At 46.5% G+C, this 71309-nt stretch overlaps 1 protein-coding gene across 1 annotated transcript; it reads right to left on the bottom strand.

Moving 5' to 3' along the window:
* Positions 1 to 10908: 10908 nt before the first annotated feature.
* On the bottom strand, positions 10909 to 59807 carry LOC308147752 (zinc finger protein GLI2-like). The gene is made up of 14 exons (XM_080520082.1): positions 59693 to 59807; positions 51591 to 51699; positions 32823 to 32928; positions 27475 to 27677; positions 25149 to 25331; positions 21277 to 21478; positions 20984 to 21176; positions 20570 to 20680; positions 18076 to 18207; positions 16644 to 16793; positions 15693 to 15857; positions 15114 to 15395; positions 13949 to 14297; positions 10909 to 13463 (listed from the first exon to the last, which is right to left on the bottom strand). Exons 2-14 carry the CDS (start codon positions 51682 to 51684, stop codon positions 11440 to 11442), a joined length of 4194 nt encoding a protein of 1397 aa, XP_080376208.1. The 5' UTR covers positions 51685 to 51699; positions 59693 to 59807; the 3' UTR covers positions 10909 to 11439.
* Between the last annotated feature and the right edge of the window lie 11502 nt (positions 59808 to 71309).

Genomic DNA, 71309 nt, shown 5'->3' with positions numbered 1-71309 from the left:
GTTCAGGTGAACACGGTCGTCTGCTGATGGTCTGCTGGTTCAAATCCAACGAAGTTTGTGTCTAATTGATCCGTTATCAAATGGTTTGCAGACGGTCGCCGTGACGACGGAGGGAGTGGAGACTTTTGGGTCAGACGTCTGAGAAGTGAGGCTTTCGCTGCTCGTCACTCAAGGTAATGCGCACACACACACACACACACACACCCACACACACACACACACGCCTCTATTGCCCCAGTTTAAACACGCCCACGTCAGCTCCACCTCTCCCTCCATCAGGTGGTTGGTTTGAGATCTGGTCCTAAACGTCCACTAGATTTCTTTATTTTCTAGTTTGGTTATTGTAGCTTAGCAGACTTTTTAAGTAGGTAAAGTTTATTTATTGAGCTTTTTCACAGATAAAAACCACTTGAAATGTGAGCAACAACAACAAAACATTAGAATTTTATGAAAAAACAAAAAAAACATGGTAAAAGTGTGAAATGTATTAAAATAAAAATGTCTTTGGAGTGGATTAGAAAGACGGGGGAAAGTCGTTCCCTCAGTCCTCCAAGCAGGTTTTCATGTTTTTTATTTCAACACGACTGTTGTTTTTTAATCTAATGTCTGATTTATGCGTCTCATATTTTAACTCTTTTATATCTGCATATATAGTATATCTAGTTTATGATTCAGTTTTAATACGAATACATTTATCTTGAACTATTTTGCCTCAATCAAACACTTGTATCAGTGAGTATTTCTACATTTTCCTCGTTGCGCTGTAAAATGTGTGTTGCTTCACATGAAGAAGCTCGTTCTCTCGACGTCCAAACTGGCCTGAAGCTAAATGAGATGATTGAACGTAATAAATACGAGTTTCATTCTGAAGAACTTCAGCGAGACGAGATTTAAAGACGAAGGTCAGGGTGTGTGGCGCCAGCGAGTCACGTGACCTCGCTGTCGCTCGTCACGTCTGAAACTCTGCTGCTGCCCCTCCTTTCTTTTTCTCTCCCTTCTTTTCTTTATTTTCTCTTTTGGTCCGACTGGATTCCAACCCAGACGCTCAAGTCCCTCCTTTCAAACAGTTAAAAAACAACAACCGGAAGTCCAGGACTCGCTTAATAATCCATCTGGTTCAAACGTATTATTGTGGCAAAACTCTTTGTCAACACTTTATATATATATATATATATATAGAGAGAGAGAGAGAGAGAGAGAGAGGAGAGAGAGAGAGAGAGAGAGAGAGAGAGAGAGAGAGAGAGAGAGAGAGAGAGAGAGAGAGGAGAGAGAGAGAGAGAGAGAGAGAGAGAGAGAGAGAGAGAGTCTTCTGTCCAAAGCCTGGGTTTTGCTGCCCTGAGCACAGACTCACAGGCTCATTCATTCTGGCTGCCGCCAGGTGGCGCCACACTGCGGGTCGTTCTTAACTTTAGGCTTTTTCGGTGGTTAATTTTGGAAATAGTTGTGTTCATTTTGAGTTCTTGGAATAGCCTTGTCGTCCTTTTTGTGGTTTCTGGGTTCATATAACCGCGTTTTAGCATTTTAGTCACTTTCTCATTTCGTTTTAACTTTAGGGTCAGTTTTTGTCTCCAGCAATGGTTTTTGTCGCTTCGTTTGTGTAAATTGATGTGATTTTTATCATTTTCTGTGACATTGTGGCTCATTTCATTTGAACCTTTTCGTCATGACAGTTGTTTCTTGGGTCGTTTTGCTTCATCATGTGTTTCTGTGGCAAATCTGTTTAAAGTCTCTTTCTTTCTTTTAACATGTGGTCAAGTTGAGTCCTGTGCTCCTCTTCATTCTGTTGTGGCTCATCCTGTTTGTCGTCTTCATTTCGGTGTCGTTTTGACTTCTGTGGTGTCGTGAGCTTCTGAAAGCGTCGTGGTCGTTCCTGCGCCGCCGTGTCGTCCTGCCCAAACTTTCCTCCAGGTCGTGTCTCTGGATTCCAGCGACGATTGGATGAATTATCCCAGTAAAGCGTAGCGACGGCGTGTCGCTGTCACGGGCCCGGCGAGTCGTCTGCGGGGGGCCAAGGGCGCCGCCGACTCTTCAAGGTGGACGCCGTAACGAGGCGGCGGCGGGCGTCTGTCAAGACTCCCCCCCCCCCCCCCCCCCCCCCCCCCCTCCCGCATCTCTGCCGGCCCGCATTAATGCAAATTATGGCCTGATAATTTAATAAGTTTGCCGGCCTGATCTGTCCTTTTTATTACAATTATCATCAGGCAGGGGGTTGCGTTCCATCACCACAAAATAAACACCATCGATCATCCTTGTGATGATTAACCACTGACAGGCCGAAGCGGCGCTTTGCATAAACGGGACGTGACGCGAAGCCGGAGCCGTTTTCACACGTTGCCGCTCGCTTTGACTCGGCGGCGGGTTTATTAACCGCGCTGGTAATCACGGCGAGGCTTCCTTTATGTCCCGGCGAGGAGAGGAGAGGAGAGGCGCTCCTCAAAGGATTACATCAGGGGGGGAGGAGGGGAGGGGGGGGAGTTAGCGCTGCAGCCGGAGCCAAGACATGCAGCCGGTCCCTGTTAAGTCCTTCCAGGATGGGGAGGACGGTGCCAGGCGGACACAGCGCTGGCTCAGCATCAGGGCCTCCTGCTTAATTGCAGTGGAAAATGATGCTGCGTTTCCCGCCTGTTGAACCAGCTTGAGAAAGAAAACACACACACACACACACACACACACACACACACACACACACACACACACACACACACACACACACACACACACACACACACACACTCAAGCGGTTGATTTATTAGCTGAGTCTTAAACACGAGGAGGAAGAATCAGGCTTTTGAGGCTTTTGAGGCTTCTTGGCAGTTTTTCACAAAAAACATTAACAAAGTTAAATCAGCGTTGCATCAGGTGGTGAATGTTTGATTCCTCCTCCTCGGTTCTCTTTGTGCTCGCCTTGGTCCCCCTCCACCCCCCCGGTACAAACACAACAAGGTGCACCACTGCTCCTCACATATTTATGCTGAAATCGACTGTGTGGTGAAGTATCGGCGTTAAATCGTCCTCGGTGCCGTGACGGAGGGAGGGAGAGAAATGGAGACACAACAAACCGTTGGCCCAAACAGAGCAGCTTTTGTTCTCACCCCCCCAGTAACCTGTTTCCAGGGATAACGTCCCCAAAAACACATGAAAAGAAAAGTTCCCAGACCCATCAGGGTCCAGTGCGTCTTAATAATGTCATATAGTTTTCTTCTTCTTCTCATTTAGGACCTCATTCATAGCCAACGTTTAGTCTTCTGCACTGTTAATTTCACAGACGAGGACATTTTGAACCTGCATCTGTTGATGTTTACATGTTTTTAATCTTCGTTCGACTGCAACTGGGATTCAAACTCCAGTCCCTCAAAGAAAAGCCTGACCCCACTGCACCTCCACCACTCTTAAGTTCATTTAACTTAATCTCTACAATAAACCCACTTTCCACCGTTTATCAGGGTGGATTGACCAGCCAGTAGTGAAAGTGACAGCTGAAGTTCTGACTTGAAATGGAGAAACTTTTATAAAGTTCAGTTCTCCAGAAACACTTGTGAAGAAATATATCTATATATCTATACATCTACATATCTACAGACTCTTCAGGACTGGACATTAAGGATCTTGAGCACTTATAACTTTTTACTTGTCCAAAGTTTAACGTAAATGTTTAATCTTGAGTAAAGTATGAATTCGACCAACAAAACCTTTGACATAAAAACACTTGTTTCTTTAATAATCCAGATTTCTCGATGAAACTTTCAGCGAAGGTGTATTTCTTTATACTACTCAATCTGAAGGAACAATAATCTATATTTTAAGTTTGTTAATAATAATAAATGTGATAGTATTAAGATTGGAGCGTCACACCCTGCTACCCTACTGCTACCTACTGCCACACCTCGTTTGTTGTATTAGTCACTTTTGATCGCTTACATTGTTTTTTAATAACATGGTGAATGTGTGTCATGTATTTTTATTATATTGGTCAATAACAAATCAAATCCTCCTCTTCGTCTTCAGTCACCTTTTTTTTCTGAACCATAAAAAGTTATGAAACTTAAAAAATTATCAAAAGTACGTCGTTTTACTTTTCAAAAGCGTCACTTAATCTGTTGAAGTTGTTTTTATGTGTTGAAGTCGACTGAGTTCTTCATTCGTTGCGGTGACGATCTGAATGTTGACGGAAATTCAAAACAGCGGACGGCGTGGCGTTTCCCTGACGACGTGAGTCGAGGGAATCCAGAGGAATTACGCGACGCCGTCTAATCAGAAAGTTGTCCAGGGAAGACGCAGCGTCACTGACCGGAATGAGGAACACGAATCTGGAAGAAACTGGCGGCGGCGGTCTTCATGTAGCTTTATCAAGTGTTTTCCCACGCTGTCGCCGGCGCCAGAATGGAGCTGTTGGATCAGGACGCCACTGATCAGCAGCAGTTCAACCTGCAGAAATCCACATTAATTCCCCGCCGGGCCTCGGGGACTTCCGGACCGGCGCCGGTGTGTTTCTGTGTGTTCTCATCAGAACCCTGCAGCTGTCGGCACACACCTGCCGGACGGCGCCGGCATACGTTTAGCGGCGCCGGTCCTCCGAGAAGGTGGACCGGGTGACGGGGAGAAGAGGGCAGAGCGACGGGAGGTTTTAATGAGGACCTCCATCCCTCAAACCTCCGGAGAGCCCAGACCTGCAGGGCCCGGCTGGCGGCGGGGCGGCGGCGCTGACCTCCCTCAGCGGCCGCCGCCGCCGCCGCGGTCTGTCGCTTCCTGGACAGTTTGAACCCGCGTCGCCGTCGCACGCCAAAAGTTCCCCGCACAACTTTATTCAGTTTGATAACAGCGATTAACTTTGTAACCCAACCTGGTGCACAACTCTGTTTTAACCCTTCATGTCCCAGTGAAAGAACTCAGTCGTTCTGTGAAGTCGTTTAATCACTGGAGTTGTTTCCTCTCGATTAAATAATAAAGAAAGAGACAAAGTCAAAATATTTCTCCTGCAAAGGATAGAAAATATCTTCTTCAATACGTTATCTGTGATTTTCTCTTCAGCTTTTTCACTCATACATTTTAATGCGTCAGCGTTGCACTTCTTAACATCAGTCTTGTAGTTTTCTTGCATGAATGCAGTTTTTTCTTGCATTAATTGTAGTTTTCTCTTGCATGAATTGTAGTTTTCTTGCATGAATGCAGTTTTTCTTGCATGAATGCAGTTTTTTCTTGCATTAATTGTAGTTTTCTTGCATGAATGCAGTTTTTCTTGCATGAATGCAGTTTTTTCTTGCATGAATTGTAGTTTTCTTGCATGAATGCAGTTTTTTCTTGCATTAATTGTAGTTTTCTCTTGCATGAATTGTAGTTTTCTTGCATGAATGCAGTTTTTCTTGCATGAATGCAGTTTTTTCTTGCATGAAGTGTAGTTTTCTTGCATGGATGCAGTTTTCTCTTGCATGAATGTAGTTTTGTCTTGCATGAATGCAGTTTTTTTTCTTGCATGGATGCAGTTTTCTCTTGCATGAATTGTTGTTTTCTTGCATGAATGTAGTTTTGTCTTGCATGAATGCAGTTTTTCTTACATGAATGCAGTTTTCTCTTGTATGGATTGTAGTTTTCTTGCATGAATGCAGTTTTCTCTTGCATGAATTGTAGTTTTCTTGCATGAATGCCGTTTTCTCTTGCATGAATTGTTGTTTTCTTGCATGAATGTAGTTTTGTCTTGCATGAATGCAGTTTTTCTTACATGAATGCAGTTTTCTCTTGCATGAATTGCCATTTTCATGCATGAATGCAGTTTTCTCTTGCATGAATTGCCATTTTCATGCATGAATGCAGTTTTCTCTTGCATGAATTGCCATTTTCATGCATGAATGCAGTTTTTCTGGCATGGATTGTAGTTTTCTTGCATGCATGCCGTTTTCTCTCGCATGAATTGTAGTTTTCTTGCATGAATGCAGTTTTTTCTTGCATGAATGCAGTTTTCTCTTGCATGAATTATAGTTTTCTTGCATGAATGCAGTTCTTTCTTGTATGAATTGTAGTTTTCTTGCATGAATGCAGTTTTCTCTTGCATGAATTGTAGTTTTCTTGCATGAATGCAGTTTTCTCTTGCATGAATGCAGTTTTCTCTTGCATGAATTGTAGTTTTCTTGCATGAATGTAGTTATTTCTTGCATGAATGTAGTTTTTCTTGCATGAATGCAGTTTTCTCTTGCATGAATTATAGCTTTCTTGCATGAATGTAGTTTTTTTCTTACATGAATTGTCGTTTTCTTGCATGAATGTAGTTTTTTCTTGTATGAATTGTAGTTTTGTCTTGCATGAATGCAGTTTTGTCTTGGATGAATTGTAGTTTTCTTGCATGAATGTAGTTTTGTTTTGCATGAATTGTCGTTTTCTTGCATGAATGTAGTTTTTTCTTGCATGAATTGTAGTTTTCTTGCATGAATGCAGTTTTGTCTTGGATGAATTGTAGTTTTCTTGCATGAATGTAGTTTTGTTTTGCATGAATGCAGTTTTGTCTTGGATGAATTGTAGTTTTCTTGCATGAATTGTAGTTTTCTTGCATGAATGTAGTTTTTTCTTGCATGAATGTAGTTTTGTTTTGCATGAATGCAGTTTTGTCTTGGATGAATTGTAGTTTTCTTGCATGGATGCAGTTTTTCTTGCATTAATTGTAGTTTTCTTGCATGGATGTTGTAGTTTTTTTTTTTTGCATTAGTGTTGTGAGTTTTGCATCGAGGATTGTATTTTCTTGCCGTAGTCCTGTGGTTTTAGCATTTGCATTTTTGCAAATTTGCAAGTTTTTTTTGTTTGCATTAGCTTTGAAATTGTCTCCTTTCCTTTTGCATCTTTTACATTAGATTTTTTTAATTTGTGTCTTTTTGGACTTACATTTGTACATTGGCGTTGATGTTTTTACATCAGTGTTCCAACTTTTGTATTCTGGAGACTTTTTTTTATTCATCGAAGGTCAGACGTTGGAACAAGAACATTTTAATCTTTACAAAATGAATCATGACTGTCGCTGTCATTTCACTGCTGGACTACCCATCAAGGTATATTCTGTCTTATTTTGAATATTCAAACTACTCGGCTGTGGATTAAAGGAGCATGGACGAGAGATGAGGCGATACCGATCTGTGCCAACGTGCCCTTGAGCTCCCCCGGTGCAGAAACTCGGCCTCAAATGTGAAGAACCTGCGAGTCTGAGAGATCACAGATTAATGACCTGCACAATCGATTTGTAAAACCACTCAGTGTTGTTGTTTTTGCCGCGATGAAGCGTTAATATCACGAGTCCCTCGGACAGATGGCGCGTTGTTGGAAAACAGATGTTATTTTGCATTTCAACATATCATGAATATTCATGTCTTATTAGTTCATGACACTGAAGGCCTGGCTGATGATTGGCCGGCTTAAATACTTCACACAAACCTGGAAGTGAAGCAAAGTGTAGATGTTTCAGCTATTCGGTCTTTGACGGAGTGATAAACTTTATTGTTTCTATCAGATCAACTGCGGTGAAGCTGCTGGACAATGTCATCGAGATTATCGTTTCCCGGCAGCCTCTTCGCTGCCTCAATTAAAAATTAAACGCTGAGTATCTTGTTAAAGGAGCGTACCGGTGTTTTTGTCCCCTCAGAGTTGAACCGCAGCGCTGACCTCCCTCCCCGGCCATTATTCAGAGGGTCTCTGTTAATATTAAGCAGGTAGTGTCCCTGTGCTGCCGGCGCCGGGCTGGGAGGTGGAACTATTGAAATGAGGAGCCGTGCCTTAATAATACATGTGTCCCACAGGGGCCACCCAGGCAAAAAAAAAAAGAAAAGTGGAAGACGCTTTGGATCAATCTGGACACGTTGGGCTTCCAGACGTCTTATTTCCTGAGAAAGTCTCTTTCACACCACTTTTCATGCCTGTTGGTAAAAGAGCACATCGACCACAGTGGTTTATTAACAATCAACAGCGTCTCTGCAAAAGACTGTAAAATATAAATACAAGTGTGAAACAAACTGCAGGTCCTGCAAGACGTTGGAGAAATTCACCCTTTTTTGGGTTAATCTGCCAGTTCAGAGTAAAAGTGCTTTACGTTTAAGTTTAAACACAAAAACATGAGAGGTGATTATAGAACTATGACGTTAGACGTCGGTTATTGGCAGCTCCACGTTGAAGTTTTGCTCCTCTGGTGTCCAAACGTCTCCTCGTCACGGCATCAGCGACTCGCAGAAGCGAAGAGAGACAGTCGGACCACAGGCTCCTCTAATTGATTCATAAATTAATGCGGTCGTCCGGCTCGGGGAGAATTTACATCTCGGTCTAATAGAAATGAAAGAGGCATCAGCGAGCGCGGAGCGCTATCCATCATCTGTGGTGACAGGGGGCGCTGGAGGAGGGACCCGGCCTTGTTAGACTGTCACATGTGTGATAATAACGCAGTAATGTGATGCGGTGTCACCGGGACGCCGGAGGTCACTTTCACTCTGCCCCAAGCTAATCTGGGCTTTTTAATCTGGATTTTTCTGCAAAGAGTTTTCCAGACGTTTCAACATGAGTGTGAATTTAAAAATGGTGTCAAAACTGAACCTGGATGTTAATCTGCATTAATCCTGAACACAGCTCCTCCCGTTATTTAGAAGTTGTTTCTCTTCGGTTCTCACTATCGGACAGTTTTAACCACGTGTCGGTGTGATCCTGACTGCAGGCAGCTGCGTTGGAAATCGTCTGTTTTGAAAGCTCGTCCCTCACAAAGAGCTTCGAAGGCCTTAAAACTCCCGGCAGGCGGCGCCGTTAAACCGGCTGTAAAACCTGCGACAGCGATGGGGGACGGCGGAGCCGAGCTCTTAAAATGTCACTCTGACTGACGTTATATCTCTTTTATTTCATTTCTACACTCCAGTTCCATCTGTTTTATGTTGTTGTTCTTCTAAATTCACTGAAACCTTGAAGAGGTTTGTTTGAAACTCAATCGGTTTGAAGTCGTTTTGCACTGCAGCTTCATCATATTAACTTTATTTACATAACTTTCAGTGTGCTTCAAGAGAGAAACTGAATTTTCCTTATAAATGTACAGCTTGTAATGTGAGTCTTCAAAACGAGGTCAAGTCCAAGTTACATTCCAAACATTTGCATAATAGTCATCCAGCAGTTAAACAACATTTCAACCAGTAGTTGTTGGATTCGTTGCCATGATTTATATAAAATATGAAGCAGATCTTAATATCACCTCGTTGTCTTTGGCTGAGCTTCCTGTTTTCCTCGAGGTTTGTGCTGCACCCAGGATGCTTTGCAACATAACACATAGAAGCGTTTACGTGACACATTAAAGCTATTAGAGCTCAAATCTGTTCTGAGGGTTTAAAGTGAGAAATAAACTCAAGTCTATCTTCAGCTCGTCGTCACGGCAACGCCCTGAAACTTCTCGTTTCCCCGAGTCGCTGGAGAATCGCTTAGTTAAACACTGGACGTGACGGAGGGATGACCTCAGTTGTTGCTGCGCTGCAAAATGTTCCTCCAACATCATATTTTTAATGGCAAAGTTACAGTACGATCATAATTCATGCTCAGGCTCGCCTTTCTTCCTCCTCACTCACTTATCTCCATCAATAAGTGAAGCTGCTGGTTAAGGCACGATCCCTGCAAGTCTTCCCTCCACCTCTTGGTAGGATCTCACAGCCCGCGGCTATTTTCTCTCCCACTTCACATCTCAGAGAGAATAAGGAATTCCAGTGGCAAAAGCAATCAGGGGCTGCAGATCAAACGTATCCTCGGCTGAATTCCCTGACAGACTAAAATCATTTGTTCCTCTGGCGGAGGCTCGGCGCCGCGCCACCTCCCGCTCCTCTCAGCCGCCGTGTTTTATGTGGTTTCAGCAGCGGCGTCCTCTGGGTCGCCGTGTCAGAGCCAATATTGAAGTACACACGGGCTAACCGTGGCGGCGGCCGCTCCGCACACAACTCGCCTCTTCCCCTCCCGTTAGCGTCCCTTTTCATCAGCGCGGAGTGAGGATTTACATTATGTCAAACCTGCTTCCGCCGCCGAGGTGAGACGAGGTCAGAGGAAGTTATTTCAAAGCGTGTGTAAAATGTGCAGCGCCTCGCTTTGACAACCCGACAAGAAAGGCTTGAGGAAAGTGCGTTGTCGGCGCGGGAACGTGGCTTCAAAGACAAAAGTTTTGTTGTTGAATTATTGAGGCGATCAACACGGCTCCTCCGACAGGCGGCGATCAAGGGACGGCCTGATGAATAATAATGTTTACTCTGAGATGAACGCAGCGCTCAGACTGGATCTGACTGACGCTGAGAGCAGCCGACGTCTCCGATGGTCACGTGACCCGGGTGGTTTTATCTGAACCACATCGTCCCTGCAGGGACGACTGCAGAGTTTCAGCAATTTATAATCGATTTGACGGGCCGCAGGAATCACCGTTCACTTTATCTAACTGATAACTTCCTCTTCTCTCTCGTATCGGTGTGGTTCTGAATGCTGATTGGTCGCATCCTGATTAACTCATTCACTTTCTGACACTGTTTGTTCTGTTTCCACAACGTTTCCCACTTTTTTCCCCTCTCATTTTCTATTAATCCACAGATGAAGCTGCACATAACACTGAGATTAGTTTGTGAGAATATCTGGATCACACCACATCTGCAATATGTTTTTCTTTTTAATCAATAGACTGAATATATCATGTGCCACGTCTACCTGCAGATATATATGAATCGTACCCCAGTTGTTCTTATAGAAATAAACACATCATAAGCTGCATTTAATGCTTGTTGGCACTGCTGCAGCTTCCTCTTCGTAATTGAATGGACTGCACAGACGACACCAGCAACAAGCGTTTAAAAAAATTGAAATCAATATTGTATTTCTTAAAAATGTACAAATGATATTTACATACAGCCAGCACAACAACCTGCCGGAACAACGTATAAAAGGAAACGAAGCACGATTCTCTACGCACACATTCAACGTTATTCTCGCTATAAACGTACGCTGGATCAATGCAGGAGTCCAGGTTTCCAGTCAACAATAGTGTGTGTGAGTGTGTGAGTGTGTGAGTGTGTGTGAAGCATCACAGTTAATGTCAGCAGTCAAACGAAGGCCCACTGAGGACGGTGACAGTAAACCCCTCTGCTGGCGTGTTTGACGCTTCGAACCAGAAGGTGACGAGTTACATTCCAAACAGGCGGGCGTCACATGATCACGTCTTAAATACGATGATATGCAGTGGATGCATGTGGTTCTGGCCGAGGCAGGCACTTGGTAAACGGCTCACGCTGCAGACCTGCACGGTGACTGAAAGAACCCTGTTGTTGTTACTGTCGCTACCTTAGGCAGAAAGAACTCAATTATGGCTTTTCAAACACGATAGGAAATGGCCATTTTAAATAATTAGCAGAGAAAAGAAGGAGAAGCGGATCTGCAGCGTCTTTAGAGTTCAGAATGTCTGCAAATACGTTTCCGTCAGAAGTTTTCTGTCACATGTGGCGAAGACATTAAGTCGAGGAACTTGCTTTCCTCTGCCAGGGCGGTCAGCAGTGAGCTCATGTCCCCGATGGCCATGTTCCCCGTCCCGGCCGCCACCGGAGGCAACGTGGCCGAGTTCCTGGGGGTCGTCAGCCGCGAGGAGCTCTGGGACAAGCTCTGGAGCAGACCCGGACTCAGCGCCCCCGACACCAGGCTGGACCGGTCCCCGTCGTCCAGCATGCTCTCAAAGTCGATCTGCGCCGGCTCCATGGCGGCGTCGCTCGCCGTGCGGCTTCCCCCTGGACTGTGAGGCTCCGCGTCGGTTCCAAACGGAGGCAGGTTGAGATCAGCCATGTTCCCATTGGGTTCAAACACCTGAATCTGTCCCGTGTAGTACATGGCATTGTCATCGGCACCACTGCCGCCACGCGGGCCTGAACTCCTGCTGGACGGCGCACAAGCAGCGTCTGGGTTGGTGTTGGTGGGGCGGTGGGTTTGCTGCATCAGTTTCACGGCCGAATTGTGTCTCCCGATGGACTTCGGCTCTGTGGGGGGTCTGGGGAGCAGACAGTTCTGATTTGCAGGATTCTGGGAGGTGAAGTTGCAGTTCTGCTGATCGGCAATAGAAACCAGTCCGTCACAGTCCTCAACCTTCACTTGTATCGGCTGAAACTCGACGCCGGCAAAGTGCATGTCGACGACCTCCACGTGAAACGGCTCCTGCTTGCAGCCGGGGCTGAGCACGCTCCCGCTCGCCGCTCCCGCGCTGCTGCAAGCCGGATACGTGGCGTTTCCGTTCTGGTCGTAGTCCTCGCCGAACCCGCACCGAGAGCTCAAGGCCTCGTTGAGGTTCGGCGGCTGGAAGCAGTCAGAGAGCAGTCGGACTCGCCGCTGCTGCATCGTGTCTGTGACGGTCTGAGTCGCCTGCTGGCGGCTCAGGTTGTGACTCAGAGCTCCAAAGTTGTGGCTTTGCTGGAGGACAGCCAGGTTTCCCCTCTGCTGCAGCTTGCTGTAGTCCTGCGAGGCGTCAATACCTCCCGGAGGCATTTTACTCCACTGAACGCCGGCCATGCCGTTGCTGAGTAAAGACTGGCTCGTCTGTTCTTGCTGCCTCGGGCTGTTGTGGGACAGAGGCTGAGTCTTTATCTGATAGTACATGTGCTGCTGCAGAGCGGAGGATCCTGGGAAATCCTGTTGGCTGGCCGCTGTTCTGTCGGTTGTGTCTTTGTTGTCGGGAAAGCCGCTCGCCGTTTCCATGCTGGAGTTCTCCGAGATGCTGGGTGGCCGCAGGCTGTGAGGGTAGCGGTTGAGTCCGCCTTGCTGGGACAGGCGTCGGCGGTCCAATCCGGGAGGCGGGTGGGGCCGCGTGGTCAGTCCCGGACCCAGAGCGCCCATGCTGCTGTAGCGCTGCATCTGTGGCTGGCCGAGAGAATCCATGGGCGTCTGCCTGACGGGGTCGCTGGCTCGGCGCGGGACGTGCGACGGGACTTCGTGGGGCATCAGGCTGCGGGTGTCGTAGCTGCCGTACTGCTTGGCGTCTCCATACAGGCCCGAGTGAGCCTTCAGGAACATCTGGTCCATGTATGGCAGCGGAGTCGGTGGAGCGCCCCCGGTGGCGGCGGCGTATTGCGCCTTGAGGCGGTAGTGCTGTGCCGGGGTCAGGCTCAGCGGGCTTGGAAAGCTGCCCGTTCCCCCGCCGCCCCCCCCACACTGGCTGGTCTGACTGGAGCGCCGGGAGATGTCCACCGAGATGGGGTCGTAAGAGTCGGCGGCGCTGATGTTGTTGGGCCGGTTGGCGCCGAACTGCGAGGTCTGGCTGGAGCGGCGGCTGGAGAAGCAGGGGGAGATGCCCGAGGAGCGGCGGCTGAGGGTGTAAACTGAGCTCAGGGTGCTGGAGGTGCTGTCGCGCCGCTCATACAGGTTTTCCAAAAGAGTCATTTTCCCAGTGCTCAGTTCACCCGATCCACAACCGGGGAAGGACAGCGGACCTCCACCGATACTCTGACTCTCCAGGAGGGACCCTGCCGAGACACAAGAGAAAACACTGAGACGCTTTAACCACTTTCACAGCACTGAACAGCTTTATAGTTCCTGTTTTGGTTCGCTTGCAGAGCTTTAATTGATTCCTGCAGCGTCACAAACCTCCTGAACCTAAAAGCTCCGGTAGCAGAGAAACAGTCCTGCCTTCTTCCTTCTGAAGATCATGATTGTTGGAGCAAATCATCAAGGATTATTTTTACCCCCCAGCAGTCAAAGTGCCGGGCCAAGGGGAGGCGCTGTTGATTGTTTTTGTAATGAAACCACCCAGACGTGTGCAGAAAACGAAACGCTATAAAGGCGAAACTGACTGGACTGATTACGAATCGGATGCTATCAGGAGAGAGTCTCAACTATTAAACGACTGATATGGACGATAAAACTAGAAAACGGACCACGGGAGAAACCACTATGGGTCGGCCATGTTTGTTTACAGACACACGGGCAGATGGAACCCCCCCCGACTCACCTCGTGCTGATATGGGCGGGAGCGTGGTGCCGAGGACGGCGGGCGGCGGGTCGTTGGCCCACCGACAGGAGTCCCTCACAGTCTTCAGCTTCTCCCTCTTCAGGCGCTCGAGGCGCTGGCTGGTGCCGAGCTGCTTCCTGACGTGGAGGCCCACCGCTGCGACCCCGCCGGCAGATTCCTCGAAGCCCAGGGACTCCGCGGGCGGCAGGTCGTCCAGGGCGCTCAGGTCCCCCAGGCTGCCCCCGCTGTGGGCCGCCATCTCTACTCCACTGTCATTGTTGGTGGCGCTGCCAAGTGGTGACGGTTCGCTGCTACATGATGACTGACCGCCAGGGCTGGACTGATACATCTGCAGGAGGACGGGATGGGGGAGGACGCCGAGACGGCAGCATGAGACAAGCAAGGGGGAAAAAAACTAAACACACAACTATTTGTCCCGAAACCGGTTTGTTTTTCAAAAACAGAACAAAAGTGGAGTGGTGGTTAACATGGCATGTAAAACAGTGAATCAGAGCCTCTTTTATCCTCCCCCAGACTAATTGTGAATAATGAGTGTTTTTGGGGGAACGGGGGTTGAAGAGGTGGGGGCGCGCTGCAGATTACAGACCGTCTTAGTCTGTCTGTGAATTAGAAATGTGCAGGATGAAAGGCTGCGAGCAATCACCACGAGATGTGATCGCATTTCCTTTTTGGAAAGAAAAAAAAAAAAAAGCTTAAGAAACATTTCTGTGAATCTGAAGCTCCGAGTTTAAACAAACCAGCCCAGGAAACATTTGTCCCCCTTCTGACTTCAGCTTTATTTACTTCATGCATTCATAAGCTGCCCTGTTCAGGCTCCAGTTATCCATCGACTACGGGTGACCGGGTTCCAGAGGGTTGATGAGGATGAAGCACAAAACGACGGCGGAAAATGAAACAACGTGAAATGTTGGATAATAATTCACACGTGAGCTCACCTGAGCAACGTCTGTCCAGGAGGAAAGTCAGAAAATAGAGAGACGGGAGAAGTGAGGATCATGGAGCAGCAGAGTTAGTGTGAGTGTAGGAGTTTGGTTGACTTCATTAAGATTTGACCTTTTTGGTAAAATAACCCTGAACAATGTGGCTCTAGAGCGCCGTCGTATCGTACTGAGGTCATTGTGGAGGAACCTCCCGGCCGTCTCACCACAGAGTTTTCTGTCTTGATGGATTTGACGTGCAGGTAGTCCTCCACCCCTCTCAGCGAGCTGCTGTCCGACACCTTGTCGTCCCGCTGGATCCGCTCTCTGGGCCCCGTCTCGTTCTCGCCGTTCTCCCGGGGCGGCGGCGGCGGCCTGGGCGGGACGTCGCTGCGCTGCTTCTTGGTGACGTGGGCTTCGGGGCCGTGGACCGTCTTCACGTGCTTCCGGAGCGAGCTGGGGTCGGTGTAGCGCTTGGTGCAGCCGGGGATCTTACACACATACGGCTTCTGCAGACGCAAAGAAATGCCGAGTCAGCAGGTTTCACACACACACACACACACACACACACACACACACACACACACACACACACACACACACACACACACACACACACACACACACACACACACACACACACACACACACACTCCTGCAGCTTAAATTATAAACGGAAAGGAGTTCAATTGATAGTCAAGGTTTTAATTAAACGCTAGCTGGTGGAGGGAAATGCGACGTGATTGAATCTGGCTGCAGGTGTTGCTGCACAGGAGCGTTTCATCTACGTCTAGTTTATCATGCACCTCGTTGGAGTGCGTCCGGTTCTGGTGCTTGGCTCGGTCCGAGGCGTTGGAGAAGGCTTTGTTGCATCCCTCGTGCTCGCAGACGTACGGTTTCTCCCCAGTGTGCGAGCGCAGGTGAGTTTTGAGGTTCTCCAGGCGGGAGTAGGCCTTAGCGCAGCCCTCGAACTGCAAAGAAACAGAGTCTGAGTTATTCTGGCCTTTTGTTATAAACTAAACTTCCAGACTCATACAGACGACAATCTTTGTATAAAAGTCCAATAAACCTTTGACATTTTCAGTTTTGAGGAATGTCAATGGACATTTTCAATAAATACATGAAATATTGTAAATGTTTGTGTGGTTAAATGTTTGACTATACTTGCGATTTAGATTTTGATCAGACAAACATTTTTAGACCAATAAATGCACAAAACAAAGAAATTCCTAAAGTTTAATACACTTTTAATGCCACTGAAATATGAAAATCAAGTTTTATTGAGGTTCAAGTTGTGACAGCACAAAAAATGAATTCAAAATAATTCAAATTGAAGATTTACTTCAGAGTTTTAAGGCAAAATTGGACCTAAAACAGATGTTATGTGTGTTTTTTTAATGATGACTCAGAGCATTATGGCCAACATTGTCCACTTTTCTGAGAAAACACTGATAAACAAAACATTTTGAGGATTTTTTTTTCTACATCTGCAGTCATTTTTTTTCATAATTTGTCTTTATTCAAGGCAGCGCCGACGTAAATTTCTGTACAAACTGGAGACATTTCTGACCGGCTCCTAATTAAAACACTGATAAGTCAGAATGATGTCGTTTGAATTAAACATCTGACGCCTCCGTCTTCTTCTTCTTCTTTTCCTCTTTTTTTTCCTAAATAATCCGTCCCGTGTGTGTGTGTGTGTTAAGTCTACGCGGTGTGTGATGTGCGGCTGCCCTCGGGGGGCGCCGTCCGTTACCCACCGTACACTTGTGTGGCTTCTCCCCGGTGTGCCGGCGCATGTGAACCACCAGCATGTACTGAGCTTTGAAAGGCTTCTGCTCCCGCGAACAGTCGTCCCAGCGGCACACAAACTCCTTCTTCTCTCCGTGGATGTGGTCGTTATTGATGTGCTGTGGGACACACACACATTCACATTCACACACACACACATACATAGAAAAAGGCTTGTCCACTAAGAGGCTCTCATGTTTTTTTTCTTTTCTTTTCGGCCGGATGTTTCTGGATGAATCCATCTTATCAGAGAGAATCTCGGAGGACGGCTGCAGCGGAGGAAAGTGTTAGGGAGTTACACTCCCTCTAATTAGGATTTTCTCAAATGAAAAGCCTCTTTCAGACTGAAATCCAAATATTTTTCTCCAGCAAATCTTACAGTTTTCCTATAATAACTCTTGCTCAAGCTGATTTTTGACTCATTATGTTCACGGTGAAATGTGCAGGGCACAGTAACTAGAAGCTCCTCTTTGGCACGTTGTTATTTGTCTGGTTTTGAGCGTTATAATTTAAATTACACAAGAAATTTGACTGATTACATCGTCATACTGACAGTGTTTTAATGTTTAAAGCAAAAAAAAAACAACATATGAGAAGTGAAATATCAAGAATCAAAGGAAAATGCCTGAGTGTGGTTGAGAACCTGGTTTGAATACGAGCTGCAAAGTTTACTGTGCAAATGAAAAGGACTCAAAAGAACGCAGCAACCGGTGTGAAAGATGAGGATAAGACTGATTGGAAAAGTGATTCGCTTCATGTTTATTCTCCAAATCTGGATGGAGACTGAGTGAAACTGCCAGGAAGAGCAGAGGAAGTCAGCGGGTTTATGAGAAATGTGGTCTCAATTAGGTAGAAAACAATGGCGCTGCAGCGACGCGGCCGAGCGTCACGTCAACCGCGCGCTCGTTTGTTTACAGGGATCACGTCAAAGCTGGGGAATCGTGGACGGGGGACGTCTGAAGACGCTTCGCATTGCAGCGCTGAAGGTCTGTAAACGGCCCCTCCTCGGGAGTTTGAGCAGTGACGGACGGCGGGGCCACTAATCCCCCCTCGCCTCTCTTTGCTTCACTGCAAGTCAGGAATGCTTGAGGCCTTTTTAACCGAGGCTGGAAGGAAACCTGAAGTCGGTCAGATTGTCCCGCGGAGGACTCGCCGGAGAGACGCTTCGTTTATGGTTGTTAAAGGGACAGACGACACTGATGTTTGAATATAGAATAAGTTGGACTTTTATTTGTTGTATTCATGCTTCTTTGGAGTAAATTAGTAGTCAACAACACCAAACACGACCCCAACGCAGGTTTTGGAATTGTTGTATTTGTCGTTTTGGCTTCAGCTTGTTGCTTTGACGGATCTTATCGCGGCTTCCCTGCGAGAACAAGACGTCTCGGCTGGTTCACTCACGTGGACCAGCTGCTCCTGCGTGTCGTACTCCTTGCTGCAGCCCTCCCAGTGGCAGTTCGTCTCGTAAACGGCCTCGGGCTCCTGCTTGCACTCGTCCCGGTCGCCGTCGTCCTTCAGGTCCAGCAGGTGGTTCTGCGGGGGAGACGGGCACCGGGTCACACCGGACAGTCGTCTCAAACGGAGACACGTGGAAACGGCTGAGAACGTTTGAGCCGATGCAGTGGAGAGAGACGTCAAATTACAGGGTCCAACGCGCTCCACTGACGTTTAGAGGAATCACACTTGTTTTGACAACTTCCACCACAAACACTCTGGAGACTTCTAATTCATCCGGCTGAACCCAAAACTACCACACAAGACAACCACACTCACTTTTCAACACTTGTATGTCCGAGAGAATGAACACGACGTGACTGGGTTCACTGGTTTAGAGAGGATGGAGATCATTTCAACTGATATCAACTATAAATACTGCAAAATTTATATTGATCATATTTCATTTGATAGTCGACAAAAATGCATTTAGTTCTTATCCTCCTCCTCCTCCTCCTCCTCCTCCTCCTCCTCCTCCTGCCTTGCAGCTCCATCCTCAGCATCCAACACAGGTTACGTCCCCCCATCATCTCTCACTTCCCCACTTAGTATAAACTATTAGATGTTAAAATATTCTTCTTTTTCTGAAAACATTTAGAGCTTTTTACACGTCGTCTTGTTTAAGAACTGCGAGAAAAGTTTTCAAAAAGTCTCCAATGTATGGATCTTTATGAAGTGCAAATGAATCTATTAGTCTAAATCAGAACTGAATTAGTAAAAAAAAAATGGTCTAAAGTTAGTCTAAAAAACAGTCTAAAGTTAGTGTGAAGCAGGTCAAAATTAGTAAAGAAATAGAACTGAACTTGGTCTGAAACTGATCAAAATTATAAACAGAACTAGACTTAGTTTAGAACCAGGTCCAAAGTCAGTGTAAAGGTCTAAACTTGTTGTTAAAACAGATAAAAAAATTGTGTGTAAAATATCCCAAAAAGTTCCTGCGTATGAAGAGATTTCAAATCTGTTTTTTTAATATACTGACAATAAAAAGATTTTTTTTGTCTTTCAAACTAATAAAAAAAAGATCCCAACTTTATAACTAGTGTTTCTCTCCAAAAGCTGCTGATTTTTTGTAAAAGTATTGATCACATTTTCCTAAAAATATAAATAAATTAAAGTTGAAATTTTTAGATTTAGATCAGAAGCTGTTGAGTTAAATAACTATATTGTCCAAACGTCCTAAAATAAAATATCTACAATTCAAATCACAAAGACAGAGCGTGTACACACACACACACACACTCACACACACACACACACACACACACACAACGTGCTGACTGCAGCATGTTAGCCTGCCCCACACACGCTATCTTCATCAATTCTGGAGGCCCCTAGACGACTGCGCGCGGCGCCGTCCCCATGCATCAAGCCCAAACCTGCTCGCTATCGGGGACGACGCGCAAATTTGTCAAAAGCAAGAGAAAAAGGCTCCTCAGATGACAATAAAGCCCGGCCAATATTTCATGAAAATGAAGTGCCGTGGCACAGTTTACAGTGGGCCGGGGAGGGAGGGGGGGGGGGGGGGGGTGAAAGCTCTTATCAGGTGGAGTTTTTCCACGTCCCTGTTGGTTTTAACGTCGGGTCAACAGAGGCTGCGATTCACGCCACAGATCAGGACGCACAGGAAGACGCCGTCAACAAACTGCCCCACGTCCTCAGCAGCAGAGAAAGTCAAAGTCCTGTTGAGGATTTCTTCAAAAATAAATACAAATAATACTACTTTCTGCGTCAGTCAAGTTTTATCTCATAACGTTGATCCAGATTGTAAAAGTTACTGTGAAGGGGCCTCGTCTATTTAATCTCTCTTTTCTCAAATGTCTCACATTTTCTCAACTTTTTCCTCAGTATTCACATTTTTAATTTGACCTCGGTTCAAGATCTTTTTGCAGCTCAGTTTTTTCTAAATTAAAAATGGTTTCACCTCCTCCTGGTCTGGTCGGTCCAGAAATATTCAAAGTTTCCAGCTCCTCCTTGATTCTCCTCCATTAGAACATTGGATCCTAGGAGCTACATTCAGAATCTGCTGTGTCTGTGTGAGCTGGACTGGCTCCGCCCACACACGCCCATCTATGGTTAAGAGGAGGAAGCACTTCCTCTCGTGGCGCCATGTGCCAGAGCAGAGCTGCCTGATTGTGGGAGGAGTCAAAGGGGAGGAGCCTACCTTGATTGTGATTGGCTAAACCCCCGATGGCACTATATAGGGTTTGATTTCTGATTGGCTGCTTGGCGCAACACACTTTTTAAAACCTGGAACAAGCCAGGGAGAGAGAGGACACACTTTCTAAACTTCTGGGGCGTCGTTCCAGGTGTGGAGACGATCAATATTGCTGGAGAACCTTCAGGAAGGCAAATTTGCAGAATATGACTCAGATGATTTCAGGGCTTTTTTTCTTCTTCTCACCGGTGAAGAAGGAGAAGACGGCCTCAGTCCGTCTGCTTCAGCCTTCACCTTCGACCTCTTGGTGATCAGGGGCTCGACGGTGCTGCTGACGGCCGGGTCGCCGCCGTGGTTCTGAAGAGAGAACGTTTAAAATCCTCACAAATTCAGCTGAAGCACGAATCCCAAACGACTCTGAGATATTACAAGTTTATTTACATGCTGCAGATAATTTTTCAAAACCAACTCTAATGTTTGGACGTTCAGATTTCACTGTTGAGAGACTCTCGCTGCGTTTCTTTTCTCCGCCGAGCAAATCGCTTGAGCGGGAACCTGACGGCGTGACGTTCACAGTGAAACCTGATACTAACTCGACTCCGACCCGCAGGTCGGGCCACCGAGACGAGCCGCGACGTGTCCCGAGCGTTCCACCCTCACCTTGGACGTCGGGTCGCCGCTGTGGACCGAGGCGGGCAGAGACGAGAGGCCGAGGCCCGACTGGCGGCCGGAGAAAGTGGGCGGGGCCTGGATGAGCGGCGGCGTGTGGCCGAAGGCGCTGAGGCCTCGCTGCTGGGAGAGGAGCTGCTGGTAGGCCACAGGGTTGATGGGGTGAGGGAAGGGGAAGGAGGGGCTGCGAGGGGGGGGGGGGGGGGAAGAAAATATCCTGTCATTATTACACTTACTTAACTGAATATAAACGTTTTAGCCTCTGGTCCAGTCTGGATATTCACCTGAGGCCCCCCACCGACAGGTGGCCGTACGAGCTGCTGGCGGCCGAGCTGGAGCGCGAGTTGTTGATGTAGGCCACCAGCGAGTTGGGCGAGGTGCGGATCATCGTCTGCAGGTCGATGCTGGCGTCGGACAGCGGCGAGATGGACAGCGCCCTCTTCCTGCTGAGCCGCGGCGTCAGCCTGGGGCTGGAGAAGCGAGACACTGCGGACACACAGGTGGGTCGGCGGTTGGTTTAGCTAGTTTAAGTGGTTATTAGCGTGTAAACTGGAGGCTCAGCGTGGCGGCGGAGCGACCTACTTCCTGTGGAAACTCGTCCCAGTGACACACATTTTGAAGCTGCCGCACAACAATGGGAAGGAGCTTTTTATTAAAGTTGTTCTACTTCCTGGGGTGAATTTAGATTCACGTCTATATTATATTTAATTGATGCAGGAAAGCGACATAAAAGCTGCTTTCTTTCTCCTCGAACTACATCTTGATTGCAGGTGAGGAACCGGAGACTCATTTTAGACTCTGCATCTTTAAACAGAAGCAAAAACCAAATATTTAAATTAAATTTTTTTTTTTACTTTTACGTCTCTTTAAGAAGTGGATTAATTAATATGAAGTGTTTTAAAATTGTGACCTTCATAATCACTATTCTTTATTTTCCTGGCTAAAATCTATTCATCTACTTAATAATGTTTCTTTTCCTATTTATTTATTTATTTGGGGGCTATAATGTCCTCATTCAAGGTTTTTTGAGCGAACGGTCAGAAAGCAGAACGAAAACATCCGTCCAGCTCATTAACATTCAGACACAACCAATCACCCCCCCAATAATTCTCTGTAATCACTGCAGATAAACATCACAGCGTGCTAAATGAGGGCAATTTACAGGGAATTGATTTCAACTGTGTGTAAATGTATGCAGAGCGCTGATCGATTGCTGCTCTGACGTGTGAGTTCAGACACGGACCTGAAACATCTTCAGGCTGTGAAAACTAAACTGTCGTGATTCATGATGGAAGGTTCTACAGACGTCTTCGTCACTTCAAACAGGAATCCGGATTTTATTGTGGAGGATTTGCACTTCATGTTCTTTTTGTCACTCATGTTAATTTTTTAGCTGTGCTTGTTGTTGAGCCACAGGTTTAATGACAGTTTTTAATTTTGACCGGGCGATCAGTGTTTAAGAGTTTCCTCTATTATTATTATTATTATTATTATTATTATAGATCAATTCATTGTTGTTACACACAATTATTCCTCAGCTCCCAGTTGCTTTTCCTCTTTTTTAACCCTTTTTAAAATGACCTGTTGAATCTATGAGATCAGACATTATATTATATATACAGTTGGACTAATTTCATATTTTAAGATATAAATGTGATCCTCATTGTTGCTCAATGTGCAGATTTTCAGGTTTATTTATAAGAGGAACGTGTAGCTGGCTGCAGAACGAGCGAGTTTTTCTCGTCTCTCTACCTCTCATGTCTGGTCGTCTGAGATCTGGAGATGTCATAAACAGTCTGGCAGTTACGTAATGAGAAATGCACGTCAGTGAGGACATGCCGGGAATATGAGGAGAGACGAAGCTTCTCAAAAAAGACATGAGCGGCGTTGCAGAATGAATCACCTTCAGTGTGAAGATACAAACTTTTCCTCCCAGTTTGTGACCTTTAAAGGTTTTCCAGCAGTCGCTGGACGTTGGTTGCCGTCGAGTGAAACTCAGTAATGGAGAGTTTTTTTTTCTTCTGGAAACCGCAATTAATTCTGCTTTGTTTGCTTTCACTGCCGCCCTTAATGATGGGGGCTCGGAGCGCATTCCGTCTCATCTCCGACATATGTTAGCTGTTTGGAAAGTGGCGCTCTGAGACTTGAGGAGGAGGAGGAGGAGGAGGAGGAGGAGGAGGAGGAGGAGGAGGAGGAGGAGGGGGAAGTCTTCATCCTGGGACTTATGGATCCTGACTGATGACGGTCATGTCTCACCTCAGAGGTTTATTACCAGACACATTAGTGTTTGGGGCGTTGCTGCGATGCTAATTTGGACACTTAACGAGGTAAAGGTGAAATGTAGCTTGTGTCGGCGGCGGCGGCGGCGAGGAGCAGCTTCTCTCCTCCTGCTGATGATGGCGGCTTCTTGGACGTTCAGGACTGGCAGATGTATTCGTCTCTGTTACTTCCTCTCACCTCTGGGGAGATGTGTTTATTAATGCGCCGCTTCCCCTGATGAATGGACCAATGGAAATGCTGCCCCCCCCCACCTCCTCCATTATGATTTATATCAGCGGTGGCGAGGGGGGAAGGGGGTGGGGGGTGGGGGGTGTGTGGACGGGACGGTAGCGAGGAGGAGCGGACACAATCTTTTCTCACCTTTGAACGACTGTCAAACTTTGATTTGCAGGAAGTGAGTGAGTTTAGTTTAATCAGCACTTTCAGATTCAGTTACTGTTTTTCTCCACTTGAATCCTCAGCAGTTTAGTGAGACGTTGACGGCAGGTTTAATGCGTCTTTAGTTTAAATTGCTCAAGAAGTTTTGAAAGGTGTTGAGTCGATAAGGTTTAAGACGAGTTTAAATACATGTTGAAGTAGTTTTGAAAGTTTCTGTCCCGCCTGCTTCATTCTGTCAAACGGAAAGTGCAGCGTCTCACCCTGCGCCACAGTTGGAAATGCCCCCTGCGGTTGGCAGGTGGAGTCCTGCCTCTTCTCAGCCGGGGTGAATAACTTCGCCGTGACTGTGTGTCGGGTCGGAGCCAGAGGCGCTCTGCGTTTGTTTTGGCCTGGCAGCCTGCGCAGTGTTTGGTTATGACAGCTTTAGTGAGGCCGGCTGGCCGGCTTCACGCCGCTGGCAGCCTGCCGGCGTTTTGGCCCGCGACACCACAACACAGCCAGCTCATTCACAGCGCGAGGCTGACCGCGTGTTCAGGTTCACGGCTGCTTAAAAACCCCTGGACAACTTTTACTGGCACTGCTGCAATAATATTAGAACCATCTTCCTGTGGGTTAGAGGAAACCTTCACAGCCATTCTGTGTAAATTGTTACTTTTCGCAGACGATTAACCTCTTTTCAAAGAAAATGAGAGAAAATGCAGAATTCTTTCTTTCTAAACCCAACTTTCTTTTTCTTTTTTTATTGTGCGTGATTTCCCTCCACATCTCACTCAATCTCTGAGGTTTGTTAAGCGTCACGCCGGCTGGCAGCGTCACACGATCGACTCGTCCAACAAAGGAAGCGTCCCGTCAGAGTGAGACGCGTCGCAGAGACTCGCAGGGTCGTCGTTCTCGTCTCTGGCCTTCGTCTCCACTCGCCGCCTTCCTCCATCAGTCTCCCCCTTCAGACACGCCGACCCTTTTAAGGCGCCGAACAAAGAGCGGGATCAAAGTCGGCGTTCGTTACATTAAATCTACCTGCTCGGACACGAAGCGGCCGGCGAGCGCTGGAAACAATAAGTCGTCTATGTTTATGGAAAAGTGCCGATGGAGGCTCGGCGAGGAGAAACATTGAGCACCCTCGGTTCCCTCCGCTGTTTGAAGCCTTCTGGCATGAAAAATGTATACGGGGCTTTTTTATTTATACGCCTGGTCTGTGATCCTGGTTTCATCCTCCACCTGGACACTCGGCCGGATAGAAACTTCATTCTGCTCCGTCAGTGTCACAGCAGCTTCTCCTCACACTGCACAACCCGTTGAAGCCCTAATTTCTGTTGTCCGAGATTAAGAAGCTCAATATTATTCAAAATATGACTTAAGAAGCGAAAGGATGGTTGTTTTCCCGACTCACTAGTAGCAGAGAAACGAGTAAAATTCACCAGAACGTGGAGCGACGAAGCGCCACTTTCAAACCCACTAAATCCTCTTGAAGAGCAGAGAGAAATCTGACTTTACTCACCATCGATTGGCGTGATGTAGTCGGACAGGTGAGCGCCCGCGGCGGCGCCGGCGCCTTGCATGAGCAGCTCTCCGTACGGACTGCGATGGCTCGCCATGAGGTGGTAGTACTCAGCGGGGCTGGCGCCGGGAGGAGGAGGAGGAAGCCCGAACAGCCCGCGCTCCTTCAGGTGCTCGTGGGCCACTGTGGGTGGAGGCACACGTCATGGTCATTTCCCTCAGTTGTAGTTAGTTTCATCTTTTTATGGGTGTAAATAGAGCCGTGGTTCATCTGCGTCGTCTTATTTACAAATGGCTGTTAATTCTACTACTTGCTGGTTTTAATGAGCTGCAGAGTTGAATTCTCACTCGTGAGCTGGTCTGGTGAAACATTGTGAAGCGAGATAAGTGTTCGCGGGAGTCAATGAGTAGCGAGAGGAGGGGAGGGAAGGGTGAATTCCTGCTGTGTCTGCCTCCTCACACTGAGCGGCTCTTTGAATGGGCCGAGGGGCGGCGGGGCGGGGGCGCTGATGTGCAACGGCCCGTGTAGGTGATCCCTCCCTCCCTCACTCCCGCCACAAACTCTGCAGACTGGCAACAAAAAAAAAAGAAGAAAAAACGGCTTCGGAGGATTTTGTCTTCTCCAAAAATAGCAGAGAGTAAATATCCCTCGGAGCTGAACGATTTGATTTGGTCCTTTTCTTTTCCTCCTGAATGCCTAAATCTCTTTTGTCTTGTTGAATTGAGCTCCAAAGGGTTTAAAGGTGGAGACACAGGTGCACACAGAAAGAAAAGTGTCTATTGAGTAAAAATTCTGTTAATTTTGTTGTTTTTTATTTCTTAAGAAGTCCTAAAAATACTCTAGAAAGTTTTAGTAATGGAAAGTTTTATTCTGTGAAAATCAGGCTTAAGGGCAAAACAGGACTTGAATATTCAAATGCTATTTAATGGACCCAGAACTGATCCCTGAGGGATTCCAAATTCAAAACAATTTCATATGTTTTGAAATTTTCCTTTTTTTTTTTTTTTTACTCTGCTTGATAGTTTCATTCGATAAATGTGTGAAACCTTAAAAACGTACATGTAATATATACATTATTTAATCCTTAAGACAATCTGAAGTAGTTTCACTGTTGCTTTGGGACGAATAAATCAACAATCAGTTGTTTTGAGCCTCTTTAAATTGACAAACAGCCGCTAACTCGCTCATATTTTCTCTAAAAGATGCAGTTTTCCTCGTTTCAGGAGCTCCTGTTCCTTCGGCCCCTGTTTCCTAACTTCTCTTTCAGGGAACATTTAGACACGTCGATGTCAGAAAAAGCAGCCGTGTTGCTCATGCTGACTTCATATCTCAACAAGTTTCCTCTCTGAAGTGTTGAATTCCCTCATTGGAATCTTCTCAATGTTCAGGAAGGAGGTCAAAGGATAAAAAAATAAAGAAGAGGCCTAAAATCAAAAAGTTTCCACAAATGGAATCACATTGAAAGTGTTGCAGTGGGGAGGAAAAGCAGAAAACACAAAAACCAGAACCTTCATCTTTAAACAGGCTATTTGCATTCCCTCCTCATTCCCTTCCTCCCATGTGACTTTATCACAGCCGATCTGACGCGCCGCTGCTGATTTAAGTTTAAAAGCACCGCCACATTACCAGTGACAGACTGTAAAAGAAGATTTATACTGCGTCTCGCCGCCGCGCTACAATCTGTTATTGTAATCCTGCGCTGGAGGAAGAGTTGTCGTGGCGTCCGGGGAAAGGTGGAGGCCAGGAGGTGGAGAAGGATTTACCTTCACTCTTTTGCTTTTGTCAATTTCCTCTCAATATTTTAGTTTTTTTTTAATTTTAGGATCTCTGTCTTATGAAAACACCTGAGAAGGCCGGTCAAGGTCCCGGCCAGCGACCACTTTATTCAGTCTGATGATGAAAACACACCACGACACTGTTTCCCCGCTGGACAGACGAGCAGGATCTCAGGCTTTATCTTCCATCCTGACTTGGTTTAAGGGTTTAGCAATTAATACGAGGTTTCTCTTAACTTGGCTTTATTGGTTTCTGATGAGTGTGAGTCTGGTGGAGGTTTATCGCGGGGTACACTGGTGATGGTGAACATGGACTGCTTTGTTCGTGGTTTAGTACTTGTCTTTGACTCAGTTTAGGTCTGGATCAAGAATGTTGGTGATACTCGGCTCTGAGCGGGACCTTCTAGAACACTCACAGTACAATCGTAGCGTCAACTAGATCGACAGCAGTGGAATCAGCTGCTGGCTCTTCAGATTCTAACTCCTCTCAGCAGTGTGCACGTTCACCAGCGCCACCGTCTGGACACTGAAAGACGTCGGGCCGTACTCACGGTCGGCCGGGCTGAGTCCTCGGGCTGCAGAGATCATGGACAGCGTGGGGCTGCCGTGCACCGAGCGGAGGTAGTGCTCCATGTGGGGGTTGACGTACGGGTGCGGCGGGCTGAACGGAGAGTCGCCGGTCGCCACGGCGGCGGGTGACAAGCGAATCAGGGAGATGTCGGAGATGACGGGGCTGCTGGTCAAACCTGCTGGGCTGGAAGAACAGAGCAGGAAGAAAAACAACATCAACATGCAGACTTTGATGATAGTTTTAGTTTCTGGTTTAGTTCTTTGCTTTGTTTACCTTTTGAACCGTCTTTCTTGTTGTTTACGCCTCGTTTTTCTTGTTTGAAGTTGTTTAAGGCTGGATTTTGATTTGATGGTTGAGACCAAGTGATTTTAACTTATTTAAGCCTGGTTTGGGGTCAGTTTTGTTTTGTTTCAAGCATCCTTTCATCAACGTGAAGCGTCTTCACATATCGTGTGTGTGTGTGTGTGTGTGTGTGTGTGTGTGTGTGTGTGTGTGTGTGTGTGTGTGTGTGTGTGTGTGTGTGTGTGTGTGTGTGTGTGTGTGTGTGTGTGTGTGTGTGTGTGTGTGTGTGTGTGTGTGTGTGTGTGAATGCTTCAGGGCGTTAATGGACTTCAAACAATCAGATAAGAATAAAATGTATCGCTTAGTTACTATATGATGGTTTTACACTGTTTTCTAGTTTTGATTCAGACTCCATTGTTTGATCTGATGTTAACTTTGTTTTTGATTGGTTCAGTAGTTATAGACAAGCTCCTCCCACAAACTAAACATACAATCAGTTTATTTATCAGTTATTTAATCAAGCTGCATTGTCTCCAGAGTTGGAGTGTGGACCTGTAGGGTGTCGCAGTTTAAGACCAATCAGATGTCCAGAGGTTTTTGTTGATGGCCTTTATTCAATGTTTTGGTATTTTATGGTATGGTATGGTATGGTATGATTTATATTTGGACAGGGACAGTGTACAATCTCACATTGACCAAAAGGAAAGCTGCATTGTACCAGTTGTACCTGTGGCCCCTGAGCAGGTTGATGTTACAGTAGAAAAGCTGATTTTACATGTAGCTGAACGTGTACGTGTGACCATGGATTTATACATTTGAACATTTAATTTAAACAAGTTTGAACACTCTGATCTTTTGTCCAGGTGAACGGCCGCTGCATCATGACATCGTTACCCATCATGAGTGCAACTTAGATTTTTTAGTTTTCATCTCACCTGATCCCTGCACGATAAACAAACACGCTCCATCATCAAGCCTCAGTTTCGGCCACATTATTGGATTGCATCAGGCCACGTTATTTATCTGCATCTCCGTTCACAAGATAAACATCACATTTTTCCACCCAAAAGCACAATCAGCCCCTCAGCGTGTGAATGATTAATGTTCTCATCGTTTAACGGCCGGCAGGTCGACCGAGTGTCTCTTTGAATGCGAGGAGGTTGTTTACGGCGGTAACGAGCTCCGCCAACAATCACGGTCCGGAACCATAAATATTTCTCTCTTTACCTCCCGCCTCAAAGCTTTGAGTCTTGGAACATTCAGGTATTTCCTGGGCGTCCGCCGGGCGCGCTCCACGCCGGGCGCTTTGAGGTGTGTCATGGTTCGGCGGCGTGTGAGCGCACCATAACGTTTGCGATAATTGTGGCAAGAAGCACAGCCATTGACCACGGCGTGCAGCTTCTAATGTCTGCATACTGAATTGCTAAAACTACATTTTAATTTCATTTTCCACTAAAACCAATGCAAAACTGCACAAAGTTTATTTGTCTAAATGCTTAACAAATTTAAATGTCATCACGTTAATGAGCCATGTCTGATATAAGAGTAAGTCTTTGTGTTTTATGTAAAATATTTAGCTGTGCACGTTAGGCGTCGCTCACACTTTGTTTTCCGTGGCTGCAGCTGCTCATGATATCAGCGCCATTAACGAGGTGTGCAGCTTTACTGGCATGTCGCAGCACAAACTCGCCCATAAATTGTGTCTGCACTCATTAAGTGGCTCCGAGGAGGGCATACGTTAGATATTACACGTGCAGCACATAAAGCGGTATTGCCCGGAATCACAGAACTATTGAGACGTGGAATATTTAGGTCATTTTTAGCGTCAAGTTTTGCAGAAAGTCTGAAGTTGTTTTGTTTCCACAAATTAACACTGATGTTTTTTTGTAATAAGTTATATATGTGAAGTAGAACTTTCTGTTTCTTTATGCTTGTGTGATTGCCTTGTGCACATGTGTGTGTTTACGTGTGTGTGTGTGTGTGTGTGCGTGCTGCAACCTGGACGACACCAGAGATGAATTACAGTGTGACAGTGACTCTCGTCTCTTGTGCCGGGCTCAGGGAGCTCCTCTGATTTAGATAAATCACGTCGTCCGGCGTGCAGCTGAGTAAACTCCCACTGTAGGGTTGTGAGTGCGCTGCTGCAGCGTGAAGCGGCCGCTCAAACTTAACAGGCAGCAAACCCTCCCTCCGCCAACCCGGAGCCCCCGGACGCCTCGCTCCTCCGGCACGGCGAGAAATGACCCAGATACAAACAAACACAACGCCGGGCTGCAAATCACCGCCTCCTGAAAGACGCGTCTCATCGCCGCCGCCTCCAATTTGTTCGGCCATTTGATGAGACTGAGTTTGTTTTAGTTCTCGTTGTCAAAGCCTCTGCGGCGAGGAGCGTCGGATGGTAGTTAACTGATTTTAACAGGAATCAGAAGTGTAAAGTGCTTGTAAATACGCTGAACAGATTTTCTCATGAAGACACAAATACTCATTTTACGTGTACAAGGTGACATTTAGCTCCGTCTTGTTTTTGCTGCATCAGTTTACAGTTTTGTTCTCTTTCCTGAAAGCTGTTTTATAAAATTACACCAGAGTGTCGCTGGTCTGAAGCTTCAGTTTTAACGTCACAAGCTCCGAAAGCCACGGGGAAATCATGAGTTTGTCTTTTTTTGTTTTGCCGCAGGTTTAGCAATGAGTTTGTGTCATTTTCAGAGGAATGTTTTAACCTTTAAATTCCTTCTTGAACATAATAAACTCGTATTTTAATAATCTGTGGAGGTTCTGCTGACATTTGGTCCATAGTTTGTGTGTTTTGGTATAAATTTGATGAGGTGGTTGACAAAATGCTGATTTCGGTTCGTGTTGCAGTCGTATTTAGCTTCTATATTCTTGTAGTATCCTAGTGACATCATGGTATTTTTTACATGACCAGTGTCATGCTGTTTGAGACTTTACACTGTGGGTCTGCCAGCTGATTGATTTGGAGTTGAAGAAAAAGTGACGGATGTGAAGCTGAAGTTTCTCGGTTAATTGAGAAAGTGAAGGTCAGACAAATCCTCCGCCGCCATAAAAGTAAGTTGAGAGAAACTTCCTCCAGCTGGAGTTTCTGTCCACAGAGACGCCGTCACGGTGGAGAAAGTGTTCCTCGCCGCCTACTTCGGGAACTTTGTCTCCTCACTGTCATTTGCCGACGACGGCGAGGGAAGAAAAAGCATCTTCTGCAGCGGCTGGGGGGGGGGGGGCTTCCCCTCGGCTGCTTTTTATGACAGGCCTGACAAAATAACCAGCCCTCTCATTACGGTATATGCAAACAATGATAAAGGGGCCGGCGTGGGGATGTCATGTTAGACAATCAAGGAGGGGACCTCTGACACGCTGCCACGCGCCGGTAATAAAGTGCCGCACCAGGCGACAAATGACACCGCACTTAATTTGCTGCGCAATGTTCCTGTAATTAGGTGAATTTGGCACAGGCAGAGGGGAGCGACAGCTAGATCAAGGTCTTGATGAATTAGGGGTCCACTGTCAAGATCAAATCACATTAATCAAGGTGGCCGAGTCCGCGGACAGCCCCCCCCTTGGCCCTCCCCCCTCCCTACACTCTCCCCGCCGGCGTGATGAATAGCCCTGCTTCCGCCAGGCGCGAAGTATGCATCACCATCAAATCTGTGAATTTAAATGTAAGAGTACTATTTGGAGGATTGTATTGACTTTTTTTGTCTCGGTGCCAGTTTTTCCTGGGTGATAAAGTAAGTTGAAGCTCCGGCAGGAGTCGGAGCGGAGCGGCGCTCAGGTTAAACAGCTCGCCGCTGCACTCTGGACCAAGATAAGCTCCTCTCTGCTCTTTTTAGCAGCGGTGGAACAACTCTGGAAGTTTTAGAACTTGAACACACGATAAAGACGTTTCTCCTGAACTTTTCTCATCACCTTGCGTTTCACTCTTAACTCGTCGAGCAGGAACCTTTCGGGAATCTTCTCTCATAAAACTTCCTCTGAGGTTGTCGGTGCAAAAATAGGACAAATCAATATTCCAGTCTTAACGTGAAAATGATTTAATAAGCTCACAGTAACTGAACGTATTTAACTTATGTATTGTTTTATCTTTAGAGAATCTGAGGCAATAGCAGGTTTGACATCCAAAGAAAAGTCGGTTTAATTTAGTTAAAAGCTATATTTTGTGTAAAACCTCCTGTATTTTCTCCACAAAGTGAATTTCCCGTGGGGGGAATAGGGTCCAGACTGGACGTGGTTCCTCACCACCAGCGCTGCAGCAGCCTGCGCCCTGACCTCTCTACACCGGGAGTTTAATTATGGCGGCTGCTCGGGGGCAACATGGCCTGCACCGCACAGATTAGCTCCACAACAAGCCATTAATGAATATAAAGAGGCTGCTGGACGCAGGTTGGGTGTGTTCTGTCAGTGGTGATGGATCCGGGCCGGCCGGTCGCTGCTAATGGAGCGAGCTGCAGATTGAAACCAGCCGACTGACACACTTATTTATTTATTCCTCCTCTCCGGACTGAACGCGTTTTTATATTTAATAAAACAAATCTTAACTGTGAAGATATTCTTAGCTGAGGATCTCAACCCAGTCCCGTAAGAATACAGATTTAAAACCAAACACTTGTGTAACCAGCAGGTTGCTCTTAATCTTCACTACTTGCTGCAAACAAGTCAGGCATCAGAGAAATTCCTCCTCTGTTCCTGAGACACACGGCCTTTTTTTTTTTTTTTTTTTCCTCACTCTGGATCCTGGCAGCTGAACTTCAGACGCTTCGGCGTTTCATCCCCGGACGTCTCGGGCCGCTCGCCCGCAGAACCAAACCGTATCCGACACGGCGCTGCAGCGAGCATCGCATATTCACTTTACACGTCGGCGTGTCGCCGTATTAAAGCTGGCGAACGTTCAGCTCTCATCAGCAGCACGCGCTTGCAAGCAAAACCCTCTGGAGCTCGCAGAGGGAAAAACAAGCTCAGCGCCGTGCAGAGAAACCAGGAGGCCGCTCCACCCCTTCGTACGGATCCATGGCAAAGGAGGCCGCCGCCGCTTACCTGTGCATGGCGTGCAGCGCGTGAGGCTCGTAGTGGTAGCGTCCCTCGTGGTGGCGCATGTCAATCGGGATGGGCGTGTGGAAGGTGGGGAAGATGTGGTGGTGGGCTGCAGGAGCAGAGAGGAAGAGGAAGAAGAGAGTTAGATGTGGAACGGAGCGAGGGAGAGGAGACTTCAAAAAAAAAAAAAAAAAAAATTCAAAGGCAAAAGGGGGCTACAATGAAGCCGGATGGATTTCAGAGCAAGCTGACGACTTTCGTGTAAAGCATTGGGCACTATCACACAAGAGAAGAGGAATAAATAAATAATCAAAGTCGTCCTAAGAAACCCTACATCTTGAACTTAAAAGACCAGATCTCCAACCAGGCTTCTGACAAAGACCTGCAGCTCGCCGCTCTTTGAACTCCACGCCGTGACGGACGGCGTGGAGGAGACTGGGACTGACAGCACCGCGGAAACACTTTCTTCTGCTGCACACACACACACACACACACACACACACACACACACACACACACACACACACACACACACACACACACACACACACACACACACACACTGGGCTGCCTTACACTCATTCTAATAGTTTGTATGTTTAATTACAAGTAAACCTTGATTGAACTCTAATGTGGCTCAAGAATTAAATGAGGACAATTTATATTTTATTGACTTCTAACGTACTTTTGACATGAAGTTGTGTAACTACTACAGTCTGCTCGGTTCCCAAACTCAAACTCCCACAATGCATTGCAGGGTGTTTGTGTCCTGTGCTGTAGCCAGTGCGTGCTATTGTGCATTTGGATTATTTCGTCCCCCCAAAAAATCAAACAGGCAGGAAGATGAAGGCCAAATCCTGAAGTAATGACGGAGCATTCTTTCTTTGTTTACTTTTCTGTTTTCTTTTTTCAAATTTACAAGCGCTGCGTGTTTCATCCTTTTAATGGCCCTTTATATTTTTCATTGGAGCCCCACTTCCTTTCATGGGTTCCTCTTCTGGGATCTGGGAAGTTTACCCAAAACATCAGAACTAATTAGCTGTTTCAATAACACAAACCCGCAGAAGATGTCTTTTATTGTCGCGCAGTATAAACCGTGAGGCGCTTTATGGAGTTATGTTTCTCGTTAACATTTTTCTCAGGTTTTTAATCTGGACAGCCTCCATCTGAGCATTGCTTAACACCATCTCTCTCTCTCTGTCTCTCTCTCTCTCTCTCTCTCTCTCTGTCATCTCCTCCCTCGCTCACACTGTACAGCTTTCAGATCCTGCTAATTGTAACCCGGTGTGGCCGCCCCGTCAGAGAGGACGAAGAGGGAGGATGAGGAGGTGAGCCAGCTGATCTCTGGATTGCATTAAAATTCTTCCTGTGTCTCTCACACACACAGACACACACACACACACACACACACACACACACACACACACACACACACACACACACACACACACACACACACACACACACACACAGAGTAGCTGTTCTTGAGGGAATGTGACGGGGTGACCTGGGATTTGGGAGCGGAGGGGTCGGGGCTATGGATCATTATCCTCCTCCGCCGAGCGGCGGAGGAGGATAATGGGGCCTGGCGGAGCCCCGGGGGCCTCAGACCTGAGTGAGTCAGCAGTCCAGGTCCATTCCTCTCACTCTGCACCTTGACAGTGTGACGGACAGGCTCGGTCCCTCGGCGCACGCAGAAATAGCCCACTTTACTTCATTTTTCGGCCCCCGAGGGGCCCGGCTGCCCCGGGCCGGATTCCTCCAGTCGCGTTTGGTCTGGAAGGTGGAGCGCGTCCGCTTCCTGTCACCGAATACCAACACGGCATGGCGACAGATGTAGAACCCCGGCGGTGAACCCGTCGTGCTCGTCACTCGTCGGGGGAACCAAATGAGAAAGTAGCGTGAGGATAATTTCACCTCATTCCCCGAGCGCTCTTTAAACTAACTGCCTCTTTTCCCCTCCTGGACGAGTTTATGGAGGCGAACGCGAAGTTCAAACTGCTCGGCGGGACGAACCGGCAATTACTTTACACCAGAATACACCATTACAAAATAGAAAAATACCCTAAACTACGAGGAGAAGCGAGGACTCCGGACCACTGATAAAAAAGGTATTAGGTGCAGTGGTTGGCTCATCTCACAACGATAACGTCCCTGGTTCGAGTCTCGGCTCGTTTCGTGTTTCCTGCGTGTTAAAGCCGCCTCCTCTCTCCTGCGTCCGCGCTGGAAAAAACCCCCAGGTTGTGTGTTTTAATTGGTGTGAAACGTTATAATCAAGACGCCACACCTGACATTCAAAAGTCAGGCGGGAACGGCTGTAATGCCGAGCAGCTGTTTGAAACACGCCGGTGTTCCGGCTTCCTGTTCGTCTTCCCTCTGCAGCCACCTGTTCCTCCCCCTGCAGGGATTCTGCAGGTACTCAAACGTCTTACAAAGCCCTGGATTGTTTCTCCTCAAAGAAACGCGAAAACCGACTCGCCGTCCTCTGACTTGAAGGCCCAGTGGAAAGAGAAGGTCGAGTTAATGCAGCGTTCATGACAGGTGAAGATCAGCTTAATAAAGGACAAAATAGAACATATATAAGATTATGACACAAGTTCAAAGTTCACGACAAAGGAAAGGATTAAAAAAAAGGAACCGATTAATAAAAGCCAAAAAGTTCATAATGACAAAAGTTTAGTTTCTGCCTCGTAACAGATTAAATATGAAATAAAGTCTCAAATATATCATAAGTCATAATAAAATCTAACAAATATATCAAAGTTATGAGACAAAAGTAGAAGCAAACATCTTATATAATAATTTATTGATCTGACATAAAATCCAACTTGAAGATTCAAAATTGGTTCCATGACTTCGTTGTAATTTTAAGATAAAAAGTCACTAAAGTGTGTTAATTTCTTATAATGGAAAAGAAATTCAGCACATTTGTTTAGTGGTTGGAGTTACATGATGAAACCAAATCTGTATAAACTGAAGTCATAATTCCATAATTTCTTTTTCAAGTCATGATGATGAGATCAAATGTAATCGTGGTTTAGTCGTAGTTCGTGTTGAGTTGTTGGGGCCGGTTTCACTCGGCGACCTGCAGGTCGGCGCTGGGCGTCGCGGCGGCGTTCGAGTGGCGCTGATGAGGTGTAAAAGCATTGCAGCCTGAGTCACGAGGCGAAGGCGCTCAGTTCTCTGTTCTGGAATGACCCGGATAAGTCGGCCCTGCGCAGAGTGACTTAGCCGCTCGGCGGCGTCGCGTCAGACTTCCAGACAGTAACCTGAGCCGCGGGTCCCTCGGCGGGCCGGGCCGGGCCCGGGGCCCCGGCGGCGTGCCGGCCGCTGGATTGACCAGGCAGGCTCATTCCATCACCGAGACAGCTCCATTGTTCCGCCGCCACAGGAAGAACAAAAGGCGAGCGCTCATGAGAGTTCAAGAGGCGCGTTTACCTGATTCGCCGGGCGCCGATCCCCCCCGGGGCACCGGCAGCGCCGGGCAGCGCCGCAGTCCAGCTCCAGCAATCTATTAGTCTTTGCTTGATAACATTTGTTTTAGCGCCTGCAGGAGCTGGCGCCAGTTTTTCATAGTCAGCCCGTCTTCAGCCTTAAATTTATTCACTGCCACAGATTCACGTGAACTTTTCACCTGTTTCTATGTATTTAGTTTAATAAAGTTAATTTACTGGGTGCAGAGGCTCCTGATACAGTTTACTCTCACCCGGCGCGGAGAGCCTTCGACCCTCTGCTTGTTTCAGATAAGACAAAGTATTGAACTTAATTTGTGGAAATGCAAATGTTGCCATTTACACTGCTGTTCCTGCAGACTGCAATCGAGAATATACAGAACTTTGTCTGAACAATGACGGCTAAAATAATCCCAGCCGATGTTTTCCTACCTGCTTTGTCTTGTAGTGCCTCAATGCATCACCTGGTGGTGGAAGTTTGCATTGCAAGACTAAACATGCTGACTTCAAGAGAAGCAGCTTATTGGAAAACTCATTTTTTTCAATTATTCCAGTTTTCTCATCTTTCTTAAAGCCTGGATGATCTCGGGTGTCAACAGCTGGTTTTCCTCAACCACATATATCCAGTTACTAAAGTAATCAGTGTCGTCTTCTGCCCAGCATCGTTTCCATCTTACTCACACTATAAAGGCCCAATCTGAAGATCCAGGCAGGAAATTGCACTTAAGCAAAGTTGGCTGCAGTCCTGAATTCACAGACTTGTTTACTTCACACATCCGCTCGCGTTTTGTCATTTAACCCAAGAAACAGCTGGATTATTATCCCTTTGCTGGAATATTGTTGCGTCATATTAAACGGCAAAGTGTTTGTAAAGCTGTTCTAACCTGCAGGAGGAATATTGAAATGAAATGCAGTTCTTCTTTTTATAATTGTTTTAGTCCTTAAAGGAAGTTAGATCATGAAGATAAGTTAGATCATGAAGATATAAAGTGATATGAGCTCACATCACATTTAAAATCCGATTTCATGAAGTTTTAAGATTGTCTAGACTTTAACCAGACCAAACAGTTTTGATCATGTGGAATATTTTTCTTAGTCATGTTGAAGTTGTGGGTCTTTGCTGTGTCGCTCTGTGGATGTGTTGAGCTTGGGACAGGCCTTTGGTGGGCCTCCACCGCTCCCTCCACGCCGGCCGTGTGGCTGCAGAGAGGTGGCCCGGTGGCGAGCCGCCACGAGGGAGAGTTACTTATCAGCCTTGGACAGCTGCGCTCAGGCCATGTGCTAATAACCTCCATGCATCACCGGGCTGGAGGTGAGCGGCGGCGGCGGCGGCTGGCATTAACAAAATGAGGCAGGCGGAGCGGCGGCGGCACTGATGGGCCTCCTCTGCTCGCCGTCCTCGGAGCGGCGTGTTGTTAGCATGCTGTTTGTGTAATTTAGGTACTTAAAAGACTGCGAGGGTTCAAAGACTGATTGCACCGTCGTGTAATCACCCACCTCCAATGCACGCCTGATTTATCACCCGCTCGCTTAATAGCACTGCTTAACACACAGGTTTGTCCAGATTAAGTAATTACCTTAAAGCAAAAGTTTATTATCTGGTGCGATGGGCTGGTGATAAAGGCTCGCTGTCGAGAGGAGCCCAGGAAAAGGGCCGCTCGCTGCTGAATGAGAGCGATAATTAAAATACAATGAATTAAATTGTCGCTTCTGGGGCTGTCACCGTGCTCCCCAGCTAACATCCATATTACCCCGCTGGCACCCTCGCTAGGGGGGCGCCTGGGATTATGCCGAGGCCCGGACCAGTCGAGCAGCTGAGTGGGAAATTACTCCATCTGTAAATTAAACAAAGGCCTCGTTCTTCTCCAAAATGAGGAAGGAGGGTGACGAGAGGGGAGAAAAAAAAAAACCCAGAGCTAAGAATAACATCCTAGCACTTTTACACATTAACTCAGTTTCTGATGTCTTAATGAGGCGGGGGGCCGCTGCAGATACAGATGTTGGAGGAGGGAGGCGGGGGGGGGGGGGGGGGCACAGGGGAGTGTTCTGACTGATGCCCCTCTCCTTCTCCGCCGTGATGAATGTGTCACAGGTGGATGTGTAAAACATCCTCCACCCCCCCCTCATCGTCACCAAGGAGGCCCGGACCTCCAGCAGCCGAAATAGATGGAGGTCCCGTCCTGAGGCGTCAGCACTCGGCCGCTCCCCGTGTCAAACGCTCCGCTGGAGCACAACCGCCTCTATTTTCTGAGCCTGAGCGGCTTCATGTCGCCCGTGTTTGTCTGACATTGTGCGACGCGGCGCTGAACGCCGGCCGGACTGAACGCCGGCCAGCATCTGCACTGGAGAAGCTTCCGGTGTCGGGTCTGCATGCATGTCTCCCTGTGCATGTGTCTGACGCAGTTTGATGGCTGGATTCTCCTCCTTTCCCTCGTGGACTTTCGCTGCAGAATAAACCTGCACCCAATCAGTAAAATCCTGATTTGACTGTTTTATCCAGGGGAAGAATAGCAAACACAGTTTGTCCTCTGTGTTTTGCAAAAGTGCAATCAAGCCTGTTTTCTCAGCAGAAGCATAAAACTGATGCTGCTCAGGAAAGAAGACAAACACGAAGGGAAATGAGTCGATTAGCCGAAGCTAAAAGCCTCCTAATGCAGGTCCGCAGGCTTAAAGACACTTTTTAATCCAGTTTCTTTTGGAATCACAGTTTGGGAATCGGAAGATGATGAACTATAATTTCCTTGAGCAGATATTTAGATTCACGCCACAGATCGCCCATCACTTTGGGCTGAAATTATAAGGACGGGCTGCGATTTGTTTTGACGTCCGTCATCGCCGAGATCTGCTGCTCCTGCGGAATGACACGTTGAGGAAAAACCCTCCGGTAAACAAGCCGCCGAGGGGTTCGCTTCAGTTTAGCTTACGGGTCCCTGTCGGCTTGTAATCCAGCAAAACGGAGCAAAGCGTTTTGTAAACACAAACAGAAGAGACCGTGGGTGTAATTAGGCCCCGCAGACGTTTCAGGTGGATCCGTCCACATTCAGGAGACACTTTTAACAAAAGAAATGATCCTCAAGACTCATAAAAGGCATTGATTATTGGAAATACTCACTGAAGACTTTATTTATTATGGATCCTCACTGTTGATACCAGACAATTAAACTTCTGCGGCTGGTTGAAGCACAGCTTATCTAATCCTAATCCGTTACACAACCGGAATCTGAACACAGTTGTAAAACAAATGGGGAGCAGCTTTGTTGTGTCTGCCGTTGAGCCGCATACCAAAGCAAATCCTGCTGTCATGAAGCTATTTGTGTGTGAGTGAAGACAGCTGCGCTAACGTGGAAAAATACGAGAGGAGGCCGTTTGAGCCGAGCGCACGCCATTAAGCAGAGTCCCTCGCTCTGGAGGGACCCTGAAGGGCAAGAGCAGGGGGATCTCCAGCTGTGACGCTCCGGACTGCTGCATTCTGGGTGTTTTTACACCCTGATGATACAACTTTGAGGCTCGTTTGGTGGAAACTTCTTAAAACATCTCGATTATTTTTTACCTTTTGCTTGATTGACGGGACAGACTGGGAGTTTCTTGCGGGCCGGTTTGGCTCTTGGGCTTCATGTTTTACACCTTCATCAGTTATCAGTATTTTATATTATAAACTTTACATTTACGCTTTAATTATAATCAATATCATATATGCCAATATATATCTTCAATGTCAGGCAGTTTCCTCAGTAATCCTGTGATTTTTTTCTTACAAATGTGTGACATGTTTGGACATGGAGCCTTGTTTCTTATTTCTTATATTTTTTAAATATTTCTCAACCTTAAACAGTTTTCTACCGCGTTCACACGCCGTTTTATAGAACTACATTGGTTTTGTCCGATCATCCCCGTGGCGTTTTAGTAGCCTGAAACGGAGAAATTTAAAAACGCTGCACATCAGCTGAAAACGATGACGTCATCACCCTCTTCGTGACGTCACTTAACATCAGCGATGGCGGACGACCTGCCGCGGGTCGTTAAAACGAGGCACGGATGTTAAATTGTTTCAGAAAGTCCACAAACCGCACAGGAAAATGAAGCAGCGCCAACACATGGAGCCTCGCATGGCTGCGACTGGAGGATGGAGCTCGGAGGCCCCCCCCCCCCCCCCCCCCCCCTCCTCCCGCGTCGCATCCCCCACCGGGCGACCTCTGACCCGCACGATTCCGCCGCTGAATAGGGACGACGGCGGCCACAAAGCCCGGAGCGCAGCGCGCTGTGTAATGATAAAGTGCTTAGCTTATGGGAGAGTGGAAGAGGAAGGAGAAGAAGAGGCCGCCTCACACAATGAGAGCACGGCGCACAATTAAACGCTGACTCGCAGTGCAAACCGGGAGGAGCGGCGGAGGTTTGCATTCCCTCAGTGTGGCGGGTTCAAGTGCACCGTTTCAACTAGAAGTGGAATAAAACATTCCTGCCGTGTGACGCTGACCAGAACAAATGTGTGTGTGACGCCTCGTCACAGTGATTCATCCTAAAAGCCCCGCCGAGTGTGTTCGCCGCTATTCAGTAAACGAGAGCAGCTCCAATATGCCTGTTTCCTGACCTTATTCCAGTCCCTGCTCGGCCTGGTTTGGTGGCTAATTAGCTTCATCCAACGGCTCGAAGACAAAGCACACCAGGACAACAATTAGTCTGGGAGAGCCATTAGCTTCCTGACCAAATTAGAGGCTCCGCAGAAGCAACGCAACTGGAAAGGAGAACAAATAAACAGATCACGTTTCTGGAGGAGGAACTCAAACATCCCCCGGTTTGCCGTTTCTTGCTGTTCAGAACACGAGAGAACAACCAGGAGGAGGAATGACGGGGAGGATTGTTGCTCTGGTGTTTTAGTGGAACAAGTTGACGGTTTCCTTCTGCAGGACGAATTAAACTGTGTATCTCAAGCTGTACGATTGAACTGGAGGACATTTCAAGTAACAAAAACTCAAGACTGTGGCTGTAAGCCATTAAAACCAAGGTCTCGGACTGGAGGTTGACGGTTGAGTTGACTGTTTCCTCGCTCCTTCTTTCTCCCGCGTAAGCGAAGAACAAGCGTGATTATCTGTCTGAGTCCTTCATCACTCATGACACGGCCTTGATTGGTCCTCAGACAGGAAGCCCTTGATTAAGAAACGAGATCTGGGCCGCGGGGACTGTGAGGCGAGGGAAGGCGGAGTCTGAACGGGGGCTGGAGGCCGCCGGGCCTCGTCGCTCCTGCAGCGAGGAGCGTGATTACACCTACGGCGTGACGGAGTCCGGCGCTGCACCCTGCTGCTGCAGCAGCTGGAGGAGGTGGAGGTGGGGGTGTGGGTGGAGGACCGCCGACTCAGCACTGTAGCCGCTTGGTTTGAAAAAATAGAGTTAACGTCAGATAGACACCCTGGATCATGTGGGAGAGACATTCGTGTAAACAAACCAGTTTTACTCTGCGCTGACCAAAGAGCTGCACAAATTAAAATATTTCACTCGGAGTTGATTCACGGGTGTGAATCTCCATCTTTTCCCAGAGTCCTCTCTGCGAGATGGAGACCTCGCCTCCAGGAGTGGGCGGAGCGAGACGATGGGAATATTGAGAGGGACACGCCCCCTTTTGTAAAAAAAAAAAAAAAAGTACAAAGACAGAATGGAGGCGAGTCAGACGCAGCGCCGTGACCCCGCGGAGCCAGGGGGGGGGAGTCGCCATAACCACACAGGCCGACTGCGAGGCTGAAAGGCTTCGTTTTAATGAGCTGCACACGCCGAGTGTCTCGTCGCTCCAGTTCCAATTTCTGATTCCACTCACCGGCAGTGCTTGTTTTACACCGTCTGTCCATGCTCACAGTCTGTGACTGACACAAACATCATGATTGATGGAGTCTCACTGGAAGAAAATAACAGAAAATCTAAGACGTACTAATTAGAAAATATATAACAAACAGTTCTGTGGCACTGCTGTTGCACATTATCATTGAGCATCTTCTCTTCCTGGTGTTTGCAAGTTTGAAATGACTTATGCATGAAGGAAAACATGCCAAATGAGCGTTTGTTTGTTTTTTCTTTTCGTCGACCAGGCCCGTAATGTCACCACCACTTGATGATGTTCTGTTTTACTCATAATTAAGTTTAATTGAGCCTTCCAACATCTCCTCTTAACGCGGATGTTTGTCGGCTGGATCCGCCTCAGTCAGTCCAGTACGTCTCCGCTTCAGTCTTCGAGGAGTTTTAAAGTGTCGGAGTTGATTCCCAACTCAAACAAACGGGCCTTTAATGAGGCTCTAATCACTTTCATAACCCCGCTGAGTGCCGGGCACCAGGCCGGCTAATGGGGAGGCACTTACATCAGCGTGTGTTTATGAGGGAAAATATTTCTCAGCGCGCTCGAACGTTGCGTTGAGGGAAAAAAAAAAAAAAAGCGAAGTCACAGAGTTTTTAACGGCCGCTGCGGGCCGGCGGTGGCGGGCACGTGAAACACAACACGCCTCGCTGTGTGTCGGAGTGACAGGCCGGGGCTTCATAAAGATTTATAATGGGCAGACAAACGGCGCACTGTGTGTTTATCCCCTGTGTGCCGGCTTTGATTTCCACTGTCGTCCTGCTAATTAGCTGTTATTGCTAATCTCCAGCTGCTTTCTGCAGCACTTACAAGGCAATTAGTGCGCCTCTTCTCATTTCACTGTAACTTTGTCCTGCTTCACACACACACACACACACACACACACACACACACACACACACACACACACACACACACACACACACACACACACACACACACACACAACCTGCTGAGCATTAAATAATGACTCTGAATTCTCCGTTTCTTGACCGTCAGACAGTCCAACCTGCTTTTAGCAGATATTTGAAAATATCAATATGACAAACAGCCATTTTCTCAAACATGCATGAATTTTATGTTGTTTTTTTCTAATTGAGATAAAATCAATAATACAACAAGTTGCAGTAATTTGAATTGTCTCCTGCTTTAGATGTGGTCGTCAGCCTACTGTAGCCAGTGGAAGCCATAATTAAATCTACAGTCCAATCTAGTTTTAATGAAACAGCGAGAACTAATGACGTCACCAAGGAGGCCTGTAATTCAACCTCAGCCTCCACGTCTTACAAAAACATAGACAAATACAAAAGTGTGTTTCTTTAATTCCTCTGAAACGGAGCTTCAGTGCCGTTAAAGTAATGATCACTGAGACTGTATGTTTATGAGGTCATTATGAGGATTTAAACATTTGTCAAACAGAAGAACAGGAACTTAAAAACAGGTGACAGGTCATTATTTTCACTCTTTAAATGTCAGAACGAAAGCTTTTCCTCCTCTTGTACCACAGTTCATCGTCCAGGATGAATGTAATAGAAGCTGCTTTTCTGGGTTTACTTAATGTTATTTTTAATGTTGTGGGTGTTTGTTTTGGAGACGGGGGGGTATATAAGTTAACAAGAAGAGACGTTAAAGGAGAGGGAAAAAAACAGTCTGCAACCACTTGAGTGAGTCTGCTGCTGTTTCCTGGACGACTTCCCCGACTCGGAGCTTCTGAAACCAGCGGCGGTTTAATCCCACGTTCTCGTGCAGTTTGTCCTGTTGGGAGCTTTCTGCTCCGGGGAGAGTCGTCAGCGAAGCATGCGGTGTGTTTTCAGGGGGAGACGAGCGAACAGCTCGCTGATTTAAAGCCCAGTTGTGGCTGGATGCACAGATCACATCAGTAGCACATGAGTGGGCCGAGCCTGGCTGTTGCCCCGGTTTCCTCCTCTTCTCATCGGACGCTTGACCTCCAACCCCTCCTGCTCCTCGGGCTGTCTGGGAGTGGAACCTTTATTTGTTATGTGTCGACGGAAGCTGCACTTTGAGGCACATTTTTGGACGTTTAACGTTCTATTGTTTTCACCGTTTCTTGCCTCAGAAAGGAAGATTAGCTCAGAACAAAGTACATTAATTTAGGACATTTCACATAATTCTGCCATGTTTATTTCCTCTTGACAGTTTTTCTCCGTCTGTCTCTCTGTTCTGATGCTGCAAACGCCGTCATCTGTTTGTTTGTTTTGTGACGGAGCGACTGAGTCACACTGACGTCTGGATGTTCGGCGGACTTTATTTCCTGCTCAGCGGTTCCGCCGGCGAGGCGCACGCTTCTCCATCTGCTGCGAGTGTGAAAGTGTGTGTTATTCCTCGTGTAAACAAAACGCCGCCTGTTTATTTTGGTGGCGTAGCGACACTCTCCGACCTCCCGCCGCCACGTGTGCTGCAGTGACACGTACGCTGATCCCTGTGTTTGCTCAGCGGGTCGCCAGTTAAACTAACACACACACACACACACACACACACACACACACACACACACACACACACACACACACACACACACACACACACACACACACACACACACACACACACACACACACGACTCGTTGGCCCGTCTGACATCGTACAGAAAATAAAGTTGGTCGTAGGGATTCAGCAGTCAGGGCCGTCCTCCATTGGTAAAGTTTACAGCGTATTGTTCTCCGCATGCATTTCAAACAGCACCAACTAGTGGCCTGGCATGAAAACTACATCGTTTTCAGAACATTGCTGTGTGAATGAGAAACTTTTGTGAAATGAAAATGGGAAAAAAAACAAAAAAACTGTTGTTTCCTTTGGGCGAGACTGAAATAGATTTTTCCATTTCTCCCCCCTGTTTGTATTCGTTTGCTGAGAAGTGACAGAGCTGATGGCGCTGAGGTTTCAGTAGATTTCAGGGCCGAGGTTGAGACGTTAGAGTGTGTGTGTGTCGAGGAGATGAAGAGGATGATGAGGATGGAGGAAGGCCAGTGAGGACCTTCCCAGAAGCAGTGGGATTGTTTTAATGTGCACTTTACTGTTATTCTGCAGCAGCCGAACTGTTTAAAGGTGTTTCATAATGGAGCGAATGAGGATTACAGGCGGGATGAACATTTCGCGGTTGGATTGTGCGTTCCTTTTGTTGAATTGTGCTTTTGTGGCTGGTTTCCTTGGGTCTTTAGGCTGAACTCAGACAAACCTGGGACCTGCCCCTCAACCTCAGGGGCCGCCTCTCAGGGGGCGCAGACCTCATTTGCAGTCTGGCAGAACAGGAAAGGACGAATACTGAGTCAAAAAAAAAAAAAAAAAAAGAGGAGGAGGAGAGGTGGGGGAGTTTTGGCTTAATCCTCTCAAACATCCATATATCGCTCCCAAGCGCTCACTCCCCAAAGTTGTAAATCTCCAGGAATGTAGCCTCTTGTTTTTGGATTCGGTTCAAGAAAACCTTAATGGCTGCGAGTCTGATGTGTGCAGACGTTGCCCGAAGCTTGTGGTTTCAGTTGACGAGCAATACTTAATAAAACGCAGCCACTTTGATCCCCGGGCCTGCTGAGTGGCCAAAAGGAGGCTTTTCTCTGTGTTGTCTGATCTGATCGCAGGTTTCTTACGTCACAGCGCAAGTTTTCAAATGAGAATATCTCCTCCTTCGACTTCCGGCTTTGGACTTGACTGTTATTTGCAGTAAATGCAAATTGTTGTGGATGAAAAGAAAAATACCGAGCGTTTGATTGGACATAGCTTTGACTTTCATATCGGTTCACGCCGTGTTTTAACAAGCTTCCTTAATGACTCTTTTCTAAAAAACATCGACGACTGAGTGTCTTTTTTTTTTTTTGTTTGTTTCTCTTATAAGCACATTTTTATCCAGCAATCTAGCAGACGCCTATAAATAGATTCAGATATGAGAAAAGCAACATTGGTGTTTTCACTGAGTACGTCTAGGTTTCCTTGGACCCGGCGCCCCCCTGAGTCCCACTTCAGATAAAACGGGACGAGGGCATCTTGGAAAGTCATCAAGCTAAATGTTTACAAAGAGCCAAAGAAGTGTGTGTGTGTGTGTACGTGCGTGTGCGAAGAAATCCCATTGGTCCCCATGATGGTGCGTTCACATGTGGAAGTGGGGATTCAGAGGCCGACTGCCATTACTGGAAAACTGCACATCTGATTTCTCACTTTTCCTCAAGCGAACGAGGAGCCGTGAGCTTCAGTTTATTTCCACATGTGAACGTGTTTCGATCAGTAAAGTCGTCCCACTGAGTCACTCCTCCTCTGTGTTCAGCTCGATGCCGCGGCACCGAAGGGGTTAAAATACTGAGGCTGTTGTGATAATCAACCACAATGCTTCACTAACAAATCACTTAAATCTCCCGAATGTCTTGGAAATCCCTCCATTCGGTGTGTTTATCCGCCACATCTGAGCTGAATCAGCAGAAACATCCCGAGTCCAGACGAGGCGCTCAGGCACAAATAGAAATCTCAAGGTTTTTGATTTTGATAAAATCAATAAAAAAAACATTTTCAGGACGAATTTGAGAAGCATAGTTAATAAAATGTGTATTGAATTAATGCTGATGGGGATTAGAAACTAACTTTTTAACGATTTCTTTCCCCAAAAGTCTTGAAAATGAATGTTTGAGTGGATTTTATTAACGGTGTTGCAGAAACGCCTGTCGATATTGTTTTGTGATAACGAAGGGAATATTTAGGCTGTTTGGTGAGTGGCCAAGTTGTCTGTTGTCAAACACTCCAAATGTCTCCATTTCTTCTTCACTGCTATGAAACAAGACTCAGACTTTATGAAGTAAAACCTGAACGTGTCTGTCCGGGGTGTAAGAAGCCCCATGCTGATGTCAGGGGGCTGTTTTCCTGCCCTGCCTCTCGGAGGCCTCCCCGGGTCGGGCCTCATTTAGACAGAGGCAGGAACAGAGAAAAGACCCTCCTCCTCCTCCTCCTCCTCCTCTTCGTCTTCTCCTCCTTCTCAGGAAGATTAGTGGCCGTCCTTTTGGAGGAGGAGGCGGACGCTGAGCCCCTTTTCCTTCACATTTTTCTCTGCCAGCGGGTCTGACCCCCTGAGCGCTCCCTGTGCAGCTCGGCGGCGAGCTTTGGGGGCCGGCGCTTCCAGCCGCCATCAATTACTCACTGTCCAGCGGCCCCGATAAAGAAGCCCGTCCTTATCGCCAACCCACCTCGCTTAAAATACTGTTTACAGAGCCGAGCGCCGTCTCCATTCATCTCGCCAGGCGGCTCTTTGTTCCTAACAGGCCGGTGAGGGCAGACGTCACGATCGGTTTTAATCCCAGGCGCTTCGATGTGTTGGCGTCTCAGCCGACGGCAGAGCTGAATTCCCCAAAACGCCGGGAAAGTTCCTGCTCGATCCAGTTTTAGAGAAAAGCCGCCACCATTCTCCGTATTAGTGGGATGATGTAAGACGTGAAGACATGCTAATGGATTTCAGGTCATTTCATCGTACAGCGACATGGAGTGAAAACCTGTGTGCCCCCCCCTGCCGCCCGGGGCGGCCGAGGAGGTGCTAAGTACTTAGGGTCCGTCCCCTGGACCCGCCGCGCTCAGCAGAAAGACCTGGGAGGCTGCAGGGTGGGAGTCCAGGGGGGGCGGGGGGGGGGGGGCTGAGCAGCGCACATCAATCTCCTTCTCCAATGACAAACTCACTCTCAGCAAGATGTATGTCATGAGCCACCAAAGCCAGTTAATCAAATCATTAGCGTTTCCTCTGGCCCAGTTCACTGAGAAAACAACATTCATTCAGGGAAGTCTGCGTCGGGGAAGGATTTAAAGGTCGCACGTCTCCTGAGCAGCTCTCCAGGTTTCTTCTCATCAGTTTCAGACGAGGAAATGAAAATGTGAGAAAACAAACAAATATTTTGCCTTTATCCACGGGACAGAACAGAGAATCACGTCTGTAGCTTCTGACAGCCTGGAGGTGAGAGTAATTCACATTTACATTCATCCAGCCTGTCAGGCTGAGGACTGACTGGACGTCACAGTCAGTCTGTTCGTCCACGTTTGCTTTGAGTTCATCTTCACCGAGAGCCTCGGCCATCACAATGTTTCTACTTACGTGATCAGTGACGCTGGTTCTTCTTGGACACACTGGACATTCCTACAGCACGATACAGCATCAAAATAGTTTATTATTTAGGCTTTATTGCCAATGTTCTGAGGTAAAATAAGACAAATTGCACCTTTAAGGGTCAGGTTTACACATAATGTGTTTTTTTTTTCCCAACCACCTGGAAAAGGGAAGGATTTTTGAAAAGGCAATAACTCTAAATTTAGCCAATCTGACGCAAATCAGATTCCACCCGAACCATCATGAAATGTCCCGGAGAGTATATATGTATATAAACGGAGGGACATTTTTATCCCTAATCCGGGGCGACTGTAATCCTCGGCGGGGCCGCGGTCCAGAGCCTGACACATACATCATCAATAAGCCTGGATCCTTTGTCATTTCCTGCTTTCCTCAATATTATTTTTTCTCTAAATACTCTCAGTTATTACAAATGGGCTGGAAATCATCGAGGTCCCCGAGACGGCGTAAATCTGCGACTGTGGCCCGGCGCGTGCGAGCAGACAGATGCGCGCTGTCACAGGAAATACAGGCGCTCATTTGAATCTATTAGCGGCGGCGGCGAGGAGGCGAGGAGGAGGAGAGGCGCTCGGAACGAGACCCGGGCCCAGGTCTGGTACACGACACCAGATCCGGGCCCAGATCCAGTTTTATTTCCTGTCAGCCTGCTTCCTTTCCTCTCCAGAATAAATAAAAGTGCAGGCGGGGGCTGAGGGCGTCCCGCCGCGGACCGGGGGGGAGGGGGGGGGGGGGGTCATCAGGACGCAGCAGATAGGAGCACCTGGGTCCATCCTAATTGACTCGGAGCGAAGCGGATCCACTTTTTAAACAAAGTGACTCTCACTTGAGCTTCATTATACGCGCACCCCATTTCCATAGGCCTCTGGGAACGGGACCTGGGCTGCTCACATAAAATAAATGACCGCTCCATGATAAATGGTTCTATTAGCAATCCAGATTGTTAAACTGTGATATAACAGATCGGAGAGGGGCGCCGGGGCCCATTCATTTTCCTCCCTTCTGCACACATGCACCGCTGTAAATAGCTTGTTTTTATGTGTAAATAACATATTAAAACTCGGCATTAGCCGTGTGCTTTGATAGAGAGGAAATTGTTCTAAATAAATAACGCGAGACGGGAATATAAAACAGGGCGGGCTGTTATACAGCCGCCGTCGGAGCTCAGAGGTGGGCATGACGGAGGTGTCAGGAATCCTGCAGCCGACAGTAAACCATCGCGTGACAATAAAAGCCCCCGAGCAGCGGCGGTATATTACACCGCTGTGTGTTTTCCTGTGTTTTGGGAATTCGCTCTCAGGTTCAAGGACCTCGACTCGTCTGATGCTGCCGACTTATCGGGAGCCGGCAACAGGAATAATAATGCATATTACCTCAGTAAGTAATTGCTCTGTCTGCACACGCTGGCAGACGCTGCTGGTTTTTAGCGCCCGTGCCGATATCTGATTGGTGGAGACGGGAGCGGCCGAGAATCGAAGCCTCTTGTTTATTTAGAGATTAAAATACGAGGCTCTTCCTGGTGAGCTGATAGGGGTGAAGAGTTATGGAGAGAGTTTTTTATTTGGGCTCTGGGAAGATTACAAACTGCGGCCGATCGTGGAAACAAGCAGGTATTAATATACGACGGTGACCAAGTTCAGGTGAGGTCAGGTCGGGGGTCAAGGGACCCAGAGACATGCAAAACCAAACTTATTATTGCTTCTGTGCTTGACTTATGACTTGAGTTTTCCAGAAGCCGCAGAGTGCCGGGGCCTTTCAGCGCCTTGGAAAGTGAGGAAACAAACCATGACTGTATGGGCGGAGTGCGAACGCTTCTTTATAGACGTGTTCATCTCACCTGTGTCTGACCTCTGGTCGCTTCTTACCCGAGGCCACAATCATGGCTTTAAAATTGTGAAGCTAAATTAACCCACAAAGTGTCGCTGGATAACTAAAAGAGATTTGAACCAGACTTAATATGTTGATTTAAAAAAAATAGACGGGTTAAGTTTGAGCCAATAAAAGTGTTTGGTTTGACCCCCCTCGGCATCATGGGAACTGCAGAGTAATCCAATAACGCCGGGGACTTTGTTCAAATATTGAAAAGCTGGTGTCCAGAAGTGGAACACTTGTACGCGCCAGCTGTCCTACATTGATCTCCTCATATGAACAATTAATGCAGATTTCTTCATCGTGGCAGGCCACCAAGTTCTTCATTAAAGAAAAGAAATGTCACTTAAACCACCGGCTGCATTTACATTTCAAAAAGTGGCCCCGTCACTCTGCATCCATGTCGTCCTCCGCAGGCCCCAGAACTCCTGCCTTTCACACTCTGGAGGTACGAACGGGGTCTTTTAACCTCATTACGGCGAGCTTTCATCACGCGTTCACTGACATCTTTAAAACATGCCTCCCTCTCATGTCACTCTCACCTCCGCTGCATCACAGGAACGCCCCGGCGGGTCGCCGCCGTGCTGAATGTGGGTCAGAACTCTGACAGGTGAAGCTACTGTACCGACACTCCTCGGCCCCGTCCACCAGCATTTTTTTCTAATGGCGAACAAACCAGTAGATGTTGGGATTTCACAAGTACAAGTAGGAAATGAACGCCCCTGGAGACAGAGTTGACAAAATAAGAGAGCAGTTGTCTTCCTCCGCCATCGTTTGGCCTCCACATCCAGCTTTGTCTGCTCTTGATCAATTAATGAGTGAATCTTTCTAATGGCAGGCCACCAAGTTCTTCATGAATGAGTAAAAATGTCACTAAATCACACGTTTAATTTGCATTTCAAAGGCGGCCCATCAGCTTGCATCTCTGTGGCTCTCTGAAGCTCGGTGTCGTCCTCGCCTCAACCTTTTTTTTTTTTTTTTTTTTTTTAATACTCTGGAGGTAAGAACAAGGTCTTTCAGCCTCATTATGCCGAGCTTTCATCACACGTTGGCTGACATCTTTAAAACATGTATTCTCTCCCTGCCTCCCCGGCGAGAGCGGATCGCTGCTACTCTTCATTTAGTTCAACAACACAAACACTGGTTCTCACCTGCGCCCCCCCACCACCCCCCACCCCCCTCCCCCCAACGCTGTCACGTTATCTATTCATCAGCGTTTACGGGCCCAAACGGCGCCACACTCCTCGACTGTACTCGTCCGCGGTAACGAGGCTCTGTTTAGGATTCCTATCAGACGTCTGCTGCGAGTCACCTCTGACTGCTGCTGCCGCCTTATCGGGCCCGAGGAGAGCGCAGAGCGCCGCTCCTGAGATGCCGCCTTATCTTTGAAATGCATATTTCATCAGAGCCCCCCCCCCCCCCCCCCCGGCTCATGAAGACACACGTGCAGCTTCACTGGACACCAAGTTCTCGCCCGGCTCGGAGAAAAGTTTGAGGAAGCGTCTCACCTCTGGTGTCGGAGGGCGACGGCTTCTTCGGGAGGTCGGCGAACCGGCTGCTGTCCATTTTGTCTTTTTTGTCCCTGGACGGCGACGTCTCCATGGCGGACGCTGAGCCCTGCGGAGGCACAAAAGGAGCTGCTGAAGCCGAAGCGGTGGAGGGCACTCAGGGTGGCGGTTTAAGAGGAGACGAGGACACTCGAGTCCCCGCCTGGAGGCACTTCTGCCGGAGACAAACACTGGAGACAACTGGACCCACGGCTCGTGTGTTCGAGTGTTTGACTGTGAAACAGGAGACAAAGCTGAGCAATGATGTTACGTTTGATTTGTGGGCCCTTGGTGAAAAACCCGAGATGAAAACTAAAGATGTAAATCCAACAAACCTCAACTGAAGCAAATGAGTTGAGAAGAAAATAAGATAGAAGTGATTGAATGATATCCATCCTGCTTCTTTAGAACCTCCACATCATTTCATGTGGTTTTAAAAGTGACTTAATCACTCAGGATGCTGTTATTAAACAAAAACAAAGAATGGAGGCCTTGTAAAGTAGTTCATTAAGTCAGTGGTTAATGATCTTCTATTTGTGGTTTTACTGCTCCGGCAGCCTGGAACCAACATTCACACCTTCATTCACGCATCAGCGGTTCCCTCTCACTCGTGTTTGGAATCGAACCCCCAACCCTGGACTGGAAGGCTAAACCATGTGCATTAAAGCACACAAAGCTTAATGAAATAATGTCGATTGTTTCTGGAGTTCTTAATCCTCCGGGCCTGCAATTCACGGCTCCACTTCCTGCGGTGGCGGTGGCGGTGGGGTCAAAGGGGACGGAGGATAAGGAGGCGGGGGTCTCCGCTGGCTTGTCATCAAAGTTTATTTGACTATTGACCTTTTCACCAGCGCCATTCAGGCCGGCTCTGTGGCTCCAGCAGTTGGAACAATACGACTTTATCTTCAAAGCGGCGATGGAAATGAGGAGCTCTTCATTCAGCTGCTGCAGTGGAGCTTTAAGGAGCAAGAACACCAAACATCTGGCGACCCGGGTCCCACCGTGTGGCGCTTCTTAGACGATTAGACGACAACCGGAGCAGCAAATCGAGTGTCAATAAATGTGGTGGACAGGAGCGTCTTGGATCTCAATCACAAGCTTCCTTCTGCTTGAAAATTGGACTTGTGAGCAAAAGCACATCCACTCCTAATTAAAATGGCTTGAAGCCAGAAGGAATCTAAAAACTCAATAATGTATTTAAAACTGTGAAAGACAAGAGCTGTTGTTGATTCAGGGGAAACTTCGTATTTCTTTAAATATGTTAGAAAAATGTTTTAAGAAGTGATCGATTGGACGAACTGCAGCTTTAACTGTGGCGTTTTAAATGAACCGGGTTCGGGAATCGGACCCGTGACCTTTTCGTTTCACGACGCAAGTGTGTGTGTGTGTGTGTGTGTGTGTGTGTGTGTGTGTGTGTGTGTGTGTGTGTGTGTGTGTGTGTGTGTGTGTGTGTGTGTGTGTGTGTGTGTGTGTGTGTGTGTGTGTGTGTGCATGCGTGCGTGCGTGCGTGTGTGCGTGAGAGACTGACAGTTCGGCCTGGTGTCTTTATTGCTGCGGGTGAATCAGTGTAACAGGTGTGAAAGGACACACACACACACACACACACACACACACACACACACACACAAAGGCCTTCGCCAGAGGTGATATATGAGGCACATAATTGCAGGCTTTCACGCTCGCACTCCTCTGATCTGTCCTCGCAAATCATCATTAGTCAGGCTGAACATTTGCCGCTCACACGTTCAGCGGCGGGGCGATCCACTCTGCCACCGTGGCACAAAATAAGCTTCGTTACCCCCCCCCCGAATTAATCTGGCAGGAATATTGACAGTTTGGTCTGAAACTGTGAAACGGCCGGCCCGTGTAGGGAAGCAACCAAACACACTGAAGATGTTGGTCATTAAAAAAAAAGTGCAGGAAAAAGCGAGTCTCTTCACACTGAAAGTTAAAACAGCAGTGAGTTTAGCAGCGGTGGCGGCTCAGAGAGCGGGGTAATTACCCTCCGCCCCCCCGCCGCCACTCTCTGTTGACTCCTCTCAGAACAACACACACTCATTCATTTGAGGATAATGGCCGACAAAGAGATCTTCACAATGAGCTTATTTAACGGAGCAACACGTCGAGGCTGAGCTCTTCTGCTGAGTCATCGTCCTGGAATCCCTCTCCTGTCCACTCGTCCTTCTTGACATTTTGTCTTTTTTAACTATGTTGAAATAAGTCTTGAAATCTTCCTCGGCAAAGTTACATTCCCTGTAATGAACATTTTACGTTATCAGTGTTTAGTCTCTCTAACTCTTGCTTTTCCAACCATCACCTGTGATTTCATGCATGTTTTAATCCCTGCAGACCTGCTTCCTCTCTCCTCACCCTGGACGGCGTGTTTCCTCTCCCTGCAGGTGCTGCTGAGCCGGTCCCCCCCCCCACAACCCCCCCGAAAAGCTCCAGGAGACCTCGGAGTGCGCCGCCCCAAAGCAGCACCTTTAACCTGCGGTAAATTAACTGTGTGCCCACAAACACCCTCCTGACACACGCAGGATATATATTCCTCCCGCGGGGGGCCGCGACTCCCACAGACCGGAGGAGGGGATCCCCCCCCCCCCACCCCCCGCCCCCCCACCCCCCGCGTCAGGGAAACAAATGCCTCTGCTTTCGAGGTGCCGGGGCGCCGTTTGGCTCATCACGGAGTGTAACCGGCAGCCCGTGTCCCCCTGAATTATTAGAGCCGCTCTTGTCAAGCAAACAAATGACTGTGTCTCCGCTCCAAAGGTCACGGCGTCGCGGAGTGAAATCACGGAGCACGCAGTCAATTCCTGGGCGCCGTCCCCCTCTGGAAGGGCCACTTGCTGGAATTTATGGCTGGGCCCTGCACCTATTCTCCTTTGAATAATAGCTATCCCGTAAAAGAAGCCCAGGTCGGTGGCGAACGGGTCTAAAATAGGATACAACGGAACAGGGGGTTGTTTATTGCGGGAGCACAAATACAGGCGAACAGTGACATTTGAATTTATACCCACTTGTTCCTCTTAACTTGAAGAAGCAGCCCCCAAAAAAAATCCCCGATCTGAAAGCTAAAAACGGAGCGCAGGGGAGAGCGGCGCCGCTCCCCCGAGGCCCGGCATGATGAAGCCTCTTGTTTGTGTTTCCTGCTTCGCCATTTGTCCCGCGGTCGATAACAAACCCCGCCGCCGATGCTCCGCCTGGATGTTCAATATCCTGTGGCTGAGCTCCTGCCGCCCCTCGCCAACAGCAAACAGATGTGTGCGGGCGAGTTCAGAGGAGAACCCCCCCCCCACCTGAGCGCCCCCGCTCGCCCTGACCTCACGTTTCCTCCACTTCAATCCCAAAACGCTTCCTGGATGAACGTAGAGAGGAATTCCAGACGTTTGTCATTATTTCACATTCTGCTGCGATGAAGCTTCAACTCAATAAAAACTGCTTTCGGCACAAATCCGCACATGATTCCAGGACCGGTTCGATGAGCTGGTGCTTATCAATGACGTGGACTGGAACTTATTCAATTCTACGTCATTTTTCTTTATTCTCCTGCAGATACAAGAGGCCTGTTTCACCTGAGATCATTTATATGTTCGTATACTTTCATACAAACGTCTAAAAACGTTCGAATAAGATATTCTCAATCTGACTTTTGAAACATTTTGCTTCATGTATGTTTTTGCCTCTAATTTCACCTACAAACGCATTTAGTTTTTCTTCTTCTCTGAACCTCGTTGGATTGTTTTAGAATAAATGTTAAATGTTTCCAGCTCAGTGGAGTTTCAGCAGGTCGCCGCAGTTCGTCACTGAACCCCCTCCTCGTGTCTTTGCAGCTTTGATCCCGACACGTTGGACAGACAGACGGTCCGGCCGTGGCGAGGCGACGGCGAGGCCGCTCGCTGTTTTACGGCCTCGGTTCGGACCGCAGACTTCCTCTCTGACCCCCTTTATGGTCGACGCTCACGGTACGTCTGAACGTGTGTGTGTGTGTGTGTGTGTGTGTGTGTGTGTGTGAGAGAGAGAGAGAGAGAGAGAGAGAGAGAGAGAGAGAGAGAGAGAGACAGAGAGAGAGAGAGAGAGAGAGAGAGAGAGAGAGAGAGAGAGAGAGCGAGAGCTCGTCTGGAACTCAAAGTCTCATACTGAGTCTCTCGGGGGGGGTGGGGGGGGGTAAATAATAAGTCAATAAATAAAATAGCGGTGGAGGAACGCTTGGTGTTGGAGGTCGTCCAAACTCCTCCAGTCAGAGCACATGTTCACACTTTGGTCACAGGCGTGAGCAAATGGTCCAATTTATGACGACGGAGAAGAAAATTTGCACCTTGGAAGGACAGCTGGTGTGTGTGTGTGTGTGTGTGTGTGTGTGTGTGTGTGTGTGTGTGTGTGTGTGTGTGTGTGTGTGTGTGTGTGTGTGTGTGTGTGTGTGTGTGTGTGTGTGTGTGTGTGTGTGTGTGTGTGTGTGTGTGCGCGCGCGCTTCTCACGTCATAAAAACATTCAGGTCGGATTATAAAAGCAGGTTTTAGCGTGACGTTACACGAGAACGAGCAGGTAAACAGAACCAGACGGGAGGAAGAAAAGAAAAGCTGCTCTCACTGACTGGATGATGGAACTTGTGTTTCGTTTCGTTTTTCTATCTCCTCATCATCATCATCATCATCATCATCGTCAGTTCATGGCAGTGAAACGATGCTGCTGTAATTCACCAGACCTTCACCACTTGCAGTCGTGTTTCTGTGAACTGCGCTTTTATTCAAGTCGTTTTTAAGACGGATAATGTGCAGATAAATCATGTGTATTAATATCTACACTCTTTACCGTCATATCATGGTGTCTTTTTAACTTTTTACATGAAGGCCTTGTGGAACTCTGAGATAAACATGATTTCAGAAGCTTCTCCTCCCAATTTATTATCTTTAACGTTCAAATGTAACATTAAACTAATAGACATTCCTGCCGCCAGTCAGTTACTTAATAACGTTCATAACTTGTAGAAATTGTTCACTACGTCGTGGAATTTATCAGACGAAAGCTTTTTTTGGGTGCGACATGATGAAAAACATGCGACTTTATTTGGTTTTTCCAAAATATTCAACCGGCAGAAATGTGAAAAGTAAAAAAAAAAAAGTGAGAGTAACTGTGGAGTTGATATGTTTAATTTCCTCCAGTAAGTTAAAATACCAGTAAAGATGTAAATAGAGGGCGTGTATTTCAACTGGGCACGATAATAAACGTCCTGTTCTGCCCGCCGTGGCCTCAGATTGTTCCGGTTCAGGCTGATCGGAGTCACATGAAGGAGGAAATCAAACGTTGTGGTTTGTGTTCAGAGGCTCCGCCGTCCGTCAGCCTGCGGCGCCGGGGGAAACCGTCAGCGACAGCATGTCACACCTCCACCCCCCCCCCCCCCCCCCCCCACCCCTCCCCTGACCCCGAGGTCTCACTGAGCTCACAGAAAAACGCTGAAGAACGCCACGTGTCCCCGCAGGGACGCCGCATGGCGAAGGGATCGGAGGAGGAGAAGTTTGAGGAGGCACTAATGATAATGGCGACCGCGGGATGTGTCGGCGTGTCGACACGTCCCGGACGGCGCCTCTCCTCTCGCAGCGAGGGGCATCCTTCACATCCCGCACTGATCTGTCGGGCTGGCGCCGCCGCCGCCGCCCCTGCAGGAGTTAATTAACAGACGCTTCAAAGCTCGTCCCGAGGAGGAGCGGCGGCCCCCGGACCTTTGATTTCCGCGCCGTTGCTTGAAACACAAACGCGTTTTCATCATGTGGATCCGCCTCCCTCCGTCCGGGGACGTTCCCGATGTCCTCCTTGACGGGGGGACGTTCAGACAAACTCGCTAAATAAATGTTTGTAGAGGAGGAGGAGGAAGAGGAGGAAGAGGGGGGCCTCCGACATCGTTCGTGACTCCTCGTGTGTTTCGCTGTCAAAATAATGGCCCGGCGCCGTAGCGTGTGCAGCAGCAGCCTGCCGGTGATTAGCAGGTCAGAGAGAAAAGCAAACACAGTAATCCACTTAAAGTCAAACACGCCGGCTCTCAGACAAACTCACCTTCATCCTCCTCTTCCTCACATGAAAAACTAACGCCTGTCATTCTCCCCAAACGGAAACGCGACGCGGCGAAGCTGGACGAGGATCAGCTCAGCTGCTCTGCAGGCTCTTCATCCAGAACATTAACATTAAGAGCTGCTGTTCTCATGGTTTGACGTGAAGGAAAGTTAAATAGTCATTAAAATATGAATAATCATTGGCAGGCAGCTGCAGATTTAATTAAATAGATATTGGCCTTTTATTTTTTAACAAGAAAATACCTTTATTTTTCTTTAGGAGAAGCAAAAATAAAATTTGATGTTACATTTGTGAGGAAACATAAATAAGCTTTTCTAACTGGAATATGTACTGCTTTTGTTCTTAATCTGCTGATTTGATCCTCTAATAGTTGAATTACCGTGTTGTTATTGTTATTATGCACAAGGGTGATTAAAACAGGCCAATATGAACATGCACTAAAATCACCGATAAAAATTATCAACTTGCAGAATTTAGTGAGAAATTTAATTATTGCATGAAAAGAAAAACTGTAAAATAAATAGATCACTTTTTTTTTTTTTTACGCAGAATGAAAAAAGAAAAAGAAAAGTCGCATGAGGCCCAGAAAACCATTTGATTTGAGGGGAATTTCTTCTTTTCTAGTTTCATGAGTGCAGATGAAGGAATTCTGACAGTTTGTTTTTGTTTGGTTTTTTTTTTTTAATGGAGGAAAAGATGTGAACTTCTGATCAGGTGATGCATGATGGGAACCGTCTGTCACCGAACCACCTGTTCCTCAGTGTGTGTGTGTGTGTGTGTGTGTGTGTGTGTGTGTGTGTGTGTGTGTGTGTGTGTGTGTGTGTGTGTGTGTGTGTGTGTGTGTGTGTGTGTGTGTGTGTGTGTGTGTGTGTGTGTGTGTGTGTCCTTCTTTTCTCCACTAAAACCCACAAGGCCCCGGGGCCACACGGCGTAATTGGTGTGGACTTGTTGTTTTGTGGATAAGAGACTTTTGAGTCGTCACAGCAGGGAGGTTTTTTTGTTTGTTTTTTTACTTCCAATTCACATTTATCGCCCTGCCAGTCGCCCGCATGCCAGACCCCTTTCTGTCTTTCTCCCTCCATCACTGCGTCCAGTTGGCCGGCGGTTAGAAAATCCCGCAGCAGAGTCAGAGTAGAAAGTGTGAAGGTGCCGGTGAGGCGAGGCAGGATGAAAGTGACATCCCCATCACAGGTTTGGGAAGCCCCCCCCCCCCCCCCATGTCATCCTGAATAATGTGAAGGGCCCCATTATTTCTTCACATCTTTTCAGTCGCCCCCTCCTCCTCCTCCTCCCTTCTGCCCCCTGACTGCTGGAACTCCTCATTCTGCACAATAGCTAATGCACTAAAACTTTTTTTTCTGATGCAAATGAACGCAAGCAGCCATTCAGCGTTGGGGAGAAAAATGAAACGGGGGGAACCAGCCCACGTTCAGCCGCTTGGTTATTAAAAGAAGGTGCAAGGATTTTACACAAGGACATTTTTCTGCAGCTTTACTTTCACACACAAAAAAACCCAAAACATTTGTCATTAATAAAATAATCAAAAATAGACTTTAAATTGTACAAAGTGTGACTGTCGGAGGCTTATGGGCCTCCTGCTTGAAATTGCTGGACATTTAGGATGATGTGTAATAAAGTCCTGAGAAGTCTGCAGCTTTACGAGACAGCTTCTTAAATATCAGGTTGCAAATTCCTGGAATTCCAGGGTCAATGTAAACCCCAAATAACCCGAAATAACTGTTTCCTGGACTCTTTTTAAACTCAACAGGGAGAGTTTGGTTCTAAAAGCGGCTGTTTTTATTTTTTATTTCTTGTTTCATGAAGGACTTATGAGGGTAGATTTCTGCGGAGTGCTTAAAGGGATGTTGGGTGGAAAGTAGTGCCACAGCAAGTTAGGTTAGCGGATGATCCCAACGCACGGAGAAAAAGTTATTAAAGCGTCTTAAAAATGCGCAGAAAGGCGCCGCGGCAGCGCGCGAGCACATGGCCAACTCACCCAGTGTCCTCCTCCTCCTCCTCCTCCGGCTCCTTCTTCACGCTGCTCCGCGCAAACTTTCTGCGGGTGTGAGGAAACGTGAAGATTGAAATCCCATCTGCGGGGACGCGCGGAGTTTTTTTTTGTTTGTTTTTTTTATTATTATTTTATTCCCAGAGAGGCGCAGCGCAGCGCAGCGCGCGTCCGCGTGTCTCGTCCGCCGTGCGGGTCTGGACCGACTGCGGGATGCTGCGCAGCGTGCGGGACTTCAGGATGCGCCGTTCTTCACCTCCTCTCTCCGCACTTCTCTTCTCCTCCTCCTCCTCCTCTTCTCTCAGACCCCCCCTCTCCCCCTCCCTCCCCCCGGACCAACCTCTCCAACCAGCGCGTAAAACTGCGCAGCAGCAACTCAGTTTAAAGATTCATAACGAGGCCGCAAAACGCGATCAGCATCGATTAAATCCATCGATTGTCTGTTTATAGGAAACGTCGCAGCTCATTTGTCGTCGGTCTCTTTATTCCCCGGCTTTATTAAGTCGTTATTAATCATGGTTCAAAATCCAATCAACTTTTCTTTCCGCACGTGAAACTTTTTTTTCGTGCCGTTTTCAAATGTTGTAAAGGCACAAACAATTTTTTACACGTTTGAAGAGTCTTTAAATTAAACATAATGCCCAACTGCTGTGTTCTGGACCTCTGCTTTCTCACCGTGTCTCCCAGCCGGTGCGGAGGTTTTAATTCCCAAACCTCTGGACGCGCAAGGAGCCTGCTTTTTTAATTTAGGGTCGTTTTTCACTAATACAAGCTCTATTAAGCGCCAAATACATGCTCTACTAAATCGATATTTATCTTATTTTATAATATTTCTGTCTTGTGTTTTAGAACGCAGTTATGCTTATTTGAAATCTGTACAAATATTAATTTATAATATGAACCCGTTCATAATCAGTTTCATTATTGCTCCGGTGTCGTCATTTGAAGATTATTTCCGGTTATTCAACTGAACAGTGTAATAAAATTACACAACTGAAAACTATTATAAACGTCAAAATATATATTTAATATGAGAATTCAAATCGGAAATCAAATGATAATTCAGTAATATTTCTACATTCATGGACACAAGAGAACAGTACACATGTGTAGTGACATGATGTATGTTGTATTCAGTCTTAGTTCCGGTGATGTGAAGAGAAGTTAAATAACTTTAATCCCGGATTGAAAAGCTTTTGTCTCCCAGCTTCAGAGGCCGACTCGTTAACTTTAATGGAACACTGACATCTAGCGGTGGTTTATAAGAATTGCGACGATTAGATCGTTCAGGTTCGACAGAAAAACATTTGTATTTTAGAAGTTCTTTGATACTTAACTTGAACGTTATTGGGCATTCAAGGACTGATTTTATCCAAACACTGACACCTACTGGCCGGTTGTGTGTGTTGCAACCTTTACGTTGTGAGGGAAACGAGCCTCTTCAGTCTCAGTGGGATTAGAAAAACTGTGAAAGTTTGGATTAAAGCTGCAGATTTGGTGGAAAGTTCACATGTGACTAAACACCTTGTCTTGTTTGTTCCTCCAGAGTCGGGAGGCGGAGGGACGTCTCAGGTCAGTCTGAACGACACACGAGGACAAACACCACATCCACATGACGTTTTTCAAGCAAAACTTTAAATTGAGAGCCGTTAATCACATCAGATCGTACAAATCTACCCTATAAAGTCCAATAATATACAGCATGTAAGCGAATGGCCTCAGTAAACAATATTTTACTTATTTTTCAAGTGACATGCAAATCAGAAGTGATCAGAAAATTTTATTTCAAATTTCATTTGTTCTGGATTTATACTCATCGTCACAAAAAGTCCATGACCGATCTGTTCTTCAATTCCATTGATGAAGATATTCTAAAACCAGTCTTAAACTAGTCTAAAACCAGTCTGAAACTAGTCTAAAACCAGTCTGAAACTAGTCTAAAACCAGTCTGAAACTAGTCTAAAACCAGTCTGAAACTAGCCTGAAACCAGTCGGAAACTAGCCTGAAACCAGTCTTAAACTAGTCTAAAACCAGTCTTAAACTAGTCTAAAACCAGTCTGAACCTAGCCTGAAACCAGTCTGAAACTAGTCTAAAACCAGTCTTAAACTAGTCTAAAACCAGTCTGAAACTAGTCTAAAACCAGTCTGAAACTAGTCTAAAACCAGTCTGAAACTAGTCTAAAACCAGTCTGAAACTAGTCTAAAACCAGTCTGAAACTAGTCTAAAACCAGTCTGAAACTAGCCTGAAACCAGTCTGAAACTAGTCTAAAACCAGTCTTAAACTAGTCTAAAACCAGTCTGAAACTAGTCTAAAACCAGTCTGAAACTAGTCTAAAACCAGTCTGAACCTAGCCTGAAACCAGTCTGAAACTAGCCTAAAACCAGTCTGAAACTAGCCTGAAACCAGTCTGAAACTAGTCTAAAACCAGTCTGAAACTAGCCTGAAACCAGTCTGAAACTAGCCTGAAACCAGTCTGAAACTAGTCTAAAACCAGTCTGAAACTAATGTAGAACGAGTCTGAAACTATTAGGAAGCTAGTCTAAAACTAGTCTAAAACCAGTCTTCTTACCTTCTTACTTACTTGCTGACTTACTGACTGACTTACCTTCTGACTTACTGACTGACTTACATACTGATTGACTGACTTACTGACTGGCTGACTTACTTACTGACTGACTTACATACTGATTGACTGACTTACTTATTGGCTGACTTGCTTACTGACTGACTTACATACTGATTGACTGACTTACTTACTGACTGACTTACTTACTGACTGACTTACATACTGATTGACTGACTTACTTACTGGCTGACTTACTTATTGGCTGACTTGCTTACTGACTGACTTACATACTGATTGACTGACTTACTTACATACTGATTGACTGACTTACTTACTGGCTGACTTACTTACTGACTGACTTACTTATTGGCTGACTTATTTACTGACTGACTTACATACTGATTGACTGACTTACTTACTGACTGACTTACATACTGATTGACTGACTTACTTACTGACTGACTTACTGACTTACTTACTGGCTGACTTACTTACCTTCTTACTTACTTACTGACTGACTGACTGACTTACCTTCTTACTTACTGACTGACTGACTTACCTTCTTACTTACTTGCTGACTTACTGACTGACTTACCTTCTGACTGACTGACTGACTTACATACTGATTGACTGACTTACTTACTGGCTGACTTACTTATTGGCTGACTTATTTACTGACTGACTTACATACTGATTGACTGACTTACTTACTGACTGACTTACCTTCGTACTTACTGACTGACTGACTTGCCCTCTTACTTACTTACAGTAAACTATTTTCTTAAAAAAAAGGGTTGACTTTGGTCAAGCTTGGCATGTAATTAGAATATAAAATAAAGCAGATGTGATTTTTCCCTGCATTTTCAATAGTTAGCTCGTCTTAATATGATATAACATAATATTATATAATATAATAATGAGGCTGAAACTTTTCCAGAGGACTGCCGAAGGTGACGGGCAGAGAAACGTGGACCCAGAGACTCAGCACACCGTTATACATGCAGGTGTGTGTGTGTGTGTGTGTGTGTGTGTGTGTGTGTGTGTGTGTGTGTGTGTGTGTGTGTGTGTGTGTGTGTGTGTGTGTGTGTGTGTGTGTGTGTGTGTGTGTGAGAGACAGACAGCCATGTACAATAAAGTATACTGTAGCTTTCCCTGTCTTTTAAATCAATCTTCTTGAAAAGTTTAGTCTATAAGTCGTCCAAAATCGAGTAGGAAGCTAGTCGAAAGTCTCGTCTGAAACTAGCCTGAGACTAATATTAAATCAAGTCTGAGACTAAAGTGTAAAATCAGCCTTCAGCTGGTCTAAAACAAGTATTTCATTGTGTTTACTTGTACTTGACAATATGAAAGGTGAAGATTTGAGGCTGTAACTAATTTCTTTGTTCTTTTTGAACCTCCAGCTGCTGAAACGTCTCCTGATGGACGACCTTGGACACTCCATCAGTGCTGAGCCTACAAAGTCAATAATGAAGTAAGGAAATAAGCTTTTTCTTCTCACATTCTCACTGATGGAGGCATCGACGTCATTCACACTTTAAATGTGACACTTGAAGGTGAATCTCGACTCACAAGCGTGAAATGAGTCTAAAATCAAGCCTAAAGTGTGAAACAAGTGGTTCATTGTTTCACTTGTTGACCTTGATAATAATCAAGGTTAAAGATCATTGGCTGCAACTATTGATCTTCCTTTTTCAAAGTACAACACCAAGACTCCACATTTGACCTTTTTAAAGTGTTTTGATCTTGTTTTTCAACATCTTGTGACAGAATGATGTAACTGCAGACAAACATGTGGTAAACTTATCAATTAATACTTTGATACCTTGATAAATACATGTGGAAATGTAGAATAAAGCAAAAACAAAAGAAAAGGTGCATCAATGAAGACAAAATATCCTTATTCCCAACATATTTGAATTATTTACTTTATTTTGGAAGTATTGAAGGATTCATAAAACATTTCAGCATTAATTCTCATTTGCAGCCTTTAAAACAAACAGAACAGCAATTTGATCAGTTTAGCATTTGAACTTTTTCTTGTGGTTTTGTCAGTTTTTTTCTCTTTCGCCTTTTTAGTAATTGTATTTCTTTTTTCTTCACAGCTGCTGTGACAGAGGAGAAACTCTGGTTTCAGTTTAAAAAGGTAAGAATTAAAAAATGTGAAAGTACGTAATTGGCTAAATTCCTGTCGTTTTTCTTTGTCCTGCAGCTTCTTGTGTTGTTATGTTTGTAACGAGCCACCAGGACTGTGTCTCCTCCTTGTGGCACAATCATGTCACTGCATTTATTGACCCGTTTCCACATTTATTTTGGAGGAAACTTTGTTTTTTGTTTTTAAATATATTGTAAATTGTTATTGGAAATACTCTAGTTTGACTTTAGGAATTAAATAATGTGAAAGTAAACTATATAATTGACTGAATTCATTATTTCTTGGTCCTGCAGCTTCTTGTGTTGTTATGTTTGTAAGGAGCCACCAGGTGGCGCCACAGAAGATGTGTTTCTGAAAGTGTTGTTTGTGTCCAGGTTGATGGCGCCACCATGTGGTGTGACGGTGGAGCAGCAAACAACGTCCAGCCTTCCCTCCAGAGTGGAACATGTGGTGATGAACTGCAGTCTTCTGTCTTGACTCCTCCCACTGTTCCACTTCCCTCCAGAGGGCGAGTGGAACAGTGGGAGGAGTCAAGACAGAAGACTGCAGTTCATGACCACACCCACTGAAGAGCTGCACTTTTTGGGGGTTAATTTTATAAAAAAAAAATTATAACTTTGTTCAGCATAACCCTCTGTCCTCCCTGGGGAAGGGCTGGACGGGAACCGCCACACCCACCGAAGTGTTTTGCCAGCCCTTCCCCCTCCACCCCTCCTTCTCCACCTGCCTGCCTCCCTCTCTCCTCCCTCCCTACCCCCCCAGAAGACTTTTCCCACCCTGCCCCCCCCAACCTGACCCTCCTGACCTCAGCCTGTAGTCTGAACCCCTCTAGTGAAGTGAACTGGTGTGAGGAGGACTTGAACCTCCGTCAGTCTGCAGCACCAAAGCGTGTCTGACAGACTGAACCACTGCACCACCATGTGTTCTGCTTCTCCTGCTTCTTCTTCAGCTTCTGTCTCTACTTTTTTTTTTTTTTTTTAGCCTCGTTGGTGGCGAATGTAAGGATAAATGGAACCCGAGCAGAATGTCCAGTGTGGCTGGTTGGCTCAGTGAGGAGGACCAGTGCCTTGCATGTGGGAGACCTGGGTTCAAGTCCCAGTGAGGGTGAAACTCCAAGGAGACATAAAAGTTCCTGCAGGTGAGAAAGAGAGTTATATTAACTCTTAATTCAACTTATGTGAAAATTTTCAATAAAAGCCCCGGACCGGACAACTCCTAATCTCCCTACTCTTCTTTTATTAGTCCCTCTTTCTTCCACCTTGACATTCCTACGGATTATTTTTAGACAATTTTAGACTCCGCCTCTTCTTAATTATCAGTCCCTCCCTCAAGATTGAGTGTCCTTAACTTATACGATCTAAAGGGGACCTACCCCGCCTCTCCTCAACACTTGATTTTGATGTCAAGGCTCTCTGTTCTCCTGACGGTTCCCTGACCAGGATTTGAACCTTGTCTAGTTGGTACCTAAGCACTCCACGTGCGAAGGTTTATCATGTGAGCTGTCCGGCCACCTGGGATCCTGCAGTCCTTCTCACCTTTATACTCACTGCTTCTACTGAAACACTCAAGCAATAAGTTAAAGAGACACAAGTCCTTGAGGAGGAATTGAACCCACGTCTGCTGCACCAAGAGCAGCATTGTTCCTCACTGAGCTAAAGACCCTGAAGTCAAGTCTTGGACTCCTTCACCTTTATACTGACATGTATTGAAAACTGTTCTACAAAGAGACGAGAAGAATGAATTAAGTACAAGTTCCAATGTCAGATTCCACTTAATACACACTTTAATGGAGAAAGAAACACATAACATAGAACATATAGAAGTAAGGTCTCCACTGACCAGGACTAGAACCACCAACCTTCTACTCCAATGACAGTGGTTCTTCTCACTGAGCTAAACAACTTGGAGGTCTGGACCTCGACGGTTCAGCCTTTGTGCTCAAGGGTTGAGGAAACAAGACCAAACACCTTGGTGTGGAAGACTTCACCTTAACACACCTCACCCCCCCACACCACACCACACCTTACCTGGTGGGGGGGGGGGGGGGGGTGTGAGGTGAGGTGGGTGGGGGGGATGAGGTGGGGTATGGGGGGGTGGTGAGGTGAGGTGAGGTGAGGTGGGGGGGTGAGGTGAAGTGTGGTGTGGGGGGGGTGGGGTGAGGTGTGGTGTGGGGGGGGGGGGTGGGGTGAGGTGACACAACCCACCCCACCTAACCCCCCCCCCCCCACACAGGTGAGGTGTGGTGGGGGGGGTGAGGTGAGGTGGGTGGGGGGATGAGGTGGGGTATGGGGGGGTGGTGAGGTGGGGGGGGTGAGGTGAGGTGAGGTGAGGTGAGGTGGGGTGTGGTGAGGTGACACAACCCACCCCACCTCACCACCCCCCCCCCCCCCCCACACACACACAGGTGAGGTGTGGTGGGGGGGGGGGGGGGTGAGGTGAGGTGAGGTGAAGCGAGGTGGGGTGGGGGGGGTGGGGTGAGGTGTGGTGTGGGGGGGGGGTGAGGTGTGTTAAGGTGAAGTCTTCCACACCAAGGTGTTTGGTCTTGTTTCCTCAACCCTTGAGCACAAAGGCTGAACCGTCGAGGTCCAGACCTCCAAGTTGTTTAGCTCAGTGAGAAGAACCACTGTCATTGGAGTAGAAGGTTGGTGGTTCTAGTCCTGGTCAGTGGAGACCTTACTTCTATATGTTCTATGTTATGTGTTTCTTTCTCCATTAAAGTGTGTATTAAGTGGAATCTGACATTGGAACTTGTACTTAATTCATTCTTCTCGTCTCTTTGTAGAACAGTTTTCAATACATGTCAGTATAAAGGTGAAGGAGTCCAAGACTTGACTTCAGGGTCTTTAGCTCAGTGAGGAACAAAGCTGCTCTTGGTGCAGCAGACGTGGGTTCAATTCCTCCTCAAGGACTTGTGTGTCTTTAACTTATTGCTTGAGTGTTTCAGTAGAAGCAGTGAGTATAAAGGTGAGAACGACTGCAGGATCCCAGGTGGCCGGACAGCTCACATGATAAACCTTCGCACGTGGAGTGCTTAGGTACCAACTAGACAAGGTTCAAATCCTGGTCAGGGAACCGTCAGGAGAACAGAGAGCCTTGACATCAAAATCAAGTGTTGAGGAGAGGCGGGGTAGGTCCCCTTTAGATCGTATAAGTTAAGGACACTCAATCTTGAGGGAGGGACTGATAATTAAGAAGAGGCGGAGTCTAAAATAGTCAAAAAATAAGCCGTAGGAATGTCAAGGTGGAAGAAAGAGGGACTAATAAAAGAAGAGTAGGGAGATTAGGAGTTGTCCGGTCCGGGGCTTTTATTGAAAATTTTCACATAAGTTGAATTAAGAGTTAATATAACTCTCTTTCTCACCTGCAGGAACTTTTATGTCTCCTTGGAGTTTCACCCTCACTGGGACTTGAACCCAGGTCTCCCACATGCAAGGCACTGGTCCTCCTCACTGAGCCAACCAGCCACACTGGACATTCTGCTCGGGTTCCATTTATCCTTACATTCGCCACCAACGAGGCTAAAAAAAAAAAAAAAAAGTAGAGACAGAAGCTGAAGAAGAAGCAGGAGGAGCAGAACACATGGTGGTGCAGTGGTTCAGTCTGTCAGACACACTTTGGTGCTGCAGACTGACGGAGGTTCAAGTCCTCCTCACACCAGTTCACTTCACTAGAGGGGTTCAGACTACAGGCTGAGGTCAGGAGGGTCAGGTTGGGGGGGGCAGGGTGGGAAAAGTCTTCTGGGGGGGTAGGGAGGGAGGAGAGAGGGAGGCAGGCAGGTGGAGAAGGAGGGGTGGAGGGGGAAGGGCTGGCAAAACACTTCGGTGGGTGTGGCGGTTCCCGTCCAGCCCTTCCCCAGGGAGGACAGAGGGTTATGCTGAACAAAGTTATAATTTTTTTTTTATAAAATTAACCCCCAAAAAGTGCAGCTCTTCAGTGGGTGTGGTCATGAACTGCAGTCTTCTGTCTTGACTCCTCCCACTGTTCCACTCGCCCTCTGGAGGGAAGTGGAACAGTGGGAGGAGTCAAGACAGAAGACTGCAGTTCATCACCACATGTTCCACTCTGGAGGGAAGGCTGGACGTTGTTTGCTGCTCCACCGTCACACCACATGGTGGCGCCATCAACCTGGACACAAACAACACTTTCAGAAACACATCTTCTGTGGCGCCACCTGGTGGCTCCTTACAAACATAACAACACAAGAAGCTGCAGGACCAAGAAATAATGAATTCAGTCAATTATATAGTTTACTTTCACATTATTTAATTCCTAAAGTCAAACTAGAGTATTTCCAATAACAATTTACAATATATTTAAAAACAAAAAACAAAGTTTCCTCCAAAATAAATGTGGAAACGGGTCAATAAATGCAGTGACATGATTGTGCCACAAGGAGGAGACACAGTCCTGGTGGCTCGTTACAAACATAACAACACAAGAAGCTGCAGGACAAAGAAAAACGACAGGAATTTAGCCAATTACGTACTTTCACATTTTTTAATTCTTACCTTTTTAAACTGAAACCAGAGTTTCTCCTCTGTCACAGCAGCTGTGAAGAAAAAAGAAATACAATTACTAAAAAGGCGAAAGAGAAAAAAACTGACAAAACCACAAGAAAAAGTTCAAATGCTAAACTGATCAAATTGCTGTTCTGTTTGTTTTAAAGGCTGCAAATGAGAATTAATGCTGAAATGTTTTATGAATCCTTCAATACTTCCAAAATAAAGGAAATAATTCAAATATGTTGGGAATAAGGATATTTTGTCTTCATTGATGCACCTTTTCAATTGTTTTTGCTTTATTCTACATTTCCACATGTATTTATCAAGGTATCAAAGTATTAATTGATAAGTTTACCACATGTTTGTCTGCAGTTACATCATTCTGTCACAAGATGTTGAAAAACAAGATCAAAACACTTTAAAAAGGTCAAATGTGGAGTCTTGGTGTTGTACTTTGAAAAAGGAAGATCAATAGTTGCAGCCAATGATCTTTAACCTTGATTATTATCAAGGTCAACAAGTGAAACAATGAACCACTTGTTTCACACTTTAGGTTTGATTTTAGACTCATTTCACGCTTGTGAGTCGAGATTCACCTTCAAGTGTCACATTTAAAGTGTGAATGACGTCGATGCCTCCATCAGTGAGAATGTGAGAAGAAAAAGCTTATTTCCTTACTTCATTATTGACTTTGTAGGCTCAGCACTGATGGAGTGTCCAAGGTCGTCCATCAGGAGACGTTTCAGCAGCTGGAGGTTCAAAAAGAACAAAGAAATTAGTTACAGCCTCAAATCTTCACCTTTCATATTGTCAAGTACAAGTAAACACAATGAAATACTTGTTTTAGACCAGCTGAAGGCTGATTTTACACTTTAGTCTCAGACTTGATTTAATATTAGTCTCAGGCTAGTTTCAGACGAGACTTTCGACTAGCTTCCTACTCGATTTTGGACGACTTATAGACTAAACTTTTCAAGAAGATTGATTTAAAAGACAGGGAAAGCTACAGTATACTTTATTGTACATGGCTGTCTGTCTCTCACACACACACACACACACACACACACACACACACACACACACACACACACACACACACACACACACACCTGCATGTATAACGGTGTGCTGAGTCTCTGGGTCCACGTTTCTCTGCCCGTCACCTTCGGCAGTCCTCTGGAAAAGTTTCAGCCTCATTATTATATTATATAATATTATGTTATATCATATTAAGACGAGCTAACTATTGAAAATGCAGGGAAAAATCACATCTGCTTTATTTTATATTCTAATTACATGCCAAGCTTGACCAAAGTCAACCCTTTTTTTTAAGAAAATAGTTTACTGTAAGTAAGTAAGAGGGCAAGTCAGTCAGTCAGTAAGTACGAAGGTAAGTCAGTCAGTAAGTAAGTCAGTCAATCAGTATGTAAGTCAGTCAGTAAATAAGTCAGTCAGTCAGTATGTAAGTCAGTCAGTAAGTAAGTAAGTCAGTCAATCAGTATGTAAATCAGTCATTATGTAAGTCAGCCAGTAAGTAAGTCAGTCAGTATGTAAGTCAGTCAGTAAGTAAGTCAGCCAGTAAGTAAGTCAGCCAGTAAGTAAGTCAGCCAATCAGTAGGTAAGTCAGTCAGTAAGTAAGTCAGTCAGTAAGTAAGTAAGTCAGTCAATCAGTATGTAAATCAGTCATTATGTAAGTCAGTCAGTAAGTAAGTCAGCCAGTAAGTAAGTCAGTCAGTATGTAAGTCAGTCAGTAAGTAAGTCAGCCAGTAAGTAAGTCAGTCAGTAAGTAAGTCAGTCAATCAGTATGTAAGTCAGTCAGTAAGTAAGTCAGCCAGTAAGTAAGTCAGCCAATCAGTAGGTAAGTCAGTCAGTAAGTAAGTCAGTCAATCAGTAAGTAAGTCAGCCAATCAGTATGTAAGTCAGTCAGTAAGTAAGTCAGCCAATAAGTAAGTCAGTCAGTCAGTAAGTAAGTCAGTCAATCAGTAAGTAAGAAGGCAAAAAGGTAAGTAAGAACGTAAGTCAGTCAGCCAGTAAGTAAGTCAGTCAATCACTATGTAAGTCAGTCAGTAAGTAAGTCAGCCAGTAAGTAAGTCAGCCAGTAAGTAAGTCAGCCAATCAGTAGGTAAGTCAGTCAGTAAGTAAGTCAGTCAATCAGTAAGTAAGTCAGCCAATCAGTATGTAAGTCAGTCAGTAAGTAAGTCAGCCAATAAGTAAGTCAGTCAGTAAGTAAGTCAGTCAATCAGTAAGTAAGAAGGCAAAAAGGTAAGTAAGAAGGTAAGTCAGTCAGCCAGTAAGTAAGTCAGTCAATCAGTATGTAAGTCAGTCAGTAAGTAAGTCAGCCAGTAAGTAAGTCAGTCAATCAGTAAGTAAGTCAGCCAATCA

Source organism: Blennius ocellaris (genome assembly GCF_963422515.1).
Source record: "Blennius ocellaris genome assembly, chromosome: 24".
Classification (NCBI taxonomy): domain Eukaryota; kingdom Metazoa; phylum Chordata; class Actinopteri; order Blenniiformes; family Blenniidae; genus Blennius; species Blennius ocellaris.
The sequence above is the reverse complement of the archived record's forward strand: the minus strand, read 5'-3'. Positions and strand labels throughout refer to the sequence as shown.

Coding starts and splice junctions, on each gene's coding strand:
- LOC308147752 (XM_080520082.1), bottom strand. CDS start 51,684: ATGGAGACGTCGCCGTCCAGGGACAAAAAAGACAAAATGGACAGCAGC. Junction 32,929..51,590: donor GTCGCCCTCCGACACCAGAG/GTGAGACGCTTC, acceptor CTGCTCCTGCAG/CCCACCACCACATCTTCCCC. Junction 13,464..13,948: donor CCCGCCCATATCAGCACGAG/GTGAGTCGGGGG, acceptor GTGTCTCGGCAG/GGTCCCTCCTGGAGAGTCAG.